Source organism: Erinaceus europaeus, chromosome 15 (genome assembly GCF_950295315.1).
Source record: "Erinaceus europaeus chromosome 15, mEriEur2.1, whole genome shotgun sequence".
In the NCBI taxonomy this organism is placed as follows: domain Eukaryota; kingdom Metazoa; phylum Chordata; class Mammalia; order Eulipotyphla; family Erinaceidae; genus Erinaceus; species Erinaceus europaeus.
Window position 1 is genome coordinate 1,090,399 of NC_080176.1, and position 67,176 is coordinate 1,157,574.

General features: G+C 60.5%; 3 protein-coding genes across 7 annotated transcripts in view; 2 read left to right on the forward strand and 1 right to left on the reverse strand.

Annotated features, from left to right (window-relative positions):
• The first annotated feature begins 9,752 nt into the window (after positions 1-9,752).
• On the forward strand, positions 9,753-49,690 carry USP7 (ubiquitin specific peptidase 7). Of its 3 annotated transcripts, XM_060172391.1 has the most exons (32): positions 9,798-9,948; positions 14,909-15,121; positions 29,750-29,854; positions 32,418-32,616; positions 34,067-34,205; positions 34,313-34,401; positions 34,992-35,100; positions 36,206-36,336; positions 36,998-37,052; positions 37,980-38,060; positions 38,149-38,239; positions 39,506-39,588; positions 40,102-40,211; positions 41,358-41,514; positions 41,924-42,068; positions 42,403-42,533; positions 42,659-42,793; positions 43,292-43,393; positions 43,523-43,628; positions 44,102-44,194; positions 44,281-44,348; positions 44,798-44,898; positions 45,307-45,460; positions 45,964-46,031; positions 46,336-46,444; positions 46,530-46,607; positions 47,017-47,117; positions 47,779-47,878; positions 47,956-48,075; positions 48,160-48,231; positions 48,373-48,463; positions 48,605-49,690. In XM_060172391.1, exons 3-32 carry the CDS (start codon positions 29,812-29,814, stop codon positions 48,709-48,711), a joined length of 3,168 nt encoding a protein of 1,055 aa, XP_060028374.1. In that variant the 5' UTR covers positions 9,798-9,948; positions 14,909-15,121; positions 29,750-29,811; the 3' UTR covers positions 48,712-49,690. The 3 variants fall into 3 exon arrangements, with proteins under 3 accessions (XP_060028372.1, XP_060028374.1, XP_060028373.1); XM_060172389.1 differs by lacking the exon at positions 14,909-15,121 and having other exon boundaries at positions 9,753-9,948; XM_060172390.1 differs by lacking the exons at positions 9,798-9,948; positions 14,909-15,121 and adding an exon at positions 25,432-25,477.
• A 1,648-nt stretch (positions 49,691-51,338) lies between these two features.
• On the reverse strand, positions 51,339-53,449 carry LITAFD (LITAF domain containing). The gene is made up of 4 exons (XM_060172273.1): positions 53,197-53,449; positions 52,413-52,505; positions 51,806-51,950; positions 51,339-51,483 (listed from the first exon to the last, which is right to left on the reverse strand). Exons 1-4 carry the CDS (start codon positions 53,318-53,320, stop codon positions 51,375-51,377), a joined length of 471 nt encoding a protein of 156 aa, XP_060028256.1. The 5' UTR covers positions 53,321-53,449; the 3' UTR covers positions 51,339-51,374.
• A 7,840-nt stretch (positions 53,450-61,289) lies between these two features.
• CARHSP1 (calcium regulated heat stable protein 1) overlaps positions 61,290-67,176 on the forward strand; it is a 12,490-nt gene continuing 6,603 nt past the window's right edge. Inside the window, exon 1 of one of the 3 annotated variants that reach the window (XM_007532390.3) lies at positions 61,290-61,502. In XM_007532390.3, the coding sequence (XP_007532452.2) occupies positions 61,303-61,502 (200 nt within the window). In that variant the 5' untranslated portion in view covers positions 61,290-61,302. Of the gene's footprint in view, positions 61,503-63,683; positions 63,834-67,176 lie in introns of those variants that run through there. The other 2 variants (XM_060172392.1, XM_060172393.1) reach the window with 2 other exon arrangements.

Sequence of the window (67,176 nt, forward strand, 5' to 3'; positions counted from 1 at the left end):
CTGTTCTGTGCTTATGGTGGTGTGGGGCATTGAACCTAGGACTTCAAAGCCTCAGGCATAAGAGTCTCTTTGTGGGGAGGGGTAGACAGCATAATGGTTATGCAAAAAGATTCTCATGCCTAAGGCTCCAAAGTACCAGGTTCAACCCCCTGCACCACCGAAAGCCAGAGCTGATCAGTGCTCTGGTTTAAAAAAAAAAAAAAAAAAAAAAAAAAAGGGTGGGGGAGACAGCATAATGGTTATGCAAACAGACTGTCATGCCTGAGACTACTAAGTCCCAGGTTCAATTCCCCGCACCACCGTAAACCAGAGCTGAGCAGTGCTCTGGTGTTTCTCTCTGTGTGTGTCTCTCTCTCTCTGTATCTCTCTCAAAAAAATTAAAATTAGCAAAAAAATAAATAAATAAAAAAGTCTCTTTGCATAACCTTTATGCTATCTCCCTAGCCCTCAATGTCTTTATCTTTAACACAAAAGAAAGCAAGCAGAATTGGGGCGGGGATGGGCCCAGAGCCTCTCTGTGACACATGCCGCGGGTGGGACTCTGATCCCTTGCTTGACAATCCACGGCTTACCCTACCGCATCACCACCAGGCCACTCCTGTGGGCACACACCTGGCTGAGCGTGCATGTTCCCCTGCGCAAGGATCCGGCTTGGAGCCCCCAGTTCTCCCCTGCAGGGGGAAAGCTTTGCGACTGGTGAAGCAGGCCTGCAGATGTCTCTCTCCTCTATCACTCCCTTCCCTCTTGATTTCTGGGTGTCTCTATCCAATAAAAAAATAAAGATAATTAAAAAGTCAAAAACAAAGAAACAAACAAAAAAGACTTGATTTCATTGTGCTTCACAAGCTGGAGCTTGCACGTCACGCCTGTGTGAGTCCCGAAGGTCGCCCTTCAGAGGCCTTGTCCTGACTCCTGGGAACCGAGGGAGCCTCCCTGCCCTCCAGGGCGTGTGGCGAGGGTGGGGGTGCTAAGGCCCTCTTGCCAGGTCCAGACATCTGAGCTGAGTTCTCCTGGAAGCAAACCCACACAGTCGGGACAGCCCTTCATTCTCAGACATCCCACAGAATTATTTCAGGACTGACAGGCAGCTTCCAGCTAGAGAAAGAGTTCGGTTCTCCGGCAGAAAAAAAAACAAACAAAAAAAAAACCCAACCCCTGTTTATGCTGAGTCGTGGCACAGGTCCCGCGAGCAGAAAAATATGTTTTGCTGAGCCTAATGATAGGGTGAGGCTCCTCCCTGCACTCAGGACGCTGCCTCACGACAAGCCAGCGCCCGCTGGGCCTGCCCTTCTGCTCTGCTGCCTCCTGAGGCCTTAGCTTCTAAGTTGGGACCCTCAGAGTGGGGGCTCCTCTGAGATGCAGCACACACTTGGCTCTGGCTTAAACGCCTCCAGGAGCAGGCAGACACCGTTCGTTCCACTGCTCGCAAAGCTCCCCCTCCGCCCCCCCCCCCCCGCAGGTGGGGATGTAAGAGTGTTTTTTTAGTAAATAAAATAAAATGGCATTTATTTAGTAGATGCTTCAAAAATTTGGTTGCTGGGGTCTTACTCCTGTGGGCTCTCGGGGCTATTTCTTTAGCTCTTGTCTCTGTCTTTGCTTCTCTCTCTCTCTCTCACCTTCTATTAAAAAAACAACAGGTGGGGTATAGCATCATGATTATGTAAAGAGACTTTCATGCCTGAGGCTCTCAAGTCCCAGGTTCAATCCCCCACACTGCCATAAGCCAGAGCTGAGCAGTGCTCTGGTAAAAAAAAAAAAAAAAAAAGGTGGTCAGGGTGGAGGAGTTGTATAGGCCCTGAACCCCAATGATAACCCTGGTGGCAAAAAAAAAAAAAAGGGTGTGTGTGTGTGTGTGTGTGTGTGTGTGTGGCTTGCAAAGTACTAAGATGAGTGAGAAAGAAGGTTTTTCAGGGAGTAAAGTAGAGAAGATAAAACTAAGTTTCTAAAATAAAAACATTTATATATATATTTTAAATTAATTTACTGGATAGAGAGAAATTGAGAGGGAAGGGGGAAGAGAGAGAGGGGGAGAAACACCTGCAGCCCTGCTTCACCACTCATGACGCTTGTCCCCTGCAGGTGAGGACCAGGGGCTTGAACCCCGGTCCTTGCGCACTGTAACATGTGTGCTTAAAGAGGTGCACCACTGCCTGGCACTAAAATAAAAACATGTTTAAAGAGGGGCTGGGTGGTGGTGCACCTGGCTGAGTGCCCGTGTTACTGTGTACAAGGACCCCAGCTGCAAGGGGAAATCTTCACGAGTGGTGAAGCAGGCCTGCAGGTGTCTCTCTGCCCCCCCCCCTCAATTTCTGTCTATCTTTATCCAATAAATAAATAAAGATAATAAAATTAAAACATTTTTAAAGAGGTGAAGATAGATAGGAGATGGGCAGGTGTGTCAGCAGGTGGGACTGACTGGAATTGAAGTTGGTGGAAAGAGAAGATTGCAAACCATGGCCCCAGGAGGTGGCGCGGTGGGTCTTTAAAGCACTGAATTCGCAAGCGTGAGGTCCTGAGTTCAATCCCTGACAGCACATGTACCTGAGTGATGTCTGGCTCTTTCTCTCCTGAGTTCAATCCCTGACAGCACATGTACCAGAGTGATGTCTGGCTCTTTCTCTCCTCCTGTCTTTCTCATTAGTAAATAAATAAATAAATAAATAAATAAATAAATAAATAAATAAAGTCTTTAAAAGAGAAGATGGCAGACCAATATGGCTGGTCAGTTTAGGAATGGTGCTGGTCACACTGCCCGGCAGTCTGGGATGCAGCAGCTAGGAAGAGAAACGGGAGACTGTGAGCAAGTAAAGGTCAGGCTGGCAGAACAGTTCACCTGTGTTTTGCCATGTGCAACCCCACCCTGGTTCAGGCCTGGCCCTCGCCGCACTGAAGGAAGCTTCCGTTCTGTGGCCTCTGCTATGGGCAGGGGAGACCGAGAGACACCTTGTAGGTGGGGACACCTTGCAGGTGGGGACCAGGTTCCTTCCCACCCCACTCCCATTTTTTTTTTTTTAAACTAGGTCATCCCAGGGATTAGAGCTGGTATTTTAGGCCTGGGGGAAAGCATAGTGATTATGCAAGGAAGAAAAAGAAAAGATTTTTGATGGGGATGGGGCGGGCTAGTAGCACAGCGGGTGAAGCGCACGTAGTGCAAAGTGCATAAGGATCCCGGTTCGAGCCCTGGCTCCCCACCTGTAGGGGAGTCACTTCACAAGCGGTAAAGCAGGTCTGCAGGTGTCTGTCTTCCTTTCAGCCTCTCTGTCATTCCTTTCTCTCTCGATTTCTCTCTGTCCTACCCAACATCAGCAATAACAATAACAGCAACAATAACAATGGCAACAAAATGGAAAAAATGGCCTCCAGGCACAGAGGATGTAGAGCAGGCATCGAGCTCCACCAATAACCCTGGAAGCAAAAAAAAATAATAATAAGAGTTTGATGATGTCTTAGTTTGGCAGTCCTAGTTCACTTCTCAGTAACACCATGAATAATGCTATAGTGCTGAGCAGTACTCTGGTACTGGAAAAAAAAGAGAAAGAGAAACTGGGATCTTTGACCATTCTAATACCACTTTCAGATGGTTCTTTTAAAATTTATTTTAAATTACTTATTTTTTTAATTTAATTAAAGTATCTTATTTTATATTTTTTGCCTCCAAGGTTAATGCTGGGGCTTGGTGCCTGCACTACAAATCCACTGCTCCTGGAGGCCATTTTTCCCATTTTGTTGCCCTTGTTGTTATTGTCATTGGACATAACAGAGAAATCGAGAGAGGAGGGGGAGACAGAGATGGGGAGAGAAAGACACCTGCAGACCTGCTTCACTGCTTGTGAAGTGATCCCCCTGCAGGTGGGGAGCCAGGGGGCTTGAACTGAGATCCTTAAGCAAGTCCTAGGGTAGGGGCCTCGTACACTCCGCATGGGCAACGCATCTTTCTCACTGTCCATGCCCGGCTGGGTTGGCTTTGAACCTTGGAGATAAGGTTGGCCAGGGTGGAACCCAGATGCAGGATTATCGCTCCCCACCATCCCTTCCTGGGCCTGAGCCTGTCTGCTCTCTCTGCCTAGAGAGGCAGTGGTGGTAGGGGGAAGCCACCTCACTCATTAGCAGCTGTGAGAATCTGTGAATAACAACCCCGGTGCAGGCTACCCCCAGTACACACCCCACTCTCTCCTGGCGGGACCTGGGCTGCTGGGATCCCTCCTAGGGCTTGGAGTGCCTGGCAGGGGCCCTCACATCTGGACACCCCTCCCCCCCCCCCCCCCCCCCCCCCCGTCCATTCAACAAGTCGTCACTGAGTGTGCGCTGTGCCAAAGGCATTTGGGACCTCAGGACACTGAGCAGAACAGTTGCTGGTGACCTGGGTGGTGGTACAGTGGCTAAGGCATTGGGCTCTCAAGCACAAGGTCCGGAGTTCAGTCCCGGGCCCGGCATGTCAGGCATGTGTCAGCAGGAAGCTGTGGGGGTGCCTAGATGGAAATGCAATGTGGGTGGTGGGCAGGGCTGCAGTCACTCCCTCATGGTGTCTTCAGTCACCCCTCATGCTTTGGTCACCTGGGCACCCCATGTGGACAGCATCTGGGGGTGGGGGCAGCAGTGGGGTCCTCGGGAAGTGTGTATGTGTTCCAAATGGGGCTGGGAGAAGCAGGCCTTGAAGGCTGAGACCCAGGTTTGATCCCCACACCAGGGTGGCTGTGGGGGCGCCTTCGGTCTCTGGAGTCCAGGTCCCCGGTGTGGGAGGCAACCCTTGGTCTCTGGAGTCTGGGTCCCTTGTGTGGGTATCCTGGTGTGGGGAGTTAGGCCTCAGTCTCTGGGGTCCCCGGGGTGGGGGTCCCCAGGGTGGGGAGGTAGGCCTTGGTCTCTGGGGTGCCTGGGGTGGAGGTCCCCCGTTTGAGGTCCCCAGGGTGGGGTCCCCTGTATGAGGTTCCTGGGGTGGAGGTCCCCCATGTGAGGTCCCCAGGTTGGGGGTCCCCGTGTACGGTCCCTGGGGTGGGTGTCCCCCATGTGAGGCTCCTGGGGTGGGTGTCCCCCGTGTGAGGTCCCCTGAGGGGGGTCCCTCGTGTGAGGCTCCTGGGTGGGGTCCCCGGTGTGAGGCTCCTGTGGTGGGTCCCCTGTGTAGGGTCCCTGGGGTGGGGTCCCCGTGTGAGGCCCCCGGGGTGGGGGTCCCCATGTGAGGCCCCTGGAGGGGGTCCCCAGTGTGAGGTCCCCGGAGGGGGTCCCCCGTGTGAGGCTCCTGGGGTGGGGGTCCCCCATGTGCGGTCCCCCGTGTGAGGTCCCCGGGTTGGGGGTCCCTGTGTGAGGCTCCTGGGTGGTGTCCCCAGTGTGAGGCTCCTGGGGTGGGGGTCCCCGGTGTGGGGGTCCCCGGGGTGAGGTCCCCAGGGTGGGGATCCCCCATGTATGGTCCCTGAGGTGGGGGTCCCTGTGTGCGGTCCCTGGGGTGGGGGTCCCTGTGTGCGGTCCCCGGGGTGGGGGTCTCCCATGTGGAGTCCCCGGGTTGGGGAGGTAGGCCTCAGTCTCTGGGGCCACCTGGGTGGAGGTCCCCCGTGTGAGGTCCTCGGGGTGGGGTCCCTGTGTGATGCTCCCGGGGTGGGGGTCCCCGTGTCCGTCCCCGTGTCTGTCCCCGGTGTGGGGGTCCCGTGTCGGTCCCCGTGGTGGGGGTCCCGTGTCGGTCCCTGGGGTGGGTGTCCCCGTGTGAGGTCCCCGGGGTTGGTGTCCCATGTCGGTCCCCGTGTCTGTCCCCGGGGTGGGGGTCCCCGTGTCTGTCCCCGTGGTGGGGGTCCCGTGTCGGTCCCTGGGGTGGGTGTCCCCGTGTGAGGTCCCCGGGGTTGGTGTCCCATGTCGGTCCCCGTGTCTGTCCCCGGGGTGGGGGTCCCCGTGTCTGTCCCCGTGTCTGTCCCCATGTCTGTCCCCGGGGTGGGGGTCCCGTGTCTGTCCCTGGGGTGGGGGTCCCCGTGTCTGTCCCCGTGTCGGTCCCCGGGTGGGGGTCCCCGTGTCTGTCCCCGGGGTGGGGGTCCCCGTGTCCGTCCCCGTGTCTGTCCCCGGTGTGGGGGTCCCTGTGTCCGTCCCCGTGTCTGTCCCCGGTGTGGGGGTCCCGTGTTGGTCCCCGGGGTGGGGGTCCCGTGTTGGTCCCTGGGGTGGGGGTCCCGTGTCTGTCCCCGGGGTGGGGGTCCCGTGTCTGTCCCTGTGTCTGTCCCCAGGGTGGGTGTCCCGTGTCGGTCCCCGGGGTGGGGGTGCCCGTGTCGGTCCCAGGGGTGGGGGTCCCCGTGTCCGTCCCCGTGTCTGTCCCCGGTGTGGGGGTCCCGTGTCGGTCCCCGGGGTGGGGGTCCCGTGTCGGTCCCTGGGGTGGGTGTCCCCGTGTGAGGTCCCCGGGGTTGGTGTCCCGTGTCGGTCCCCGTTTCTGTCCCCGGGGTGGGGGTCCCCGTGTCTGTCCCCGGGGTGGGGGTCCCGTGTCTGTCCCCGGGGTGGGGGTCCCATGTCTGTCCCCGGGGTGGGGGTCCCCGTGTCTGTCCCCGGGGTGGGGGTCCCCGTGTCTGTCCCCGGGGTGGGGGTCCCATGTCTGTCCCCGGGGTGTGGGTCCCGTGTCTGTCCCCGGGGTGGGGGTCCCCGTGTCTGTCCCCGGGGTGGGGGTCCCCGTGTCTGTCCCCGGGTGGGGGTCCCCGTGTCTGTCCCCGGGGTGGGGGTCCCGTGTCTGTCCCCGGGGTGGGGGGTCCCCGTGTCTGTCCCCGGGTGGGGGTCCCCGTGTCTGTCCCCGGGGTGGGGGTCCCGTGTCTGTCCCCGGGGTGGGGGTCCCCGTGTCTGTCCCCGGGGTGGGGGTCCCGTGTCGGTCCCCGTTTCTGTCCCCGGGGTGGGGGTCCCCGTTTCTGTCCCCGGGGTGGGGGTCCCCGTGTCTGTCCCCGGGGTGGGGGTCCCCGTGTCTGTCCCCGGGGTGGGGGTCCCCGTGTCTGTCCCCGGGGTGGGGGTCCCCGTGTCTGTCCCCGGGGTGGGGGTCCCGTGTCTGTCCCCGGGGTGGGGGTCCCCGTGTCTGTCCCCGGGGTGGGGGTCCCCGTGTCTGTCCCCGGGGTGGGGGTCCCCGTGTCTGTCCCCGGGGTGGGGGTCCCCGTGTCTGTCCCCGGGGTGGGGGTCCCCGTGTCTGTCCCCGGGGTGGGGGTCCCGTGTCTGTCCCCGGGTGGGGGTCCCCGTGTCTGTCCCCGGGGTGGGGGTCCCCGTGTCTGTCCCCGGGGTGGGGGTCCCCGTGTCTGTCCCCGGGTGGGGGTCCCCGTGTCTGTCCCCGGGGTGGGGGTCCCGTGTCTGTCCCCGGGGTGGGGGTCCCCGTGTCTGTCCCCGGGGTGGGGGTCCCGTGTCGGTCCCCGTTTCTGTCCCCGGGGTGGGGGTCCCCGTGTCTGTCCCCGGGGTGGGGGTCCCGTGTCTGTCCCCGGGTGGGGGTCCCCGTGTCTGTCCCCGGGGTGGGGGTCCCCGTGTCTGTCCCCGGGGTGGGGGTCCCCGTGTCTGTCCCCGGGGTGGGGGTCCCCGTGTCTGTCCCCGGGTGGGGGTCCCCGTGTCTGTCCCCGGGGTGGGGGTCCCGTGTCTGTCCCCGGGCTGGGGGTCCCGTGTCGGTCCCCGTTTCTGTCCCCGGGGTGGGGGTCCCCGTGTCTGTCCCCGGGGTGGGGGTCCCGTGTCTGTCCCCGGGTGGGGGTCCCCGTGTCTGTCCCCGGGGTGGGGGTCCCCGTGTCTGTCCCCGGGGTGGGGGTCCCCGTGTCTGTCCCCGGGGTGGGGGTCCCCGTGTCTGTCCCCGGGGTGGGGGTCCCGTGTCTGTCCCCGGGGTGGGGGTCCCGTGTCGGTCCCCGTTTCTGTCCCCGGGGTGGGGGTCCCCGTGTCTGTCCCCGGGGTGGGGGTCCCCGTGTCTGTCCCCGGGGTGGGGGTCCCGTGTCTGTCCCCGGGTGGGGGTCCCCGTGTCTGTCCCCGGATGGGGGTCCCCGTGTCTGTCCCCGGGGTGGGGGTCCCCGTGTCTGTCCCCGGGTGGGGGTCCCCGTGTCTGTCCCCGGGGTGGGGGTCCCGTGTCTGTCCCCGGGGTGGGGGTCCCGTGTCGGTCCCCGTTTCTGTCCCCGGGGTGGGGGTCCCCGTGTCTGTCCCCGGGGTGGGGGTCCCGTGTCTGTCCCCGGGTGGGGGTCCCCGTGTCTGTCCCCGGGTGGGGGTCCCCGTGTCTGTCCCCGGGGTGGGGGTCCCCGTGTCTGTCCCCGGGTGGGGGTCCCCGTGTCTGTCCCCGGGGTGGGGGTCCCGTGTCTGTCCCCGGGGTGAGGGTCCCCGTGTCTGTCCCCGGGTGGGGGTCCCCGTGTCTGTCCCCGGGTGGGGGTCCCCGTGTCTGTCCCCGGGGTGGGGGTCCCCGTGTCTGTCCCCGGGTGGGGGTCCCCGTGTCTGTCCCCGGGTGGGGGTCCCCGTGTCTGTCCCCGGGGTGGGGGTCCCCGTGTCTGTCCCCGGGTGGGGGTCCCCGTGTCTGTCCCCGGGGTGGGGGTCCCGTGTCTGTCCCCGGGTGGGGGTCCCGTGTCGGTCCCCGTTTCTGTCCCCGGGGTGGGGGTCCCCGTGTCTGTCCCCGGGGTGGGGGTCCCCGTGTCTGTCCCCGGGGTGGGGGTCCCCGTGTCTGTCCCCGGGGTGGGGGTCCCCGTGTCTGTCCCCGGGGTGGGGGTCCCGTGTCTGTCCCCGGGGTGGGGGTCCCGTGTCGGTCCCCGTTTCTGTCCCCGGGGTGGGGGTCCCCGTGTCTGTCCCCGGGGTGGGGGTCCCCGTGTCTGTCCCCGGGGTGGGGGTCCCGTGTCTGTCCCCGGGTGGGGGTCCCCGTGTCTGTCCCCGGGGTGGGGGTCCCCGTGTCTGTCCCCGGGGTGGGGGTCCCGTGTCTGTCCCCGGGTGGGGGTCCCCGTGTCTGTCCCCGGGTGGGGGTCCCCGTGTCTGTCCCCGGGGTGGGGGTCCCCGTGTCTGTCCCCGGGTGGGGGTCCCCGTGTCTGTCCCCGGGGTGGGGGTCCCGTGTCTGTCCCCGGGGTGGGGGTCCCGTGTCGGTCCCCGTTTCTGTCCCCGGGGTGGGGGTCCCGTGTCTGTCCCCGGGTGGGGGTCCCCGTGTCTGTCCCCGGGTGGGGGTCCCCGTGTCTGTCCCCGGGGTGGGGGTCCCCGTGTCTGTCCCCGGGTGGGGGTCCCCGTGTCTGTCCCCGGGGTGGGGGTCCCGTGTCTGTCCCCGGGGTGGGGGTCCCCGTGTCTGTCCCCGGGTGGGGGTCCCCGTGTCTGTCCCCGGGTGGGGTCGCCCTCCGCCCCGCCCCGCCCCGACGCGGGCGCCCCCCGCTCCAGCGCGGAGGAGGCCGGGCCTGGGAGGCCCCGCCCGCCGCCGTCCGTCCGTCCGTCCCTCCCTCCCTCCGCCCCCGCCGCCCCGGCCCCATGCGGATGTGACACTTCACGCCGCCGCCATTTTGAGCGAGCGAGAGCCGGCGCCGCGTCCGCCGAGCCCGCCGCCCTCCTGCGCCCGCCCGCCCGCCGCCCGCGACCCGGCCCCGCCCGGACAGCCCGACGGCCCGCAGCCCGACCGCCCGACGGCCCCGGCGGCCCGGCCCGGCCCCAGGCGGCGGCGCAGGCGGAGGAGCGAGTGCGGGAGGCGGGCCCGCGGCGTCGGCGTTGGCGTCGGCGTCGGCGTTGGCGGAGACACGACCCGGGCCCGGCCCCCCGCCGCCGGCGCCGCGATTGGGCGCATCGCGAGCAAGGCCGTGCGCGCCTCCCTGCCGCCCGCGGGCCTGGGCCTGGGCCTGGGCCTGGGCCGCGCCGACCCCGCGCGGGCGCCCGGGGAGCGGGACGGGGCCGCGGCCGGGGAGCGGGACGGGGCCGGGGACGGGGCCGGGGACGGGGCCGGGGCCCGCCCGCCCGCCGCCATGAACCACCAGCCGCAGCCCAAGGCGGGCGAGCAGCAGCTGAGCGAGCCCGAGGACATGGAGATGGAAGGTGAGGCCGCCTCCATTGTGGCGCCGCGGGGGCCGCGCCTCGCCATCTTAGGCCCGGGCTGCACCGTCATGCCGCCCGCCGCCCGCATTGTCCCGGGTCCGAGCCGGCCCGCCGCCCGCCGCGAGCACCTGCCGGGCCGAGCCGCCTGCGCGGCCGCGGGGCCTGGCGGAGACCTGGCGGGAGGCCTGCCCGGGCTGAGCCGCCTGCTTCGCTGCGGGGCTTGGCCGGGGCCTTGCGGGGTAGCTGGCGGCTCTGAGCCTCAGCCCCAGCTCAGCTGCGGGAGAGCCGGCCGGGGCCTTGCGGGAGAGCTGGCCGGGGGTCTTGCGGGGTACCCGGCCGGGGCCTTGCGGGAGAGCCGGCCGGGGTCTTGCGGGGTACCTGGCCGGGGCCTTGCGGGAGAGCCGGCCGGGGCCTTGCGGGGTAGCTGGCCGGGGCCTTGCGGGAGAGCCGGCCGGGGCCTTGCGGGGTAGCTGGCCGGGGGTCTTGCGGGGTACCCGGCCGGGGCCTTGCGGGAGAGCTGGCCGGGGGTCTTGCGGGGTACCTGGCCGGGGCCTTGCGGGAGAGCCGGCCGGGGCCTTGCGGGAGAGCTGGCCGGGGGTCTTGCGGGGTACCCGGCCGGGGCCTTGCGGGAGAGCTGGCCGGGGGTCTTGCGGGGTACCTGGCCGGGGCCTTGCGGGAGAGCCGGCCGGGGCCTTGCGGGGTAGCTGGCCGGGGGTCTTGCGGGGTACCCGGCCCGGGCCTTGCGGGAGAGCTGGCCGGGGGTCTTGCGGGGTACCTGGCCGGGGCCTTGCGGGAGAGCCGGCCGGGGCCTTGCGGGGTAGCTGGCCGGGGGTCTTGCGGGGTACCCGGCCCGGGCCTTGCGGGAGAGCTGGCCGGGGGTCTTGCGGGGTACCTGGCCGGGGCCTTGCGGGAGAGCCGGCCGGGGCCTTGCGGGGTAGCTGGCCGGGGCCTTGCGGGAGAGCCGGCCGGGGCCTTGCGGGGTAGCTGGCCGGGGGTCTTGCGGGGTACCCGGCCGGGGCCTTGCGGGAGAGCCGGCCGGGGGTCTTGCGGGGTACCCGGCCGGGGGTCTTGCGGGGTACCCGGCCGGGGCCTTGCGGGGTAGCTGGCCGGGGGTCTTGCGGGGTACCCGGCCGGGGCCTTGCGGGAGAGCTGGCCGGGGGTCTTGCGGGGTACCTGGCCGGGGCCTTGCGGGAGAGCCGGCCGGGGCCTTGCGGGGTAGCTGGCCGGGGGTCTTGCGGGGTACCCGGCCCGGGCCTTGCGGGAGAGCCGGCCGGGGGTCTTGCGGGGTACCCGGCCGGGGCCTTGCGGGGTAGCTGGCCGGGGGTCTTGCGGGGTACCCGGCCGGGGCCTTGCGGGGTACCCGGCCGGGGGTCTTGCGGGGTACCCGGCCGGGGCCTTGCGGGGTAGCTGGCCGGGGGCCTTGCGGGGTACCTGGCCGGGGCCTTGCGGGAGAGCCGGCCGGGGCCTTGCGGGAGAGCCGGCCGGGGCCTTGCGGGGTAGCTGGCCGGGGGTCTTGCGGGGTACCTGGCCGGGGCTTGCGGGGTACCTGGCCGGGGCTTGCGGGGTACCTGGCCGGGGCCTTGCGGGGTACCTGGCCGGGGGTCTTGTGGGGTACCTGGCCGGGGCCTTGCGGGGTAGCTGGCCGGGGGCCTTGCGGGAGAGCCGGCCGGGGCCTTGCGGGGTAGCTGGCCGGGGGTCTTGCGGGGTACCTGGCCGGGGCTTGCGGGGTACCTGGCCGGGGCCTTGCGGGGTACCTGGCCGGGGCCTTGCGGGAGAGCTGGCCGGGGGTCTTGCGGGGTACCTGGCCGGGGGCCTTGCGGGGTAGCCGTCCGGGGCCTTGCGGGGTACCTGGCCGGGGCCTTGCGAGGTAGCCGTCAGGGGCCTTGCGGGAGAGTTGGCCGGGGGGTCTTGCGGGAGAGCTGGCCGGGGGTCTTGAGGGAGAGCTGGCCGGGGGCCTTGCGGGAGAGCTGGCCGGGGGTCTTGAGGGAGAGCTGGCCGGGGGTCTTGAGGGAGAGCTGGCCGGGGGCCTTGCGGGAGAGCTGGCCGGGGGTCTTGCGGGAGAGCTGGCCGGGGGTCTTGAGGGAGAGCTGGCCGGGGGCCTTGAGGGAGAGCTGGCCGGGGGTCTTGAGGGAGAGCTGGCCGGGGGTCTTGCGGGAGAGCCGGCCGGGGCCTTGTGGGGTACCTGGCCGGGGGCCTTGCGGGGTAGCTGGCCGGGGTAGCTGGCTGGGGGCCTTGCGGGGTAGCTGGCTGGCCCTGAGCTGCCTGCTTTGCTTCTGGGCCTGGCCAGGACATCTCCCTGGCCCTTGCAGGAGCTTTGAGGGGACGTGGGGTGTGTGTGGGCCTTGCGGGGTCCTAGCCTGGCGTGGGTAACCTGGCCAGCTCTGAGCCGCCTGCTCTGCTTCAGGACCTGGCCGGGGGAATTAAGTGGGAGCCTTCCGGCCCGGCTGGCCAGAGTCAGACTAAGGGGGGGGTTGGTCGGGGACTTTGCAGGGTCCTGGCGGGCTCTGAGCTGCCGTGCTGGGGACCTGGCCTGGGCCTTTCGGGGTGGGGGAGAGGGGCTTGTCTGGGACCTGGTGGGGCTGAGCCACCAGCTGTGCTGGGCGTGGGTTGGGGGGACGACCTTAAGGGTGAACCTTGGGGTGTGGGGGACCAGCCTGGGGCACGGGGCCTTGCGGGGACCTGGTCCGGTTGCTGGCAGCTCCCTCCAGCCAGTAGGACCCGACTCCACAGGAAAGTTTGTTTTCTGCCTGTGTGCCTCCCCGGGCGGGGTGTGCTGCACTGGGTGCAGGGTGCCGGGTGCTGAGTGGGTCGGAGCAGGGGGCTCAGGCTTCTGTGCTCAGGGTGTCTGAGGGCAGCCCTGTGTCAGGTGTAGCCCTCACCCTGCTAGAGCTTCCAAGGGCAAAGCTGCAGTGACCCTGGAAGATATTAGGTCGTTTCCTTCACTTTGCTGCCTGCTGGGACTGACTGCATCTGCACCCTGTGAAGGGGCACTGAGTGCTTGAACGCCTGTAAGAATGACCCAGTGAAAGCCCAGGTCAGGGTCTTTGTTCTGGGGGAGGGTGCCCCACATGGCGGGTAGGGACCCCCGGGGACTTTGGAGGCTCCCCTGTGAATAAGTCGCTGCCAGTCACTGGCTGCTCCCCATGCATTAGAAACAGCTGGAAATCTTGGGGCGGCAGACACACTCGCAGGAAACCCTCGCAGTGGTGGTGGGGCGGCTGAGAGGGCAGAGCCCCTGTGGAGGCCAGGCTGTGCGGCAGTCGTATGGCTGGCTACTCAGCCAGCCAGAGGCTTTGGCACCTTTCCGTGCAACACATGCCAGAGGACCACCAGGCAGGACAGACACCCACAGCACAGATCAGCCGCAAGTTTGCTCCCCACGCCTGCCACCAGGCAGGTGGTTTTGAACCCCCGGTTATAGGTGAGGCCTGCGTCAGAGTACTCCGTAGCAGGGTTGAAGAAGGTTCTAATGGAAGCTTCCTTCTTGCATGCAGCTCCCAGGTGATGGCCAGGGGCTTGAACCCAGGTCATTTTGCATGATAAATTGGAGGAGTCTGTGCATGCTCTCCAGCCGCATTGCTTGTCCTGCGGAACCTTATTTCCCCGTCCGGGTTGGAAAGAAGGTGGCCAGCCTCTCAGTGTCTCTGAGCTGTAGCTGGGTCATCAGGTTAGGGGCCAGGTGCCTGTGGAGTGGCCTCGGTCCCAGGTCCCGTGCCATCACCTTGGGCTTCCTCCAGCCCAAGCACCTACAGGTGTGTTTCCAGAGCTGCCTGGGATCCGGCTCCATCTGCTTCTGCGGGCACATCCTCCGCAGCTTGGTGCACCTGCTGTAGTTGGAGCCGGCCGGGTGTGTAAGCGTCCGTCTGAGGAGCCCCAGAGCCGGGCCTGCCCTGTTAAGGGGCTGTCGGAGGGCCGGGCTGTGCCAACGGGGGGGCTGCCTCCCTCTCGGGCCGGGTGGCTGCGACGGAGCCTGGAGGTTGGTTTGGCCACCTGGCTTTCCCTCTCAGTAGGCTGGTGTGAGTCTGCTCTCCTGCTCCTCCCTGGGGCTGCATCTGCCCGGCCCCGGCCCCAGCATTCCCCACCTGCCTGTGCAGGGAATTCCCGAGGGGTCCAGGGCACAGAGGGAGGAGATGGGAGAAGCCTTCTAGGTGTGAGGCTGGGCAGGGAGGCATTGGTGCTTGGCCCTGCCAGTCCTGTGCGCCTGTGGGACTCAGGTGGCGGGGGGGCTTCACTCGTGCCCCCTGAGCAATGGCAGAGGGGTTATGTGCCCAGAGAATGGACGGGAAGCTCTCCCCATCTGGGCTGCAGGGCTGCCTGTGAGCGGTGTCCATTCAGAGCCTGAGCCGAGACAGGTGGAGACAGGCTGGCCCAGCCCACACGCAGCGGGGGACAGTCAGCCAGTCACCCACAGTTTCTGTGGAGCCAGGAGCCCTGCGTGGGCCTGTGGGTACGGCTGGCTGAGTGTTCTGTCGCCCGAGCAGGTGGGGCGTACGTACGCCAGCAGGGAGGCAAATCAGAGGATATTGGCTGTGCGCCCCCCCTCCCCTGGGCCTTTAGCTTTGGCTGGGGATTCTCCACAGTGAATGGGGTGGACGGAGAGGGGCCCAGACCCAGAAGCGTCTGAGGTGGCACTGCCTTCCCTCTGCTTCACATTCTCTGCCAGCCAGGAGAAGGCGTGCAGTCCTCCACGGCTCCCTTCCTGGTGGGCTCTCTTGCAGAAAGGGCGGTCCTTTTGTGTTTGTTTATTTATTTCTGGGTAGAAACAGAGAAATTGAGAGGAGGGGGGGCGGAGATAGAGAAGAAAAGAGACAGACACCCATAACCCCGGTTCACTGCTTGTGAAGCTCTCCCCCTGCAGGTGGGAAGCAGGGGCTCGAACCTGGGTCTTTGTGCCCTGTGATACATGTGCTTAACCAGATGCTCCAACACCTGGCCCCAGCTTGGTCTGTTTTTATGGCAGGTCTGACTTGCAGTGTTGGGAGTTGAACCTCAGGTGTGCAGGTCCCGAACTCTCTTGTCCCCAGCCCGGCAGCCTCTGAGCTCCAACTCAGGACGGGGCAGGTCCAGGTCAGCCATTGAATTCGGACCTTCCCGTTTAACTGTGTGCTCGGTGCCCAAGCCTCAGTCTCTGCAGTTCCAGAAGTGAGGCCAGGGTCCCCTCCACAGCTGTGAGGTGAGGCCGCAGTGAATGGCACCTGGGTACGCGCAGGTGGGCAGAGTGTGGGGACGCCTGGGGGGAAGGGGACATAGCTAGGATTGGGCCTGGGCAGGCCCGAAGGAGGGAGGTGAGCGGAGCTGCGCGGTGCACCCCGCAGCTGAGGAGTGGGACTGGAGAGGCTGGGTGGAACCAGCTGAGGCTCCTCTGTGGACCCCAGTATCCTGTCTCCCTACTTGGGGTCTACTCGGCAGTGTCCCTTTGCTGGCCTGGGCCCTGCTCCCTGGGCCCCAGCCACAGCTCAGAAGCGCTCAGCTATGCTGCTGCCTCCTAGGAGTCCCCTGAGCCACGGGCCTTGGGGTCATGGGGTACACCTGAGGTTACGGCCTCTCGGGACAGTGGGTGCAAACGCTCGATGTCACCCTTCCCTTCAGGTGCTCTAGGTCCTGTTGGACCGTGAGCCTCGCCTCTGCACCTGTGCCCCGTGGGCCAGCGGCGGTGGCGTCGCCTTGACCTGTGTGCTCCTTTTGGGAGGTGGGATTGGGGAGGGTGACCAGGTGCCCCCACAGCTGTGTTTCCTTTGGGGTTTGCTGGAAGGGAAGGGAGGAAGGCTGTGCGTTCTGGCGAGGGCCTGGTGGCCTGGGCGGGTGACCGGGCTCTGTGTCCACACCTACGTGTGTGCTTATTAATGTTAACTGAGAGGACAGTCCGAGCACCACTCTGGGACACGCGGTGCTGGGGACTAAACGTGGGACCTCGTGCTTTCGAGCCTAGTTTCTCTGTGGGGCTGGAGGACGGGTCATGGGAGAAGGACTTTGAAAGCTGCCTCAGGCCTGCTGCCCCAGGGCCAGCCCCAGCCCCTGCACTGCCATCAGCCAGAGCTGATCAGGGCCCTTTTCTCTTTGCTGCCCCAGGGCCAGCCCCAGCCTCTGCACTGCCATCAGCCAGAGCTGATCAGGGCCCTTTTCTCTTTTTTCTTTTTTGTCACTCTTCTGGGGTGACTGCTGTCACCTGGGCATCTCCACTCACGTGCTGAGCAGTGTCTCCGGTGACCAGGAGTCATGTGGAGACCTTCCTCATGGGATGATGAGAGAGGTGGCAGTTACTGTAGGACTTGTGACTCCTCGGGACGGGGGGTGCTGGGAGCAGGGCTTCAGTGTCCTGGGCAGACACGAGACCCGGCCGGACACTTTGCTGTGGAGTTACCCATGCCTTGGTAATGACAGGTCGGCCATGTAGAAGGTCTGGGCCCGTGGCAGGCCCATGCCTGCTGTGGTGGTTTCACCTTGGAGGTCGGGATCGGCCGTCCTTGTCCTAGGTGTGGGCTTGACCAGGCGGGGCTGGGAGGCCCCAGGGCCCTCTGATGTGAGGGGTTTCTGGGTCCTCCTGGCAGCCCAGGGCTAGAGGCAGCGCCCTGGGAAGTGGGACACGGAGGGAGGACCGCCCTGCCAGAAGTCGCAGAACCGGCTGGGACTGGGAAAGCTGCCTCGGCTTAGCCCAGGGTGCGGCTGCAGGTGTCCCGAGAGGAACTGCTAACTAGTTGGGGTGATTTCAGAAGAGTGACTTTCCCCTGGGAGGCCACAAGGGAGCGCCCCCAGATGCCTGCTGTCAATACAGCTTCAGCCGGCCGATCCTGTTGGCAGCAGGTGGGTGCCCTGGCTGTGACTTGGGGAGGGGCTCTGCATCTGAGCTTCTAGATCCCAGTGGGTCAGAGCAGCCCCAGTGGTCAGAGCAGCCCCAGTGGGACAGAGCAGCCCCAATGGGTCAGAGCAGCTCCAGTGGGTCAGAGCAGCTCCCAGTGGGTCAGAGCAGCTCCCAGTGGGTCAGAGCAGCTCCCAGTGGGTCAGAGCAGCCCCAGTGGGTCAGAGCAGCCCCAGTGGGTCAGAGCAGCTCCCAGTGGGTCAGAGCAGCCCCAGTGGGTCAGAGCAGCCCCAGTGGGTCAGAGCAGCTCCCAGTGGATCAGAACAGCTCCCAGTGGGTCAGAGCAGCTCCCAGTGGGTCAGAGCAGCTCCCAGAGGGTCAGAGCAGCCCCAGTGGGTCAGAGCAGCCCCAGTGGGTCAGAGCAGCCCCAGTGGGTCAGAGCAGCCCCAGTGGGTCAGAGCAGCTCCCAGTGGGTCAGAGCAGCTCCCAGTGGGTCAGAGCAGCTCCAGTGGGTCAGAGCAGTTCCCAGTGGGTCAGAGCAGCTCCCAGTGGGTCAGAGCAGCCCCAGTGGTCAGAGCCGTTACCTGTGGGTCAGAGCAGCCCCAGTGGGCTCAGTCATCTGGCACTGAAGCAGGCCGCATGTGCCCAGGCACGGGGGCCCTCCTTGTCTTAGCACTGGCCTCTTTGAAGTTGGTGGCTGAGCTTGTGGAAGCGAGTCAGTCAGGGACCCCTGCAAGGTAGAGACAGATGTTCCTCCAGCCTCAGTGCGGCTCCATGACCATGCCAGCCCCCCCAGATGCTCCGTGAAGGTGCCAGCCACAGCTGAACATCCACGGGCCCCAGCTTTCATGTCCCTTGGCTTGTGGGGCACCTGGCAGCCCATTCTGGAGACCTCCTCCTACTGGTAGGCGCGAGGCTGGTTCCCTCAGGTGCTCAGACATGGGGCCCCACGGCTGCTTCCTGGCCAAGTGGGAAAGCAACTTTCCTACCACAGACAGGCCTCACTTCACTATTGAATTAAAACGGAGCAAGTCCACATGGCTGTGCTCCTGTGGCGGTGCTCAGAGTAGAAGATGGAGGCACCTCAGTGGCTCCCAGGACCCTTTGTGCCTGGCAGCTGCTCCGTGTGTGCGAGTCTGACGGGGTACAAGGAGGGCGGGGGTGGGGGGCGCTGGGGGTCAGCAGAGGCTCCCCGAGCTGGGCCGGCAGAGTCTGAGGCCAGAGGGGAGAAAGAGCAGACTGGGCTCACTCCGCAAGCCCTAATTGGAGGCTGAGGGCCTGAGGTAGGCAGAATAGACACCCCGAAGACGTGAGTGCCCCACAAGCCACAGACCAGCTTTGCTCCCGTGCAGAAGCCCTGCTGAATGTCTGGGTCCTGGCAGGAGAGACAGGACGGTGCCCGGAGTGAAGCTGGAAGCTGGTGGGGTATGTGGGCCACCAGGTCTGTGCTTTAAGCCGCTGAGTTTAGGGTATCTATCCCAGCAGAAAGCTGGGCGCCCCACAAGTAGACCTGAGTGTGAGGCTCCCGGGCCTTGAAGGGGGTGCCTCTTCAGCCCTCAGCACCTGAGCAGATGCGACAGCACCACTGCCTGGGTCCCTCAATTTCTGTGTCTATCCAATAATAAATAAATACATACATAAAATAAAATAACCATCTCCCCCCCCCAAAAAAAAAAGAAAGAAAGAAAGAGAGGAGAGGAGAGGAGAGGAAAGACCAGAGCTTCAGTTGGGCTTCCTGGACTGGACGTTTTTCTGTGGTTCGCCACAAACTTTGAATATGGGAAGCAGAGCAGGCACCCGGACAGCTGGGTACAAGTGGGGGTGGCAGCAGGAGACAGAGCGGGTGCCACCTCTCCTCAAGGCTGCACCTGCCCTCTAGAGACTAGGCCGGTGACTCACCCCTGCCCTCTGTGCTTGGTGCTGGGGACGTGGGGACCCAGGCCCTGGTCACAGGCAGGCGCGCTGTGTTTCGGGGACAGGCTGTCTGGATTCCGGGTCGGGACAGGGAAGGGGTGGCACAAGCAGCATTCCACTAGCTGGCTGGGCCTGCCTGCACTGCCAGTTTGGTTGTGTGTGTGTGTGTGTTTAATCTTTTAAAGATTTTTTTTAATATTGCCTTTTGTTGCTTTTGTTTTATTGTTGTAGTTGTTGTTGATGTCATCGTTGTTGGATAGGACAGAGAGAAATAGAGAGAGGAGGGGGAGAGAAAGACACCTGCAGATCTGCTTCACCACCTGTGAAGCGACCCCCCTGCAGGTGGGCAGCCAGGGGCTCGAATCGGGATCCTTATGCTGGTCCTTGCGCCTTGCACCAAGTGTACTTAACCTGCTGCGCCGGACTTAACCACCGCCGGACTCCGGTGTGTGCGTGTGTGTGCGCGCGCGTATGTGTGCATGCGCACGCGCTGCTCAGCTCTGGCTTTTGGTGGTGCAGGGGATTGAACCTGGGACTTTGGAGCCTGAGGCAAGAGTCTCTGCAGAACCATGATGCTGTCTCCCCCTGAATGTTTGCCTTTAGACCCCCTTTAAAGTTTCACAACGGCGCATCTCTTGGCAGACAAGGGCAGGGGCACTGCTGGGCCTAGTGTATTGTGATGTCGTAGATGGGGAGAGCGATTGCAGCTTGTCGTAGATGGGGAGAGCGATTGGCAGAGGTGGGAGGTGCTGCCACCTTGGTAGATAGCCTGGCACTTTGGTAGCTGGGGAGGTTGCCGGCAGGCGCAGGCGCCCTCACGCTCAGTCTGAGTCTGGCTGAGCCCAAGGACTGGCTTCTGGTCCGGACCCAGTCCCCTGCCTGCACAGCCGGGCTCTGTGCTGCTGCTGCTGCCCGGAGGGGAATGAGAATTGCCGGGGCGGGCACCCACGGGTGGTGCTTGTGGGGCTGGCTGGCTGTGGCTTGACCTGTGGTTCCCCACACTATGGGGGGAGGCTGGGGCTGTCTGTCTGTCTCTAAATAAACAAGAAAGACCTCAGAGCCGTAGGCAGGTTCTGTGGCAGAACCAGTGTGCTGTCTCCCCAGCCCTCCCACTCAGGGTCACTCTCCAGGTGGGCTTGGGGAGGGAGAGGGAACTGCGCACCCCCGAGCTTCTGTGTAGGCTGTTTCGTAACATTTTTTAAAAAAGAGTTCTATTTTATCATCAAGAGGGAAGAGAGTGATAGAGAGGGAGAGAGACACCTGCTACACTGTTTCACTGGGTCCCTGTGCCTGGTAACCTGTGCACTCAGCCAGGTGTGCCAACACCTGGTCCCTGCGGTTTTACCTTAAGAACCACATAGGCGCCACAGACGCCATACCTGAAAACAGCAACAGTATTACATAGGAGAGAGTTTTGCTTGGCGTGGAGAGAAGGGCAAAGGAGACGGTGGCCTTGGGAGTATTCCAAGCTGGAGGTCGAACCCAGGGCCCAGCAGGAAAGCCTGTACTCTGCCAACTGAGCTGTTTCCGTCCCAAATGGCAAACTTTTTTTTTTTTTTTTGTCTCCAGGGTTATCTCTGGGCCTCAGTGCCAGCACTATGAATCCACTGCTCCTGGTGGCCACTGTCTGCATCTTATTGAACAGGACAGAGAGAAATTGAGAGAGGAGGGGGAGACAGAGAGGGAGAGAGAGTGGTCCCAGAGGCAGCGCAATGAATAAAGCTTTGGACTCCCAAGCATAAGGTCTAGGTTCAGCCCCCGACAGCGCATATACCAGTGTGATGTCTGGTTCTTTCTCTCTCTCCTGTCATTTCTCATGAGTAAATAAATAAATAAAATCTTTAAAAAAAAAAAAAAAAAGGGAGAGAGACACACATGCATTGCAGACCTGCTTCACTTGTGAAACTTCCCTCTGCAGGTGGGGAGCCATGGGCTCGAACCCAGATCTTTGTGCTTCATACTGTGTGCCATAACCCAGTGTGCCACCGCTCGGCCCCCCAAACGACAAAGTTTTTGCAGGAGATAATCATTTCCAAACAACAACACTACGTATGAATGGAGGTGTTCTTTTCGCTGTTGTGAGCCTCCGTCCGGACGGATTCCGTGGGCACATGACGAGGCCAGACGCCCAGACCTTGAGGCCCAGTGGCCTGCTGACTGGGGAGGCCTGGCCTTCCCAAGTACAGTTAGGAAAGAGCTGTGTCCCGTCCTTGCTGGAGACTGGGGCTGGAGGCCACCGCGGGCCGAGCTTGTGGGTCGGCGGGGCCTGGCCGGCCTCTCCGGCACCTCTCTCCCGAGCCTCTTCCTCGGCTTTGGGAAATGACCGTTTACCAAGGCACCAGATCTTTCGGATGCTGCCGTGTTACGATGTGTTCACACGTAAAGCAAGATTGTGGGCCTGGAACATGGCTCAGTGGGAGTGCGTGCTCTGCACATGTGAGGTCCTGGAGGCGTGGGGACCCCCAATAGTGAGTGTGATGGTGTTGCAGCTGGAGGCAGGGCTGCAGTCCTGACTCCAGACGCCCACCAGGACAGCCGTGTTCGGGGGGGGGGGGGGGGAAGCTGGCTTGCTGGAGGACTACCAGGGCCAGCACAGCCGCCCTCCAGGGGGGCGTCCACCTGGTGTTGAGGGAGCAGGCAGTGAGGGGTCCCCTCCCCTGCCATGATGGGGAAGCTCTGTAGTTGGGGGTTGGAGGCACACTGACTCCCCCTCCATAGAGGGCAGGGCAGCCAGACCTGACGGGGATGGAAATTCGGGGCGAACAAACGTGCAGTGACGGACCCCTGCCCTGCCCACTCTGGGGCCGTCGGGACCTGCCGGGCACGTGCCCGCCACGGAGGGGTGTTCAGTTCAGGAGGAGTGGTCCTTGCAGGGGAGCACTGGCTGAGGGGTCTTGGACCCCGTCCCCAGGCTTTGCCTCCCACGGATGGCTCAGAGTAGCCTTCACACAGCGGCCACCCACGGGCCTGTCAGTGACCTCGCCTCCTTGTTGACGAATAGTGCGTCAGTGTGTGGGGGGGCATGTCAGCCTGTCCACTCCACCTCTGAGGGCGTCTGTCTGTCTGTCTGCCTGCCTGCCTGCCTGCCTGTCTCCAGTGTGGCAGGCATGGCTTCAGCCAGGGCTCGTCTGGCACAGTTGCTGCACAGCCCTGCCCTTTCTCTGCGCAGGAACTGGGCGTTTGGCTTCTGGTTGTGCAGCAATTGTGCGTGTGATTGTCTCAGGGAGAGGCCCCCTGGGGGTCCTGTGCACACCTAGCCCCCCCCCCCAGGTGGCCTCACAGAGCACCTGAACCAGCTCACCTCGTGGGCCAGACACCTGGGGCTGTCTGTTCACAAGGTACCTCCACATGCTGCAACACGCCTTCTCTCACGTCCAGGGCACGTCTTTCTGTTTTCCCTGCAAAGAGGCGCCTGGCTCTTCCCCAGCCCAGTCTAGCTGTTCCTTTTCCTTTTAATGTATTTATTTTTACTTATTATTATTTTGCCTCCAGGTTTTTTTCTTTTGGATAGGACAGAGAGAAATGGAGAGAGGAGGGGAAGACGGGGAGAGAAAGACAGACACCTGCAGACCTGCTTCACTGTCTGTGAAGCGACTCCCCTGCAGGTGGGGAGCCGGGGGCTCAAACCAGGATCCTTGCACTGGTCCTTGCGCTTTGTGCCACGTGCACTTAACCCGCTGCGCCACCACCCGGCCCCCTTCTCTTTCTCAGTTTTTTTTTTTTTTTTCTTTTTTTGCTGTTGTTTTTAAACCAGAGCACTGCTCAGCTCTGACTTATGGTGGTGCTGGGGATTGAACCTGGGCCTCTGCTGTCTCAGGCAGGCAAGTCTTTTTTTATTATTATCATCTTGATTTATTGGATAGAGACAGCCCAAAATTGAGAGGGTAGGGGAGAGAAAGAGAGACGCCTGCAGCACTGCTTCACCACTTGCAAAGCTTTTCCCCCTGCAGGTTGGGACTTGGGGGGCTCGAACTCGGGTTCCTTGAGCACTGTAATGTGCGCTCAGCCAGGTGCATCACCACCCGGCCCCACCTCCAGGGTTATTGCTGGGCTCAGTGCTCCCACTATAAATCTACCACTCCTGGAGGCCCTTTTTCCCCATTTTTTGATTGCCCTTGTTGTTATTGTTACTGATGCTATTGTTCAATAGGACAGAGAGAAATGGAGAGAGGAGGGGAGACGGGGAGAGAAAGACAGACACCTGCAGACCTGCTTCACTGCCTGTGAAGTGACTCCCCTGCAGGTTGGGAGCCGGGGGCTCGAACTGGGATCCTTACGCCGGTCCTTGTGTTTTGTGCCACGTGCGCTTAACCCGCTGCGCTCCCGCCTGACCCCCAATTTAATTTTATTTATTTTTACCAGAGCACTGCTCAGCACTGGCTTATGGTGGTGTGAGGGATTGAACCCGGGACTTTGGAGCCTCTTTGCAGAAGCATTATGCTGTCTACCCGCCCTCTCCTTTTGATTTCCCGCCCTCTCCGCACTACTCCCACCCCCCCCCTTCATTTTCCCAACTAGAAGTGAGATGCAGAGGGGGAGACATAGCAGAGCCCTGCAGCCCAGCGAAAGGCCCACTGGCCCCCACAGCCCCCCTCCCAACATATGGTGACCCCTTCTTCCCCCTGCACCCTCCCAGGACCCCCCAGGGTTTGGGGGGTCTTTATTTTTTATAATATATTTTAAAAAATATTTTATTTATTTATGAGAAAGATAGGAGGAGAGAGAAAGAACCAGACGTCACTCTGGCACATGTGCTGCCGGGCATTGAACTCAGGACCTCGTGCTTGAGAGTCCAAAGTTTTATCCCTGCGCCACCTCCCGGACCACTTTTTTTTTTTTTAAAGAATAGGGAAGTTTCTTTTTTTATATATGTATGTATGTATGTATGTATTTATTTATTTATTTTCCTTTTTGTTGCCCTTGTTTCTCAGTGTTGTAGTTATTTTTTGCCCCTCTGCTCCTGTGGACAAGCCTGGCGGTGCAGCCCTGTGACTCTTACTGCGACTCTTACTGCCCATCTCTAGATGTCTCCTGCAGCCTTCCAACAGGCTCGCACCACCCCTCAAAATACATTTGTTCTTTCTGTTCTTGCTCTGTTGCTGTTACCTTTCCAAATGGGTTTAGAAGCCGCCAGTTTGGGACACATGCCGTGTGTGAGGACCCGGCGTGGTGTCTCTGCTATGATCTTGTTGGGTGCGGCCTACCTTCTCCCTGGCCGCCCTCTCGACCTGGGCGTCTGAGAAGCCCGTTCTCTCCTGGGCTCTCCGTTCCTGTTCCTACGCGCTGGCCCCTTCCTGCCACAGCCCCGCCACCGTAACTGGACCTGGAGGGGTGGTGGCAGGGCAGGTGCAGTGCCTTGGACAGAATCGCCAGGTTGAAAACCTCAAACAAATCATTTTATTTAAAGGGTGGGTATTCACAGGCAGTGTGTATGGGGGCTGGCTGCGCTGTCTTCATAGACCTGATTTAAATCAGTGTGAAGATAACTGTCGTCTCAAGCCAGTGGTTCTGTGAGGAAGCTTCAGCATCGACCTGCACAGACTGCTGGGGAGCAGGGGGCACGGGGCTCAGGCTGCTGGGGGGCAGGGGGCAGGGGGCACGAGGCTCACAGGCTGCTGGGGGCACGGGGCTCAGGCTGCTGGGGGCACGGGATGGGGCTCACGGGCAGGGGGCACGGGGCTCACAGGCTGCTAGGGGGGACAAGGGATGGGGCTCACAGGCTGATGGGGGGCACAGGATGGGGCTCAGGCTGCTGGGGGACAAGGGATGGGGCTCAGGCTGCTGGGGGCAGGGGGCTCAGGCTGCCTGGGAGGCAGGGGGCACGGAGTTCACAGGCTGGCAGGGGGACAGAGGGCACGAGGGGCTCACAGGCTGCCTGGGGAGTGGGGGTATGGGGGCTCATAGGCTGCCAGGGGCAGGGGGCACGGGGGCTCATAGGCTGCTGGCGTGGGGGGCGGCAGGCAGTAGCAGTGCCCACACACAGATCAAGGACTCCCTCTGGGGGGAGAGGAGGGAACATATGAAGGACACACCGGAGAGCCAGGGCATTACTGCCACTTGTGATGCTGGGGGCTGAAGTTGAGTCGGGGGTGGTCTGGGTGGCAGACACAGTCCAAGCTTGGGGTCAGCTGAGATCTGAGTGAGCAGGAGGTGATTATAGCCAGGGCTTCTGGGACAGACCCCCCCCCCCCCAGTGGTGGGGGCGTCCCATGTGGGGTCACAGACCACGTGCCCCTGGGAGCGGGGCCGGGCTGCTGGTCTCTGGATCGAGACCCTCTGCTAGGCAAGGAGCCAAGGCCGGAAAGGGGCTTTGCAAAGCGCCCACGGCATGCCACGCCACGTCCCCACGCTCAGGACTTCCTCCCTGTGTGTGTCTGGGGCTTCGGGACGGTCCGGTGTCCGTCTGGCTCCTCTCTGAGGGCGGGGCCTGGGGCAGACCGCCTCATGCCTCTGCTGGACACGCCCCCCCAGCACTCGGTCTGGGGCACCCTCCCAGGGAGTGACGCTCGGCCCAGCAGGTGGGGGTGTGGGGTTCTGCCTGCCCCAGCCCCTGCCCACCTGCCGCAGCTAGGATTGGCACGAGCCCACCTCGGGCATCTTACACGGAGGTGCAGGGGTGAGGACGGACCCCACTGCCTCCCCACCCGCCTCGCTCTGGCCTCACTGCCGCGCTTTTGCCCCTGAGAATGTTCGAGGGAGCTTCAAAAAAGAGAATGCTGGGATAGAGCTCCTGGGGGTTCCATGCAGAGAACCTCGCCTCCCAGACTCTGCCGCCGGGCCATGCAGACATGGCGGGGATCCACAGGCTGGGCCAAGAAGGTGACTTGCATCAGGGTGGGGGCTCTGGCCACTGGGGACCTCCAGTCAGTCCCAGGCTGGCCTTCCTGGTGTTTGGGGTTGCCAGCTAGGAGCAGGAGTTGGGGAGATCCCCGCCTTCTGATGTTGCCTTGATGACCTGGATTTTGTGCCAGTCTTCTAGTGGGCCCAGTGCAGGAGGAGGGGAGCAGAGCAGGGGGCTGAGGGGAATGAGGGTGGGCTGGTGGACTGCGGTGAGGACTGTCCTGGCTTGTGGAGCTGCTGTCACTGGGCGGGACCCCACTCTGGGAGGCTTGGCAGGAGCTGACGGACCCGGCGCCAGCCTGCCCCCCCTGGTCCAGGGCGTTTGCTCACAGCGCCTGCTCTGGAGTCTGGTTGTAGCATGGTCCCCCACCCTGCCCTGGGCACTGAGGGGCATCTTTGTGGGGTGACGGTGCAGGTCAGGACCATCTTAGAATTCCACCCCTCGCTCAGGCAGGACTGGGCAGGGGCTGCAGCATCTCCGTAGCGACCGGGAAGTGTTCTGGGGGCCTTCTGCTATGACATCACAAAGACCCCTTGGTGGGCTGGGGGAACTAGGCCTCTACCGGCCAGGTAGCACTTACGTTTCCAAAGTCATTTTGTTAATGAGAGATACAGAAAGATACATAGATCAGAGGCCTGATGGTGGTGTTGGGGATTGAACCTGGGGCCTTGGAGGCTCACGCAGGAGAGTGATTTGTACAGTCACATGCTGTCGCCCTGCCCTGTAAAGCCCCTGTGTGCTGTAGTGTCTCAGGGCATCATGTGTGTTTGGAGATGATCGTCTCGCCCTTCCCTAGGCCATTCGCCCCGTCAGAGGTGTCTGAGAGGTTTCGGAGGCGCTAAGAGTTTTTTTTTTTTTTTTTTTTTTTTTATTGAGGGGGAGAGGACTAGAACACCCCTCTGGCACATAGGGTGTCGGGGATTGAACTCAGGACCGGCCTCATGTACTGAGCTGCCCGGCCCAGGGTGTCTGCCCCTCTCTGTGAGGGAGTTCCTGTTGCTGTTCCTGCTGCCTGTCTGAGAATTCCCAAAAGGTGGGATGTGGACTACCAGGCGAGACAGCTGTGCCTGCCAGTCTGGGCGTCCCTCTTGACAGTGAGGAAGGCGGTCATCTTAGGGACAGTTCTAGAAGACTAGCGCAGACCTTTTCCTGATAGTCTGGGGATTCACTGAATCTTACTCTACGTTCAACTTACCAGCATTTTTTAAAGTGGGTCTCCAGACCCTTGGAGTGGGACCCGAGCTGCCCGCTTCTGCTGCAGAGGTGCTGCTGGGTTGGCAAGGGCCTTTGTGGGCTCGGCGGCCAGTGCCCTCTGGACATGATGGACCCCTGCGCTGTGTCAGAGCCATGGCCTGGGCCACTGTCTCCTGGAGGGACAGAACAGAAAAGTCCTTCCTGCTGCTGCTGCAGGGCTGAGGCAGAGCAGAGCTCCACTGGGAAGCAGGGAGGGGCTCAAACCTGGTTCCTTGCATGAGTCTTTGCGCTCAGTACTGTGTGTGTGCTTAGCCAGGTGTTGCTTGGTCGCTAGCTCCTCGGCCCCAGAGACGGCTCACCTGCTGCCTCTTCCCTGCCAGACGCAGCACCCTGCCTCACGCCCGGCCTCCACAGTGCTGGGGGAGCTCTGGTGCGGAGGTGTGTTTCCTCTCCCTCTCCCTGAAAACGTTGGTCTGGAGCAGCAGAGCCCCAGCAGTGAGAGAACTGCACATATTAGTGAGAGACAAGAGTCAGCAGCCCAGTGCCACATGTGATGCCGCGTGTGATGCCGCGTGGAGTGCCGGCACCCGCCACGCCACCTCCCTGTCACAGCTTGTCACGCAGTGGTAGCTGTTCTTGGCCACCCTGCTCAGCTCTCGCTTCAGGTGGTGTGGGGGAACCTTGGCCTTGGAGCCCTGGGCGTGGGAGTGTCTTCACAGCCATGGTGCCGTCCCCCGCCCATATTGTGATATTTAATAAAATAGTTTTGTGTGTCAAAATTGAAGAAATGAGGTGGGCAAATGAGTGGATAAATCTAAACACAGAAAGAAAGAGAAAAAAATATCTCCTGACTTGTTCCAAGAATGCCCCAGTGTGTCTGGAGAGGTTGAGGTGGGAGTAAGTGTGCCAAGGAGGCTGCCGGCGACACCCGTCCTGGAGTGATGTCCTGACCTGTCAGTCTCTCTAAAGGAAAAGTCTAGCTTGAGAAGGAGGTTGTGAGAGCTGGGGCCTACCAGTTTGCGTTTGCACAGAGCCCAGGGAGGGAGGGACGCTCTCCGTGGTGCTGAACCGGACCGAGGTGTCCAGGGTCAGGAAGGCCCTGAGCGAGGAGAGGAGAGGAGAGGAGAGGAGAGGAGAGGAGAGGAGAGGAGAGGAGAGGCGGGCACACCTTTGCCACTTCTTTAGAAAACCGCGTTTCCGTGGCTGAGACCCTGGCTACCACGGGAGAGCCTGCCAGGAAGGTGGAAGGAGCCGTCAGGCTCGGGGCAGATGTCAATGGCCAGTGGGGGAGCCAAGGGGAACCAAGGCGGCCACAGCCTCCCCGCCGAGACCATGTCCTGCCCCCTTGGAGGTTCCACCGGAAAATCTGCTTGAAATCTGCACCTTGCTTTGAGTCTTGACTATTTGTTGTTGGTTTTCAAGCCCAATTCTTGCAGGCAGTTATAGTAAACAAGTCAAAAACAATGTTAGTCCTCAGTCCTCTCCAGACTACACAGCCCACCTCTCCACAGGGACCCTCACTGTCCCGTCCCCCAAAATAGGATTGACCCCCCACTTCAACGGCAGTTGTTGAATGAAACTGTTCTGAGACCCGGCATGCTCCATGGCAGAAGACCCGGCATGCTCCATGGCAGAAGATATCCGCGTGATTGTGTTTTTTTTTTTAATATTTATTTATTCCCTTTTGTTGCCCTTGTTTTATTGTTGTAGTTATTATTGTTGTTATTGATGTCGTCGTTGTTGGATAGGACAGAGAGAAATGGAGAGAGATGGGGAGAGAAAGACACCTGCAGTCCTGCTTCACTGCTTGTGAAGCGATTCCCCTGCAGGTGGAGAGCCGGGGGCTCGAACTGGGATCCTTATGCTGGTGCCTGCGCTGGTCCTTGTGCTTTGCGCCACCTGACTCCCATGATTGTGTGTTTATAAAGACTCGCTCAGCCTTTAGTCCATTTCGATTTTTAACATCTTTTCATTATTTATTATTGGATAGAGAAGGAGAAATTGAGAAGGCATGGAGAGAGAGAGGGAGGCAGACACCTTTATCTCTACGTCACCACTCGTGAAGCTTTCCCCCTACAGGTGGGGACCAGGGGCTTGAGCCTGGGTCCTCACACACTGTAGGGTGTGTGTTTAACTAGGCGCACCCGCCAAGCCTGGCCCTCTCAGCCCTTTACTTTTTAATTTATTTATTCATTGGATAGAGACAAATCAAGAGGGCAGGGAGGAATAGAGAGACAGACACCTGCAGCCCTGCTTCACTGCTCATGAAGCTTCCCCCTGCAGGTGGGGAGGGGGCTCGAGCCCGGGTCCTTGCTCATGGTGACTCGTGTGCTCAACCAGGTGCACCCCGCCCGGCCCTCGACCTTTCAGGCCTGGGCGGGACTCTGATTGTGGCTGGGGCAGATGGCTTTGCCCAAGGCCCACCTAGCGTCCCAGAAGTGAAAGGTACTGGGGTCGCGTGGTAGTGCAAAGTGCAAGGACCGGCATAAGGATCCCAGTTCAAGCCCACCTGCAAGGGAGTCACTTCACAGGCGGTGAAGCAGGTCTGCAGGTGTCTGTCTTTCTCTCCCCCTCTCTGTCTTGCCCTCCTCTCTCCATTTCTCTGTCTTATCCAACAACAACGTCAATAACAACAATAATAAAACAACACGGGCAACAAAAGGGAATAAATAATATATTTTTTAAAAGGTGAAAGGTACTAAGTGTGTATGTGACGGACCTTCTGCCATAGAACCACCTCATGGCATTGTCGGAACGTGCCAGAAGAGCAGGTCCCATATCAGAGCACTTTTCAGCCCCACCGAACTTTGGTGGCATTTCTTTGCTCCTGTACAAACTAACCTGAAGTTAGGCCTAGAGAGAAGTCGCCCACAGTGACTTATCATGCGGGCCGGCAGTCACAGTATGAGCAGAAAGACGCTGTGCTCTTGCCATCGATGGTCTCAGGCCAGGTGACCCTGCGGGGGTGAGGGTGTGGGTGGGAGGTGAGGGGTGTCTGCAGAGATTAACCCAACCAGGAAGGTAAACACCGGGCAACTTCTCTTTTCTCTCTAAAGCTGGAGACACAGACGACCCGCCCAGAATCGCACAAAACCCTGTTATCAACGGGAACGTGGCCATGAGCGATGGTCACACCAACGCAGAGGAGGACATGGAGGACGGTGAGTTAGCGAGCGGGGAGCAGGCCTCCTGAGCCCTCCCGGGTGAGTCCCGGGTGAGTCCCGGGTGAGTCCCAGGTGAGTCCCGGGAGGCCGTGACCCAGGAGCAGCCAGGAGCCTAGCTCAGGCCTAGCGCGCCGCCCGTGCCCGCACACCCAGGTGAGTGAGGCGGGCGCCTGCTCGGCCTGCCCGCCTGTGCCGGTGTCGCCACCTGTTTCTCCTCCTTCCTTTCTGTCGGCGGCGGGAGGGGAGCGGCGTGGAGGCCGGGCCACCCCACTGAGGTCCGTGTGCACGGCGTGCACGCAGGAGCTCCCTCTGGAGGCCTTCGCCGTGACTGCCTGCCTGCTGTGTGCAGCCCTGGATGCTCACCTGTAGTCCAGGCCTGGGGCGTCCCGTTGGCCGAGGGCTCGGCAGGAAGGAGAGTGAGAGCGCCCTCCCCTCCGGGTGATGGCCGCAGGGCCCCTGGCTCCTGGAGCAGAGCGGGTGTGCAGCTGGGTGGCCACGAGCTTTGGTGCCTGCCCTGCAGGAACGGGGTGCCACCCGGGAAAAGTGTTGAGGGATGTGGGCAGCTTGAGGGGCGAGTTCTTCTCAGTAACCTCATATGTTTCTCCAGAAAGACTTGTTAATGACTTCTCAGGACTGCGGACTTTAGAGTCCGTCTGCTGAGCCTCCTGTGAACATCGTAAAGGAGGGAGAGCAGGGCGGGAGACACAGGGTGACAGACGGCGGGCAGCGTCCTAGCCGTGCAGGGCCCCCAGGAGCGAGGCCGCTTCATTCTGTCTGTCGGGATGGGCAAGGACACGGGCTGCGGCAGAGTGCCTCCTGCAGGCTGCAGAGCTCCGAGACCTAGCTCCTGCTGATGGAGAGTGAGGGCAAGGCTCAAGGGGCCCCGGCTGGGACCAGGTCTCCCCACTGACGGCAGGCCTCACCCTAGACCCGCACGAGCAGATGCTCTTGGTCACGTGTCTCCTGTCAAAATGTAGCTCAGCTCTGGCTTCAGAGGTGCAGGGATGGAACCCCGGACCTCAGAGCCTCGGGCAGAAGAGTCTTTGACCTCAATTAAATGCAGACCCACAAACCTGGGCGGCATGTCTAAAATATTTTATTTATGGGAGTCCGGCTGTAGAGCAGTGGGTTAAGCACACATGGCGCAAAGTGCAAGGACCAGCTTAAGGATCCCGGCTTCCCAGCTGCAGGGGAGTCGCTTCACAGGTGGTGAAGCAGGTCTGCAGGTGTCTTTCTTTCTCTCCCCCCTCTGTCTTCCCCTCCTCTCTATTTCTCTCTGTCCTATCCAACAACAAGGGCAACAAAAGGGAATAAATAAATATTTATAAAAAAGATTTTATTTATTAACAAGAAAGATAAGAGAGAGAAAGAACCAGACATCACTCTGGTACATGTGCTGCTGGGGATTGAACTCAGGACCTCATGCTTGAGACTCCAATGCTTTATCCACTGCGCCACCTCCCAGACCACTGGAAGGCTTGTCTGTAACACTCATTCTCACCAGTTGTCTTGGCTTGTCTACAAGCCTGAAAAGAGAAGACTGCTGGGACCTTGTGACGTGGAACCCAGTGCCCAGGGGCTTCTGCACAGCTGTTAGGAAAAGAGCTGCGGAGGGGCCTAAAGTCGGCTGGTGTTTTCACAGAGCAGAGCAGTGGCCCTGTGTTCCCCGCCCACTAGTGCAGGGGGCGAGACCTCACAGCCCACCCTGCTGTGAAAGGCTTTGGTCAAGAGCCTCTGCCAGCCTGTCTCCCTGCCTGCCTGCCTGTCGTGTGGGAATACTGGCCCTCACCCTGTGTGTGTGGGACTGTGGCCCACTGTCCCGGGCTGTTCTGGACAGTACCGCCCCGATCAACTGTCTTGCCTCTGGATACTTACCCCCTGGAGGGACTGGGGTGGCAATCCTACCGTGAGGCCAGGTGACACCTTTCTTGCTGCTCTCCTGCCCCTCTGACCCTCCCAGGAGAGCAGGACTGTCACACACATTTTGGTGGTTTCTTTTTTTTTTTCCCCACTCTCCTGTGAGGACCGAGGGCATGTTTACTCAGACAAACTCAGCCACATCTGCCCGAGAGTTTCCTGGGTGCTGGACTGGCTCTGCCCAGGAAAAGCTATTCCCGGGCAGTGACCCCGGCCCCGGCCCCTCCTTTCTGCAGCGGGTGGTGGGGCGCATTGGCACAGGTGGCTGCCGCCCGCCACGGCCAGTGCAGCTGCTGCAGCAGGGCTCACTCCTGGCCACGTTGTGCCGCCAGCTGAACTCTCCTGTGCACTGGAGACAGGCGCAGGCCGAGTCCCTGTGAGGAGCAGCAGGCTGGTGGACCTGGCCGCGAGGTGACCGGCCTCCAGGCGGCTCTGTGGGCCCATTCGTCTGTGTGTGTGCCCTCTGGCTGCCCTGGTCGCCGGCAGAGACCACCATTGAGGCTGACGGCGACTGGAAACGCACCACAGTCTGCGTCCCTCTGTCCGTGTCCGTCCCGCCCCGTGCAGGTGGGGGAGTCTGTGCCAGGCGTGCTGGCTCTGTTGGGCCGCCACTGGCTCCCACTGACAGGACCTTCTCTTGCAGACACGAGTTGGCGCTCCGAGGCAACCTTCCAGTTCACTGTCGAGCGCTTCAGCAGACTGAGTGAGTCGGTCCTTAGCCCTCCGTGTTTTGTGCGAAATCTGCCGTGGAAGATTATGGTGATGCCACGCTTTTATCCAGACAGACCACACCAAAAAAGCGTAGGATTCTTTCTCCAGTGCAATGCTGAATCTGACTCCACGTAAGGCGGTTTAAATGATGCCATTACAACCCACAAATAGCTGTGATACCTTATCGGAAGCCAAATCTGACCAGCCTCTTTTTTTTGAATTTCTTCTTGAATTTTCCTTGCTGCCTCCACGTAGTCCTTTGGGCTTAAATTAGGTTAAAGTGTTTCCTGCTTTAAACTCTGGTAGGTACTTACAGCCCAGCTAGAGAAGGGAGAGACAGACAGATAAGCACACAGCTCACGTGCGGGAGACTCCCAGCCCGTGGAGCGTGGACTCGGGGCTCATCGGGACTTTCCAGGTTGCTTGTTCTCTGGGAGCTATTTCCGTGGCCCAGCGTCCTGTCTTCCTCGTGTGTGAACCTGTGGGATTAATTAGAGACCTTTCACTGTATGAGGAAGAGTCCTGGTGGTCAGGGATGAAATCACAGATTGGAGGCTTCACAGTCTCTCCTTACTGATCTGGTCACAAAAGTTTGACTTTTCGCCCCTAACCGTTAACTGTTGAACATATGTCAGAAGCCCAGTTGACACATTGTGGAGGGACCCAGAGAGCGTTGTCACCTGTCTGGTTTTGACACTGGGGAAAGGTGCTTCCTGGGAGCAGCCCGCCGGCCCTTCAGGGTGTGGCCAAGAGGCCTCTGGCTCTGGCCCAGCCCAGGAAGCACCACTCACTTTCTCTGTACTGGACAATTACTAGCATGCCAAGCTGACTCTGACGCTAAACTTTCCTGTATTTGCATTGGGATCTGGTTTGGTGAGCATGGCGGGGGGGCGGCGGGGGGGTTTGGACTTGGTTAAGGGAGCAGCAGTACACCCCCCCACCCCCGGGTGTCTGCATAGGCCGGATGTGCAGTGCCAGCTCTGGGAAGCCTCCAGCCGTGGGGGAGGCCATTGATGAAGCTCTGTGCTCCCTCTGAGCCTCTGGGTTCTGGAATGTGTCACAGCATCCATCCCGTCTCCAGAGGCTTGTGTGGCACACACACACACACACACACACACACACACACACACACACACACACACACGCCCACGCTGTCAGAGCACCCCTGCAGGCCTCTACCCAGTCTGCATGAGGCAGCAGAGGGACACGGAGCCCTCCCTGTCCTTCTGTCTGCCGCCTGGAGGCTACGGGCTGACAGCTTCCGCTTTGTTCATGATGTTAATAGTGACCCAAGGTTGTTCTACCAGATTCCGGGGTTTTCCTACTCGCAGCCACCCCACCGGGGCTCTTACAGCTCATTGTAGTGTCTGTATTTATCGGGCCCCAGGGCCAGAGCTTATGTATTTTATAGGCCCCAATAAGAAAGCCGGAGTAGAGTAGACCTCCACGTTGAGTCTCCGCACTCATGGGATGCAGAGACGCCCCCACCTGGCGGGACGCGGGACCATCCCCAGCCGGGTCAGCGTCTGGCGGAGCAGAGCTAGGCCGCCGCCCAGGCTCAGAGCCCGCCCTTGCCCGCAGGTCGTGGTCCTGTCACGCGCAGGCTGTGCTCAAGATAATCAATTACCGGGACGACGAGAAGTCGTTCAGCCGGCGCATCAGCCACCTGTTCTTCCACAAGGAGAACGACTGGGGCTTCTCCAACTTCATGGCCTGGAGTGTGAGTGCGAGCCCCGGCCGCCCCGCCTGCCCAACCGGCCCTGTGCCCGTCGCCCACCCACCGCCGCCCTCACCCGTCCCGTCCCCGCCCCCTCCTCGTCCTTGCAGGAGGTGACGGATCCCGAGAAAGGGTTTATCGACGAGGACAAAGTCACCTTTGAAGTCTTTGTGCAGGCGGACGCGCCCCACGGAGTCGCGTGAGTCCTCTTATCTCTTGGGAGGGTCTCCTCGGGCAGCGGGCGCTGCCCTCACTCTGGGCCACTGCTGGGCCCCCGGCCACTCCACCGACGCGTCCCTGTGTCGTGGGGTGGCCCGGCCTGGCATACACGCTGCCAGGAATTGAGCCTGGGGGGTTCGCACACGAGTGAGAGCCCGAGCCTTTGCCCTCTGTGCCCACTTGTGCTGTGCTGCAGACGAGGAACCAGAGGGCGAGGGCGCGGAGGCCGGGAGGGCCATCTTCCGACCAGCGGCATTCTCCTTGGCTTCCTGTTAGAAATTCAGGGGTGGAGGCTATTACCTCAAGAGGCCTGGTGGCACGTTGAGCAGTCTCGCCTGACTGAGACTTGCCAGATCCCTGCACACAGCTGCCTTCTGTGTCTGCGACGGGGTGGAGGTGGGCGCGGCTGCACGGGCCCTATTGGGCCAGGAGCCCGGGTTAGGAGCCCGGGGCTGGGCGCCACCACGGTCCACTCCCACGTCAGGACAGCGTTGGACAGGCCGTCCTCGGTCCCCACACTGCAGGGGCAGGGGTGTCCTCTGGGCCCTCACCCTCTGACCGACCTTGCAGGTGGGACTCAAAGAAACACACGGGCTACGTGGGGCTCAAGAACCAGGGAGCCACATGCTACATGAACAGCCTGCTGCAGACACTCTTCTTCACCAACCAGCTGCGAAAGGTGGGGGCGCTGTGCGGGTGGGCAGGCACCTGGGCACGGGGCATGCCATCAGCTCCACTGCACACACGTATGGGCGGCTGGCAGACGTTGCTCTCTGAAGTGAGAATAAGTGGCTCTCACTGGGTGAAGGAAACTCCTCACCCTCATCTCCACGTTGCCCTCCAGACATCGAGCTCAGCGGCTGAATCCCGCGCTCGGGATGTGTGGGCCATCCTGGCTTTGGTGCCCAGCAGTGGGGGGGAAATCCATCTCTCTCTCTCTTTCTCTTTTTAGTTTAATGAGAGAGAGTAGATACAGAAGGAAAGATACTGAAGAGCGAGACACCAGAACACTGCTCACTTCTGCCATATGGGGGCCTGGGGATTGAACCAGGGACCTCAGAGCCTCAGGCTTGAAATGCTTTTGCATGACCAAGATTTTCATTTTTACAGTTTCTTGTTTTATTTTATTTTATTCTATTTATTGTTAGATACAGAGAAATTGAGAGGGGAGGAGGGATAGAGTGAGAAAGAGAGAGACACAGCCCTGTTTTAGAAGCTTTCCTCCTGCAAGTAGGAACCAGGGGCTTGGACCTGGGTCCTTGCGCACTATACTGTGTGTGCTTAACCAAGATCGCCACCGCCTGGCCCCTAAGATTTTATTTACTAATGAGAAAGATGGGAGGAGAAGGAGAAAACTAGACATTACTCTGCTGGTACACGTGTTGTCGGGGATTGAACTCGGGACCTCATGCTTGAGAGTCCAGCACTTCACCCCCGCACCACCTCCTGGACCACGGGGCAAACCTTTCTATTTTTTAATTATTTTTTTAATTTCCTTTTTGTTGTCCTTGTTGTTTTTATTATTGTTGTAGTTATTGTTGATGTCATCATTGTTGGATAGGACAGAGAGAAAATGGAGAAGGGAGGGGGAGAGAAAGACAGACACCCGCAGACCTGCTTCACCGCCTGTGAAGCGACTCCCCTGCAGGTGGGGAGCCGGGGGCTCGAACCGGGATCCTTCCGCCGGTCCTTGAGCTTTGCGCCACTTATGTTTAACCTACTGCGCCACCGCCCGGCTCCCGGGGCAACGCTTTCTAACGCTTCCACCACATGAACTCTTTCAGGCTGTGTACATGATGCCCACAGAGGGCGACGACTCTTCCAAAAGCGTCCCTTTAGCTTTGCAAAGGGTGTTCTACGAGCTGCAGCACAGCGACAAGCCCGTGGGAACCAAGAAGCTCACCAAGTCGTTCGGGTATGTGCTCAGCTCCTTGGCTGTGGGGTCCTGGGGTTTGACAGGCGGGCAAGACAGCCTGGACCCACTGTGCTCATCTCCCTGGCTGTGGGGTCCTGGGGTTTGACAGGCGGGCAAGACAGCCTGGACCCACTGTGCTCATCTCCCTGGCTGTGGGGTCCTGGGGTTTGACAGGCGGGCAAGACAGCCTGGACCCACTGCTCTCCGGCTGCTTCAAAGAGGTTGTGCTCTCGGGGCCGGGCGGTGGCGCACCTGGCTCGGTGCCCACATTACAGTGTGCGAGGATCCGGGCTCAAACCTCCTGTCCCTACTTGTAGAGAGAAAGTTTCACGAGTGCTGAAGCAGGGCTGCAGGGGTCTCTCTGTCTCTTAAGTTCTCCCTCCCCTCTAAGTTTTTCTCTGTCTCTATGCAATAGTAAATAAAGTATTTTTAAAAAAGTCTTGTTCTAGAGTTTTGCTTGAGAAAGTAACCAGTGGGAGTTTTCTCTCTCAGCAAAGGAAAGGGCAATTTTTAAGATACATATTATCGTAAACCCGACACACACGCTCCCATCTTGTTTTATCTTAAAATGCTGTCCACGACGATACACTGTTGCTTTCTAATCTACTTGAATTGAAATTTGACGTTGAAATATAACACACCTCCACCCTCTCTTCCTAAGGTGGGAGACGTTAGATAGCTTCATGCAACATGACGTTCAGGAGCTGTGCCGAGTGGTAAGTCTGACGCTGTGACTGCTCCCGAGCACCGTCAGGAGCTGTTACCATGTAAGGCCTCAGGCCTCCTCACGCCACTGTAACTCAGATACGCCCATCTGTGTGCAGGACCAGAAAGAACCGGGCCAGAAGTGAGTCTAGCATAAAAGCCAAGAAAGAAAGTGCAGTCTGAGGAGTCTGGATTGAGTAGTATTAGATAGTGACTTGTTATGTCTAATAATCTGAATTATTAATTAAGGAGGCAACAAATTGTCTCCGGTAGCTGCGCTGATTCACCGTGGAATAGAGCGCTCATAGCTTCCAGGCCCCTCCCCTGTCCAAAAGCATCTTTTAGTCTCTAGCAAAGCCCCATTCTTGAGTTGTGCTAAGACGCACATGCAGACGCACACACACACACACACACACGAATGGCTGTTCAAGGTGATTGGCTGGGCAAGGTGTGTTTTCTTTTTTGCAGCACTAGCTGGATTGAATCCAGTTCATTAAATATCCATGGACAAACCAGTCAATCCTGTTGACAGGCTCAACCTCATTAATCTCTTGGTGTGGACCAATACGAGTTAAGTTTAGTGATCAATTTACATGCTTTCCACAGAGGTAAAATGACTATGAAAATGCTTCTAAAGGCACTACAGATGACTAATTCATCCCAGAAGGCTGTGTAAGGGTTAATCTCGTCTGTTGCATGTAGATATCTATATCTATCTATATACCTATATACTGTGTATCAGTACTAGTGTTGTTGTTACTTTTGGTAAATACCCAAGCAACAAAGAAGGTTTTGAATGTTTTTGATAGTTGCATGCTAGAGGTCTTGATACGTAGAGTCCAGCATTTCTTTACACACTGAAAGTTGCTAGTCCAGTTTCAGATTGTTGCCTGGGAGTGCAGCGGCGAGTCTGCTCATAAATGCACGTTGTCTTTCAGTTGCTGGACAACGTGGAGAACAAGATGAAAGGCACATGTGTGGAAGGCACCATCCCCAAGTTATTCCGGGGCAAGATGGTGGTAGGTGGCCGGCGGCCCTGTGCAGCCCGCTCCCCGAGGCTCCGGCGTGCCCCCGCCCCTAACACCTCTGTGTTCTCTTCACTTGTAGTCCTACATCCAGTGTAAAGAAGTCGACTACCGGTCTGACAGGAGAGAAGACTATTACGACATCCAGCTAAGTATAAAAGGAAAGAAAAACAGTAAGTCGCGCACGGGACTCTGCACAGCTGCCTGCTGGTTTCTGGCGTGGTTTTCCTTTCTGGGGTGGGGGAGCTGTGTGCACACAGGCCAGCAACAGGTGGGTGTCCCGCTCCCATGGGTGGTGGACCCCTGCAGCACCCTGAGCCCTGCCTCCCCCAGGGAAATCACAGCCTGGCATTTGAGTGTCAGGTGGGATCGGGAGTGAGGGGTTTGTCGCCCACGTGGAGCACACCAGCTGCAGGCCTGCTGACCCTGTTGCCTTGACGTGTGCCACCACACACTCCCCCTTCTTCAGAGAGCTTTGGGGTTGGTGTGGGGTCACGAGGCTCCATGATCATTTGGGCTGTGGGTGGGCTTGGGGCTGGTGTGGGGTCACGAGGCTCCATGATCGTTTGGGCACCTTCTGGCCTCCAGCTCCCTCACTGCTCTGTGACTCTGCTGACAGTCACTGGCTTCCTCATGCACTTCAGGCTTTGGAGAGCCTGTGTGGATCCTGGGCCCCGCCCGCTTCCCTGAGGCCTCGGTGCCGAGCTGGCTGGGGTGCCTGCTGCCCTGCTGTTTGTTGGGGTCGTTCCCTGTGGCCAGTGGTAGTGACACCTACCGCCCATTTCACCCTGCCCCTTCTCCCAGATTAGCTTGAGGAAGCTTCTGTCTACTCTCGCTTTGGTTCTATTGTTTCTCTTTTTATTTCTTTATTTTCCCCCCCCTCTTTTAACAGAGCACTGTTTAGCTCCGGCTTGCGGTGGTGCAGGGGGTTGAACCTGGGACTTTGGAGCCTCAGGCACGAGAGCCTGTTTGCATAAGCATTATGCTATCTATCCATGCCTACACTTTGGTTCTAGAATGTAGTGGGACCAGCTCTCGCCCTAGGGTTCAGACCCTCACTGCCCAACGGCTGAGCTCGGACCCTCTAGGTCCACCCCTCCCCATTTCCCTGCTGTAACTTTGAAAAGCAGCTTGGTGAAAGCACTGCCGTGTTATTGTTAGTTATTAAAGCAGTGTCCTCTGGCGGGGGGCGCACGATGGCTCTGCATAGAGACTCCTGCCTGAGGCTCTCAGGGCCCAGGTTCAATCCCCAGCACCACCACCAGCCAGAGCTGATGGTGTGTGTGTAGAGCAGTCACGGTCATTAAAATACATAGACGCACAAAACAGTGACCTCATGTCAGAACGTGGAGCAACCCCAGGGGCGTCTCTCAGAAGGGGAGGGCTTCTGTGCTCTGCTCCCAGCTCACTCCTGGCTGGCGTTTCTCTCTCCCCTGAAGTATTTGAGTCCTTTGTGGATTACGTGGCTGTGGAACAGCTGGACGGCGACAACAAGTATGACGCTGGGGAGCACGGCTTGCAGGTAATCCCGCAGCCTGCGGTGTCTGCAGCGCTCGCTTGGTCAGGATGCCCTTTGTGCCCGCCCACATGCCGGGGGGGCCTAGACTCCTCTCGTCATCTGGGTGCTGTACCCTCGGAGCTCTGAGCAGAAGCTGTGAGTTAGCCGGCAAAGGTGTCCCCCAGACCACCCCCAGGCTCAACTTCAGTGGGGACGGGCCTGCTGAGACCGGCTCACAGCTGGGTGGAGTGGTGTGGACTCTGTGACCCTTGACCTCAAGTGGCCAGGGGAGTCTGGGAAAGGAGGCTCCACCTGTGGCCATGCCCGTGCACTCCTGGCCAGGGGCTCCTGCTCCTGTCACTGGGGGCCACTGGCCACGCTTTTCCGACTCCCCCCGGCCCTGGCTGCCTCTGTGGGATTCGGGGCAACTGCTTAGCATGGGAGAGGGGCCCCACCTCAGCTGTCCTGGCCGTGCAGCCCTGGTGACCCTTCCGAATCACAGCACAAAGCCAGGGGCTCCGATGCCTTTCCCCGCAGGAAGCAGAGAAAGGTGTGAAGTTCCTCACCCTGCCACCCGTGCTGCACCTGCAGCTCATGAGGTTCATGTATGACCCGCAGACGGACCAGAACATCAAGATCAACGACAGGTAACCGGGGCGGTGCTGCAGCCAGAAACCCGGCAGCCCCGCCCTTCCTCATCCTCGTCTCTGATCAGGGACAGAGCCACCTCCCCTTTTGCCCGGTTCATGTTCTGAGCAGGTCCTTGTGAGTGCTGGCAGGGCCTGGACATGGGTTTCATCCCGAGTCAACAGCGTGCCACCACGCGCACGCGCACATACACACACACACACACACACACACACACACACACACACACACAGGTGAGGGCCGGCACACAGACCTGGGCTCCCCCCCCCCACACACACACACACACACACACACAGGTGAGGGCCGCACGCAGACCTGGGCTCCTCCCCCCCCCACACACACACACACACACAGGTGAGGGCCGGCACACAGACCTGGGCTCCCCCCCCCCCACACACACACACACACACACACACACAGGTGAGGGCCGGCACGCAGACCTGGGCTCCCCACACACACACACACACACACACAGGTGAGGGCCGGCACGCAGACCTGGGCTCACACACACACACACACACACACACAGGTGAGGGCCGGCACACAGACCTGGGCTCCCCCCACACACACACACACACACACACACAGGTGAGGGTCGGCACGCAGACCTGGGCTCCCCCCCCACACACACACACACACACACAGGTGAGGGCCGGCACGCAGACCTGGGCTCCCCCCCCCACACACACACACACACACAGGTGAGGGCCGGCACACAGACCTGGGCTCCCCCCCACACACACACACACACACAGGTGAGGGCCGGCACACAGACCTGGGCACATACACACACACACACACACACACACACACACACACACACTTGAGGGCCGGCACGTAGACCTGGGCTACTCCTGGCCTGATGTGACCCCCAGCCCAGTGTGCCACCTGGCACCCAGGAACCATGTAAAGGGGTGAACTCAAAGGCCCCAGAGACAGCATTTGAGCCGCGCTTGGCGCTGTCTCCACTGATGCTGCATTCTGGAAGGCCCTAGAATTCTCAGGAAGCGAGAAGCACGCCCACCCTGCCTCAGAGAGCTTCTTGGGTTCCTTCCCCAAGTAGACAGGAGCCAGGAAATGAGTGGAGAAACGGCTCAGGGTGGAGCTGCTGTGTGAGTGAAATCTGCATGTTTTTTTTTTCATAGGTTTGAGTTCCCTGAACAGTTACCACTCGATGAATTTTTGCAAAAAACAGATCCTAAGGACCCTGCCAATTACATCCTGCACGCAGTCCTGGTTCACAGTGGGGACAACCACGGTGGACACTATGTGGTTTATCTCAACCCCAAAGGGGACGGCAAAGTAAGTGCAGCAAGAGACGGCTGGGCACTGCGAGGTTCCGGGGGTCTCCTCCCCAGCCTCTGACCCTCCCTGCTGGGCTCCTGGGCTGAGCCACCCACTGGCCGCGCCTCCTGTGTGTCTCAAGGGCTGAGTCGCCTCGGCCCCTCAGTAGACCCTGCCCCATGCGCCCTCACTGGCCTGACCCTCAGGACTTGATCTAAGGTTTATCCGTGTATTGATATGGGGGGCGGGGGGAAGCAGAGCACCACTGCGGCCTCGTGCCTGAGTCCAGTTCTGCAGCTGCTGTGCTGCGTCCCTGATCACGGCCACACCAGGGCATCTGAGGTGCCGGGTCAGTCCCCCCCGCTGGGGTTGTCGGACACGGGGCCGCCCCCTGGATGCCACCCCTGACGCCCCCCCCCCCCCCCAGTGGTGCAAATTCGACGACGACGTGGTGTCCCGGTGCACGAAGGAGGAGGCCATCGAGCACAACTACGGTGGCCACGACGACGACCTGTCTGTGCGGCACTGCACCAACGCCTACATGCTGGTCTACATCCGGGAGTCCAAGCTGAGTGAGTGCACCAGGGAGATGCCGGCCTGCCCCCGACAGCCTGCCGCCTCCCCGCCCCTGCGCCCCCCCCCCCCCCGTCTTTATTTTCTTTTTATTGCCACCAGGGTTGTGCTGGGCTAGATGCTGCTGACAGCACAAACCCACCACTCCCGGGGGCCATCCTTTTTCCCCCATTATTATCGAACAGAGACAGAAACCGAGAGGGTGGGGGGGAGACACCTGCAGCCCTGCTCCACCACTCGTGAAGCTTCTCCCCCGCGGGCTGCCGCGTGCGCCCGGCCCCCCCGCCTGTGTCCCGCGCCTGCGCAGAGCTGAGAGGGTGGTGTCCCCCGCAGGTGAGGTGCTGCAGGCCGTCACCGACCACGACATCCCCCAGCAGCTGGTGGAGCGGCTGCAGGAGGAGAAGCGCGTGGAGGCGCAGAAGCGGAAGGAGCGGCAGGAAGCCCACCTGTACATGCAGGTGCAGGTGAGCACCCGGCGGCGGCGGGGAGGCCGGGGCACAGTCCAGAGGAGCTGGTGGGCCATCCTGAGTGCTGCCCGCTGGGGAGCCTGGGCAGCCTGTGAGCCCCACCCGTGTCCTGGGACTTCCAGATCGTGGCCGAGGACCAGTTCTGCGGCCACCAGGGCAACGACATGTACGACGAGGAGAAGGTCAAGTACACGGTGTTCAAGGTCCTGAAGAACTCCTCGCTCGCCGAGTTTGTCCAGAGCCTCTCGCAGACCATGGTGAGCCGGGGCTCCCGCGGGGGGCTGCGTCCTGAGCCCTGACCCTGTCGGCTCTCTGGTGAGCTCGCCCCTGCAGCCGGGGACGCCTCCACGGAGGCTGAGAGCCCGACCCTGCCCCGCACACAGGCCGCCTGAGCTCTGCTGGTCTCAGGAAGAAACAGACCGATCTTAATGGTGACGCGGGGGATTGAACCTGGGACTCCGGAGCCTCAGGCATGAGTCTCTTTGCCGCTCTGACCCCTGGCTTGATTATTGAGACTTTCAGTGGGGTCTCTAAAGCGAGAGTTGAGTGTGGACCTCAGCTTTGTCACACACACACACTCACTTTGCTATTTTGAAAATTGGGCCCTGGCTTCTCCAAGTCAGTGATGATTCTGCCACGGGCCTCCCCACAGCAGTGTGTGTGGCAGGTGTATGGCTGTGCTCAGGCGGATCTTAAACCGACGATGAAGTCCTCTCGAGGATGCAGGGTGAACACTCGCTTTCTTGCTTTGCTAGGGGTTCCCGCAAGATCAGATCCGTCTGTGGCCCATGCAGGCGAGGAGTAACGGGACCAAGCGGCCAGCCATGCTGGACAATGAAGCCGACGGCAACAAGACAGTGAGTGTGTGTGAGTGTGTGTGTGTGTACGTGTGTACGTGTGTACGTGTGTACATGTCAGGGGACTTTTTCTGCCCATCTACTGGCCCAGCCAGGGAGTCCTGAAACCACCCTCCCTTCTGGGCACAGATGATCGAACTCAGTGACAATGAAAACCCATGGACAATATTCCTGGAGACCGTGGACCCTGAGCTGGCCGCGAGTGGCGCCACGCTACCCAAGTTTGACAAGGACCGTAAGTGCCCACCGTGTTGCCCCCCCCCCGTACCCTCCCCCCCAGAGCTTACGGCCAGATTCAAATGCAGCTGTCGGGGAAGCCGTGGCCAGAACTGCCCCGAGCTCACCAGGCCCCGGGGCCATTGTGGGGTGAGGTATGGGCTGCCCACAGAGTGGGGGGTACCACTGCCCATCCTCTGCTCCCACGTGTTGGCGGCCGTCCGGATCGACCGTCAGCACGTCCCGCTCTGGGCCTTGTCATGCGGTCTGTCACCCGCCCCCTTGATGCAAGAAGGTTGTGGTCCCCTGTGGCCGAGGCAGCACCTGGCACGGGGCAGCGGGGCTCCTGAGGCCCTGGTCCGGCTCTGCCCTGTGTGCTGCGGGTTGGAGTTGGGTACTGCCTCAGGCTCAGGCTCACCTGCCCACCGGGAACAGCCAGCCTCTCTGAGAGTTAACTGCCGAAGGCCTCATGTGACCCCTTCCTCCACGCAGACGATGTGATGTTGTTCCTGAAGATGTATGACCCCAAAACCCGGAGCCTGAATTACTGTGGGCACATCTACACCCCCATATCCTGTAAAATTCGTAAGTCCTACCCCACCCTGGTCCCAGGCTGGTTCTGCTGGAGTTTCGGTCTATTACAGTGCACTCTCCCTCTCCCTCCCCCCCAGGTGACTTGCTCCCGGTCATGTGTGACAGAGCAGGATTCATCCAAGATACTAGCCTTATCCTCTATGAGGTTTGCCAGGCTCACCTGTCCCTGGGGGTGGGGGGTGTCTTGCTGGTGCTGGATTGCTGTGTAAAGTCTGCAGTTTGGGGGGGGTCTGGTGAGGGGAAATTCTCAGGTGATCTGGAGTTGTGGGGGATTCTTTTTATTATTATTATTTTCTCTTTTGTTGCCCTTGTTTTACTGTTGTTATTGATGTCATCATTGTTGGATAGGGCAGAGAGAAATGGAGAGGGGGGAAGAGAAAGACAGACACTTGCAAACCTGCTTCACCACCTGTGAAGCGACTCTCCTGCAGGTGGGGAGCCGGGGGCTCGAACCGGGATCCTTAAGCCGGTCCTTGCACTTCGTGCCACCTGCACTTAACCTGCTGTGCCACCGCCCAGACTCCCTTGGATGATTCTTAAAAACACTTCAGAATGTGGGTTTGGCCCTGAGCGCCCCCATTCCTCTCACTGCAGGAAGTGAAGCCGAATCTCACGGAGAGAATTCAGGATTATGACGTGTCTCTGGACAAGGCCCTGGATGAGCTCATGGACGGCGACATCATCGTGTTTCAGAAGTGCGTGTTGGTGACGGCTCGGCGGCCCTGGCCCCCGGGCCCAGTCATGCTTTGTCTGACACTCAGTGGGGTGGGAGCGCGAGCACCCCTCTCCCGGGTCCCCGAGCTCCTGGTGGGTGGTGTCTCCGCCACTCACCGTCCTGTATTTGGCCGGGGTCCGTGCACCCACGGAGGGCCAGCTGTGTCCACTGGTGCGGCTGGAAGCCGGGCTTGCGGGCTTCTGTCTGGGGACCAGGCAGCAGACATGCAGGCTTGGTCCTCTGGCCTCATGCAGACACTGCACTCTGCGGGGCCGCCCGCTCCCGGGGAGGCCGGGGCCGCGAGAAGCGGGCGTCAGCAGGACTCGGTTCGCCACCGCTGCCCCCGGCTGCACTTGGGGTGAGTCTGCAAACAGCACTTCCCTCCCAGGGACGACCCCGAGAATGACAACAGTGAGCTGCCCACCGCGAAGGAGTACTTCAGAGACCTGTACCACCGCGTGGACGTCATCTTCTGCGATAAGACCATCCCCAACGACCCTGGATTCGTGGTCACTTTGTCCAATAGAATGAATTATTTTCAGGTATGTGACAAAGGCAAGCGCTCTTCCCTTCAGAATCCACACCAGGCATTCCCGCTGGGTTCCCGCGTGCTCTTCACGTGACTTTGCTGGGCTGCCTGGCCAGGGGCCTCACACACCGCTCTGTGCACCGCTGATGAGACCACGCCGGCTTCTGGCCCGTGTCGGCTCAGTGCGCACCTGCCTGGTGTGGCTTCTGATAACGGCACCCGGGAACTGCAGGCGGCACGGTGGCTAGGACCATGGGCTCAGAAGCACGAAGTCTTAGGTTTAATCCCAGATGGTGCTCTGGCTCTTTCATGTAAAACAACATTCTTAGAGAAAAGCTGCCTTCACCAGACCTGCAGCTTCCCTGGGCCCTGCAGCCAGAGCCCTGCTCAGCTCCGGCTGAACCTGGGACTGCGGAGCCTCAGGCCCGAGAGTCTCTGCTGACCATTATGCTGTCTGCCCCGGATCAGAGTTCTTCAATAAATTCCCTCCCTGACTTCTCCACTCCCCACCCCTAGGTCGCAAAGACGGTCGCCCAGCGGCTAAACACTGACCCCATGTTACTCCAGTTTTTCAAGTCTCAAGGGTAAGTCCAGGTCAGACAGCAGCCTGGGCCCTGCTGCCTGCCTCCGTTGTCCGTCCAGACGGCTCGGGGCTACCTGAGACCCATTTCTTGGCGTGTCTGAAAGCTGCTCAGAGGGCTCGCTGTAGTCACAGCCAGCTGGAGCCAGACCGCCGTAGCTTCATCACCGCCATGTGTCCCGGGGGCGCCCTGGCCAGGCTTGTGTGTGCTGGGGGACGCCAGGGGCCGGAGCCAGTGCCTGCTTCTGCCTGCCCGCGGGGCTGGTGTAGCATCAACAGCCGCACGTTCACACGCTGATTTCTTGTAGTTACAGGGACGGCCCAGGCAACCCTCTTAGACATAACTATGAAGGTACTTTAAGGGATCTTCTACAGTTCTTCAAGCCTAGACAACCTAAGAAACTTTACTACCAGCAGGTAAGAGTCCAAACTCATGTGACCAGGGGCCGTGAAGAGAAGGAGCAGGTCTTGGGGAGTGTCTGACTGCCCTTTTCCCCAACAGCTTAAGATGAAGATCACAGACTTTGAGAATAGGCGGAGTTTTAAGTGCATCTGGTTAAACAGCCAGTTCAGGGAAGAGGTGAGTGTAGGGGCTTCTGTGTTCTGGAAGCTCACTTCTCGGCGCACTTCTGAACATCGGGGGTCTCATCACCCCCAGCCCTGGCCTCGTGGTGCCATCTTGGGGTTCTGCCAGGCTACGAGGCGGCCACAGTGATCCCTTGGGCCACGCTTTGGGGGCTGCTTCCGGAAATGGGGCCAGCAACGACTACGCCTCTCCCTGTGTTCCTGGTGCAGCTGCAGAGAGATCTGTGGGTGGGCTCTCCCGGCCTCCCCTCTGCCCCAGAACAGGAAGGGCTGCCTCCCTCAGGCTGTGCTGGGGTGTTGGCTGCTTCCTGGGTCTGCCCGGGTGGGGCCCTGAGGCCCACCTGTGCAGCCTCCTTCTCTCTTGGCTAAGTCACACGGCCTCTCTGTGCCCTGTCCTTTCTCAGGAAATAACACTATATCCAGACAAGCACGGGTGTGTCCGGGACCTGCTGGAAGAATGTAAGAAGGCTGTGGAGCTGGGGGAGAAGGCGTCAGGGAAACTCAGGTGAGCACCCCGCAGAGGGAGCCCAGAGAGCAGAGCGGGCAGGTGGATGGACGCATGGTGGAAGGCTGCTGGCCTGGGGCTTGGGGGGCGGGACAAATACAGGAGCCCCTCCAGGAGCCTGGAGAGCAAAGTGACGGCTGCCAGTGTGTGGGGGCAGCTCAGGCCCAGCACTGCCCCAGTCACACAGGGTGCAGAAGCCCCTCCTGAGAGGCCTGTGGCTGCTTGCTCCCCGGCCCTCCCTCTGCAGGACTGGAGGCGGACAGGCCCTAATCTGCACAGTCAGTGAGTGGGTACAGTCCTAGCCTGGCCCTGACAGACAGACACACAGCTCGAGAGACCTCACCTCTGCCCACAGCCGCCCAAACAATACATCTCCGGGTCCCAAGCAGGGGTGGGGTCTCGGTGCTTCCCACCTGCACCCCAGCACCCCCTTCTGACACCTCAAGTTTAGGAAGCAGACCAGCATCCCAGGGCAGCAGCACTGTACTAGCCGTGGGTATAGAGGAAGCCTCCCTGTGGCATAGGAGCGGCGGCAGGGACTGAACCCGGGGCTGCACCACCTCCCAGGCCGAAAGACTCCTTTCTCGAAGACTCTTCTTCCCGTCATTTCCACAAGACTGTCTCCTTCACGTCCCCACTGGGCCTTTGCTCCTCTCCACAGGCTGCTAGAAATCGTAAGCTACAAAATCATCGGCGTCCATCAGGAAGATGAATTGTTAGAGTGTCTGTCTCCTGCCACCAGCCGGACGTTTCGAATAGAGGTGCCTGTCCCCCGGCCGGAGGGCGGGGGCTTCTGGGAAAGTTGTTTTGAGCCCGCATTGACAACGTGTGTCCTCAGGAGGTCCCGATGGACCAGGTCGACATAGACAAGGAGAACGAGATGCTGATCACGGTGGCCCATTTCCACAAAGAGGTGTTCGGAACGTTCGGCATCCCGTTTTTGCTGAGGATACACCAGGTGGGTCGTGGGGCCCCCCTCCCTGCGGGCCAGGGGTTCCGGGCTGTGGGGAGAGCCCGCCCGGTACAGCCGCTCTCTCCACAGGGCGAGCATTTCAGAGAAGTCATGAAACGGATCCAGAGTCTGCTGGACATCCAGGAGAAGGAGTTTGAGAAGGTGCGTGTGCGTGGCCCCAGCCCAGCCCCGGCCCCTCCGCCCCTGGGGCTGCCGCGCGGCTCCCTTTTGCCGATCTTGGCCGAAGCGTTGGACTCGTGTCCAGAGCCGGTGTGGGAGCTTCTGTCCTGCTCTGTTTCGCAGTTTAAATTTGCCATCGTGATGATGGGCCGGCACCAGTACATCAACGAGGATGAGTATGAAGTGAACTTGAAAGACTTTGAACCCCAGCCTGGTAAGAGCGACTTTGTGGGGTGGGGGGAGAGCAGGTGTGGGCCCCGGAGCACCGATTCATGCCCCCCCCCCGGCGGGGGAGAGTGCCACCCCCGCCCTGTTCTGCCCCTCCTGGCGAGGGCTCACGGTCCTTCCCTGGCAGGTAACATGTCTCACCCTCGGCCGTGGCTCGGGCTCGACCACTTCAACAAAGCTCCAAAGAGGAGTCGCTACACTTACCTTGAAAAGGCCATCAAGATCCATAACTGACCTCCTCCCGAGTGTCCCAGGCCAGGGACAGTGCGCGGCTGGGCCTCAACAGCCTGGGCTCTGGGACTCTGCACGCCAGCCGACGTCCCCATGAGAGGACTCGCTGCTGATGTTAATTTTATTTTGTTGAGGCTGTTCAGTTTGGCTTCTGTATCTATTGACTGCCCTTTTTGAGCAAAATGAAGGTGTTTTTATAAAGCGTGGATGCCAGTGAGAGTTATTTTACGGTCACCGCAGTGCCAGGCGCCTGCCGGCACACGGGGGGAGGGGAAGAACAGAAGCTAGTGGCACGTGGTCCCCGTGGGCACAAGGGCTCTCGTCCAGCTGGGGCCCCGACCCCGGCCCCCGTGGGCGGCCTCGTCTGCCACCGCCCTCCACTCCCCTCCCGCCCCATGGCCTTGTGTGCATCTGTAAGGCATCGCCGAGACACTCACAGCCTAATAAACAGCGCTCTCCTTCACGCGTGTCCTGTGGCCCCTTCCTCGGTCCTCGGCCAGCCTGTCCCCTCCCGTTCAGGCGGCAAAAGCCCAGCGGCCGCCAAGGTCCCAGCAGGTGACGGGTCCCGAGGTGTCTCCTAGGCGGAGCAGACGCAAGAGGAAAGGACCCTCTCGACCAGGAGGGCAGTTCTCTCGTGGGCAGGGAGCTGCTGACTTTGTAAAAAGGCAGGAAGAGAAAAGGACAGATGAGATTGTATATTTAATGACTGAACGTGTCCAGCTGACCGCTGGGAGGAGAGGTGCAGCCTCGCCGCGGACGTCTGCTAGCCGAGCCTCGGGCCGCCCCGCGGGAGCCGGCGGCCGCTAGCTGCGAGTGCGGCGAGCTAGACTCCGCAGCCCTCACGTAGTTCTCTTCCTCCCCGGACTTGGTTTCGTTTCCTCTCGGTTTGTTTCTGTAGCAGCAGTGCGCACCAGCCCTTCCTGTATATTTGCCTTTTTGCTGGAAAATGTTGTATGTTGAATAAAATTTTCTATAAAAACGACCGCTGTGTGAGTGGCCGTACCCTCTCCCGGGAGGGCTCTCCCCGCAGCCCTGCCGGCCGCCCCTGGGGACTGTGCGAGCGAGCGCCACCTAGTGTACCCGTGAGGTGACCGGGCTTGTGGCCTGGCCTTGGTGGAGGCCTCTCCTGGTTGGAGAGCACCTGAGGTCGGGGAGCCCTGGCCACCCCTGTCTAAGCCCGCTCGGTCTTTGCCCTCGGCCTGCTGTGAGGTCTGGGCAGGTAGGGCCTCAGAGCCGCAGGTCCAGCAGCTCCCTCCCGCCTTGACTACAGGGACCGTGGCGCTCTCACCACCCCACCCCACTCCACTGCACCCATGTCCCCTGTCTGGGCCCCCTGTAGCGTTGCTGGCCTCTTAAGAGCTGCAGGGCTAAAGTGTGTGTGTGCACGCGGAGGTCATTTAACACGAATATCTTGTTTTTAACTTTTTTTATTTTCCCTTTTGTTGCCCTTGTCCTTTTTGTTGTTGTTGTTGTTGTTGTTGTTATTGATGTCGTCGTCGTTAGCTAGGACAGAGAGAAATGGAGAGGGAGAAAGACACCTGCAGACCTGCTTCACCACCTGTGAAGCGACTCCCCTGCAGGTGGGGAGCTGGGGGCTCGAACTGGGATCCTTCCGCCGGTCCTTGCGCTTTGCACTTAACTCGCCCGACTCCCATCTTGTTTGTTTTTAACACCAGAGCCCTGTCGGCTCTGGCTTATGTGATGCAGGGGATCGATGGAGCTCTGCATCGCCACTACGCTATCTCCCCTGCACACCATGAAAGATTAAGAAGCAGATCTCCACTCTTAGAGACCCAGGGATCAGATCAGCCCCCAGCCCACCCCAATGGTCTGTGAAGCCTGAAGTGTCCCCTGGCGGGTCCAGTGCACTGTGAGAGGGGAGCCAGCATCTGGCCGCAAAACAGTTTTGAGAGCAGAGCCCTCTGGGATGCGGTGGGTGGGGTGGGCCCCTCCGGGCGTGCGAGCTTGGCGGGGTCATGTTCACTTACTGTTTACTTTTTTTTTGGTCTTTATTAATTGGATAGAGACAATCAGAAATTGAGAGGGAAGGGGAGATAAAGGGGGAGAGACAGAGACGCCTGCAGCCCTGCTTCACCACTCCCAAAGCTTTCTTTCCCCCTGCAGGTGGGGACGGGGACTTGAACCCGACTCCTTGTGCATTGCAACACGGGTGCCCAACCAGGCGCGCCACCACCCAGCCCCCGCGTTTATTATTTCTTATTTAAAGTGGTTTAAGTAATGACGAAACTAGAGCATCACTCTGGTTCATGTGACCACAGAGCTGGAGCTCAGCAAGCGACTGTCCAAGCGGACTATTCTCTAGCCCTTTCGCAGGATTTTCTTTCTTTGGGGGGGGGGGGGGGCGGGGTTGCGGGGAAGCTTTAAAGTCTGATCTGGGCTCGAGGGGTGCTGCTCCTTGCTGTGCCGGGGCTGCAGGGTGCAGGGTTGAGTGAGGGTGGGAGAGGGTCCCCCGTCCCCCAGGAAGACCGGGCCGATGGCGGGGGGGGGGCAGGCGAAGGCGGGGGTGCCCGCGCCGGGAGGGGAGGACCTCGGGTCGGGGGGCCCGCGGGAGAGAGCCGAGTCAGTGAGCCCCTCACCGCCCACCCCGTGCGTGGGGTGGGACGAGCACGGACGGCTCACAAAGTCACATTTATTTCTGGGGACGTTCACCAGCGCCGGTAGCGGTAGAGCTTGTGGCGGCACACGGGACACTCGTGCTGCACATCCATCAGGCTGTCCACGCAGAAGGGCAGGAGGCAGCAGCCCAGCGCGCACCTGGGGAGGGGCGGGGCCGGCGAGGAGGACATTGTGGGCGGATCCTCTGTACGGGGCGGGGCGGCTATGGGCGGGGCCTGTGCTGCGAGGGGCGGGGCCGAGACATGTGGGCGGGGCCGGCGAGGAGGGCGTTGTGGGCGGATCCTCTACGGGGCGGGTCGGCTGTGGGCGTGACCGAGACAGGGAGCTGGTTGTGGGCGGGGCCAGTGTTGCGAGGGGCGGGGCGTGTGTGGGCGGAGTCGTTGCTGTGATAGGCAGAGGCGTGGTGGGGCGTGGTCCTGGCGGTGAGGGGCGGGGCCTATGAGGCCGGGAGACCACTCACCCCAACACTAAAAGGCCGGTGCACATCAGCCAGGTGATGATCCCAGGGACCGGCCTGGTAGCGGTGATGATGTAGTTCCCGCAGTAGGGACAGGTGGACTGGAAGGGTGTGGCAGACCCCAGCCTGGGGAAGCTGGGGGGCAGCTCTTGGGGAAGGAGGGGCAGGTCAGACCTCCCTGCCCCCTACCCTGCCCCAGTGCCCATCTCTGGACCTTCCAGTGGCCTGTCACCATCTGCCGGCCTGGCCTGGGTGCACGCCCCATGCCCTCAGGTGCCCCGCCACTTGCCCCAGGGGCCCCGGGCGCTTGGAGAGGCGCGTCCTGCCCAGGGCACTTTGCTACCCAGCTTCCTTCGGTGGTGGTTTGGGGGAGCCTCCCGTGGGCTTCAGAGCTGGGGGCGCTGAGGGTCTGGAGGGGAGCCCTGGGGGTGTGGATGTCCCTTTTGGCAGGGAACTGGGGGAGGAACCAAGTCCAGACAGAAGAGGGGAGCTAGGTGACTGTTAGTGTCCCAGGGGTCATTGGCTGATCCCCAGCTGTAGGAGGTCAGAGCAGAGGGCTTCCTGGAGGCAGTGCTGTTTGGGTAGAGGGGCCAGGGCAGATGACACTCACCTGTGTGAATGACTTGGGGGCCGGAGAATGTCGGGGGAGGTGCTGGGGCACCTGGAATCCAGGGGCCTGGCAGAGGAGGCCCAGGAGGGGCATCTTGGGAGAGAGAGGAAAGCCAGCCTCAGTTCTGGGGAATCTGGGTGGAGGCCCACCGTCTGGGGGGGGGGGGGTGTGGGGCGTGGGGCAGGGGACTGGCTCTGTCTCCCTTGTTACTTGTCAAACACTGAGCTCATCTGCTTTCTGCAGGAGCCAGCGCTCAGCTCCTCCCCCCAGACACTTCCCCCCCCATGGGTGGGTTCAACCTGGAGAGTCAGCTCCCAGCCCTCAAGGAATTCTGGGGCTCAAGGGGGTGGGTGGGAAGGGAACCCCCAGTTTCAATGGCGCCTGGCTTGTGGGGTGTGACACCACTCCTGCCAGAAAGGAGCCTTGAAGGGGGCTAAATCCCCCCACTGGGCTCCCCCCAACTGCCATCAGGTAGGGAGCTAAGGGCGGCAGGTAGCCCCCTCCCCCAGACGCCAGGGCAGGAGAGGGCACCAGCACCCACCTGGGACAGCCCCTCGGGCCTCTGGCCACAAGATGCCAGGCCCCCCCCACTCTGGGAATTTTCCCTAGCACCCCACCTGCACCCCCAGGGTCTGGGCTACCCAAGCCACCGCGGGAGGGGGGGCAGGGGCGTGCCTTGGACGGCCCACATGGGGGGAGGGGGCTAGAAGGTTCCCCAGCTCCTCAGAGAACTCCAGCATGCCCCCCCCCAGCCCCACCACTGACCCTGACACGGGGCCCTCACCCTGGGGTCGAGTTGCTCGGGGTGAGCCATCAGCCCGCTGCTCCAGGAGGGGCGTCTGGGCAGTGCTGTGGCTCTCCTTGTCCCGCCTGGGGGGGGCCGAATGCTTGTCGGCAGTGCCCACCATGCTTTCGCCTGGCTCTGCCGGCTCTGGGCCTGCCTGCAGCTGCAGGGGGGCGGGGGGCAGGCCATTGTGAGGTGGCCAGAGCCCCGGAGCCCTGACACGGAGCAAGTGCGGCAGGCCCGAGCCCCCAGACCCACTGGGAGCCACCGGGCCACATGTGCACAGGACCCGCGAGGAGGGTCTGGGGCGTGTCCACACGTGTAGGCATGTAGCTGGGCGCTGTCAGCCACACCGGTGGGCCTGTGCACACGTGGCTCACGTGGGTGTGCCTGGCTTGGCTTGTCCATGCGGATATATGTGGACACGCTGACACACGTGTGCGTGCGTGCGTGTGTGGATAGGTGTGTTCATACATGTGTGTGTGTGTGAAGCAGGTAGCATACGTGCAGTGCACACACCATGTGCATACTTGAACCTGCCTGTCTGTGCTCACGTCCGAGCGTCTGCAGACACACACACCCTGGTTCACACTCGTGCACGTGTGCACACACGTGTACACTTTATACACACAGCAGAGTCCTTGCACACTCATGCTGGTGTGTGGGCCGAGCCCACCCTGGTGGCATCTCCCCAGCACAGGTGGCAGCGCCCCAGCCTCCCCCCCTCTGCTCCCCCCGTGGAGAGGGCACCTTAGCTGCCTGCCCTGGGCAGTGGGCCTGGTACTTGGTCAGGGAAGGGGGTCAGCACCCCCAGGGAGGAAGCATGGCTTGGACCCCTCATGAGTCTGACCCCGAGGGACGGTCCTATTCTCTCTCACAATGGTACTTTTTGAAAAATATTTATTTATTCCGTTTTGTTGCCTTGTTTTATTGTTGTAGTTATTATTGTTGTTGTTGTTGATGATGTCGTCATTGTTGGGTAGGACAGAGAGAAATGGAGAGAGAACGGGAAGACAGAGGGGGAGAGAAAGACAGACACCTGCAGACCTGCTTCACCGCTTGTGAAGCGACTCCCCTACAGGTGGGGAGCCGGGGGCTCGAACCGGGATCCTTACGCCGGTCCTTGCGCTTTGCACCACCTGCGCTTACCCCGCTGTGCTACCACCCAAGTCCCAATGGTACACTTTTTAAAATAGTATCTTAAAAATATTTATTCCCTTTTGTTGCCCTTGTTGTCTTATTGTTGTAGTTATAATTGTTGTTATTGATATCGTCATTGTTGTTAGACAGGACAGAGAGAAATGGAGAGAGGAGGGGAAGACAGAGAGGGGGAGAGAAAGACAGACACCTGCAGACCTGCTTCACTGCCTGTGAAGCGACTCCCCTGCAGGTGGGGAGCCGGGGGCTCGAATCAGGATCCTTACGCCGGTCCTTGTGCTTTGCGCCACCTGCGCTTAACCCGCTGCGCTATGGCCTGGCTCCCAATGGCACACTTTTAAAATTTTATCTTTATGTATTTGTTGGATAGAGACAGTCAAAGATTGAGAGGGTAGGGGAGTTAGAGAGTGAGAGAGATAGAGAGACATCTGTAGCCCTGCTTCACCACTTGCAAAGCTTTCCCCCTGAAGGCAGGGGCTGGGGGCTCGAACCCAGGTCCTTGTGCACTGTGATGTGTGCTCAACCAGGTGTGCCACCGCCTGGCCCCGATACATTTTCTTTCTTCCCCCTTTTTTCTTACTCTTCCTGCCCTCTCCCGTGTCTTCCTTTCCCCCCCCTCCCTTCCTTCCTTCCAGAGCCCTGCTGAGCTCTGGATTCTGATGGTGTGGGAGGTTGAACATGGGATCTCAGAGCCTCAGGCAGGAGAGACTTTGCAGAACCATTATGCTGTCTACCTGTCCCTGGATTTCTGTCTCTTGATTAATAAGTAAATGTCTTTTTTAAAGATTATTTATTTATTCATGAGAAACATAGGAGAGAGAGAGAGAAAGCCAGACATCACTCTGGTACATGTGCTGCTGAGGATTGAACTCAGGGCCTCATGCTTGAGAGCTCAATGATTTAGCCACTGCGCCACCTCCCAGACCACAGTGAATGTCTTTTTTTATTTAAATTGTTTATTATCTTTATTTATTTATTGGATAGAGGCAGCCAGAAATCGAAAGGGGAGGGAGAGATAGAGGAGAGGGACAGAGAGACACCTGCAGGCCTGCTCCACCACTCGTGAGGCTTTCGCCCTGCAGGTGGGGACCAAGGGCTCAAACCTGGGTCCTTGTGCACTGTAACACGTGCACTCCACCAGGTGCGCCACCTCCCAGACCACAGTAAATGTCTTTTAAGTGAAGGAGTAAGTGGATGAAAGCATGAGTTAGTGAGTGAATGAGTGAAAGTAAATGAGTAAGTGAAAGTGAATGAGTGACTGAATTAGTGAGAGAGTGAATAAGTGAGGGAGTGAATGAGTGAATGAATGAGAGTGTGAATGATTGAATGAGTGAATGAATGAGTGACTGAGTGAGTGAATGAATGAGTGAGGGAGTGAATGAGTGACTGAGTGAGTGAATGAATGAGTGAGGGAGTGAATGAGTGACTGAGTGAGTGAATGAATGAGTGAGGGAGTGAATGAGTGACTGAGTGAGTGAATGAGTGGGTGAATGAGTGAGTGAATGAATGAGCAGAGAGTGAATGAGTGAGTGAATGAATGAGTGAATAAGTGAATGAATGAGTGAGTAGAGTGAATGAGTGAGTGAATGAGTGAATGAATGAGTGTGTGAACGAATGAGTGAATGAATGAGTGAGTAAATGAGCAGAGAGTGAATGAGTGAGTGAGCGAGTGAAGGAGTGAGTGAATGAATGAGTGAGTTAGTGAGCGAGTGAAGGAGTGAATGAATGAGTGAGCGAGTGAAGGAGTGAGTGAATGAATGAGTGAGTGAGCGAGTGAAGGAGTGAGTGAATGAATGAATAAGAGTGAATGAGTGAGAGTGAATGAGTATTCATTCATTCATTCATTCATTCATTCATTCATTCATTCATTCATTCATTCATTCATTCATTCATTCATTCATTCCGCCCGCCCGTGCTGCTCCCCACACCCACCCTCCTGAGGTCTCCACGCTGAGGCCCAGGTCTCCATACACAAGGTCCGGGCTCTTGGGTGGGTTGGGGACCCCGGCTGGCTGAGGCCGAGCTGTGGCCATCCCGCACGTGGCCGCCAGAGGGCAGCAGCAGGCTGCGTCCGCGCACCGCCTGGGCCCGAGAGGGGAGCGGAGGGGAGGGGGGAGGGGGAGGGGAGGGAGCGGAGGGGAGGGGAGGGGAAGGGGGAGGGGAGGGAGGGGTACTAAGCCAAGGATCTGGGTTTGAGCCCCCACTCCCCACCTGCAGGGGGAAGCTTCACAAGCGGCAAAGCAGGTCTGCAGGTGTCTCTCTGTCTCTATCTCCCCCTCCTCTCTCCATTTCTCTCTGTCTCAGTAACAAATAAAAAGCATTTTTTAATTAATTGTTAATATTTATTTATTTATTTTGTTGCCCTTGTTCTTTTATTGTTGTAGTTATTATTGTTGTTATTGATGTCATTGTTGTTGGATAGGACAGAGAGAAATGAAGAGAGGAGGGGAAGACAGAGAGGAGGAGAGAAAGACAGACACCTGCAGACCTGCTTCACCGCCTGGGAAGCGACTCCCCTGCAGGTGGGGAGCCGGGGGCTCGAACCGGGATCCTTACAGCGGTCCTTGTGCTTTGCGTGGGCCACGTGCGCTTAACTCGCTGAGCTACTGCCCGACTCCCATAAAAAGCATTTTAAAGATTTTATTTATTAATGAGAAACACAGGAGGAGAGAGAAAGAACCAGACATCACTCTGGCACATGTGCTGCCGGGGATCAAACTCAGGACCTCCTGCTTGAGAGTCCAAAGCTTGATCACTGCACCACCTCCCGGACCACATAAATAATTTTAAAAATAAAAATAAGGGTGGGGTAGATAGCAGAATGTTAATGCAAAGAGACTGTCATGCCTGAGGCTCCAAAGTCTCAGGTTCAATTCTCTGTACCACGATCAGCCAGAGCTGATCAGTGTTCTGATAAAAAAGAAGCAAAGAGCCAGGCAGTAGCACAGCAGGTTAAGTGCATGTAGTGCAAAGCACAAGGACCAGTGCAAGGATCCCAGTTCAAGCCCCCGGCTCCCCACCTGCAGGGGGGTCACTTCACAGGCAGTGAAGCAGGTCTGCAGGTGTCTGTCTTTCTCTCCCCTCTCTGTCTTCCCCTCCTCTCTCCATTTCTCTGTCCTACCCAATAACGACATCAATAACAACAATAATAATAACCACAGCAATAATAAAACAACAAGGGCAACAAAAGGGAAAAAAAAAATAGCCTCCAGGAGCAGTGGATTCGTGGTGTAGGCACCAAACCCCAGAAATAACCCTGCAGGCAAAAAATAAAAATAAAAAGGGAAAGGAAGGAAGGAAGGGAGGGAGGGAGGAAGGGAAAAAGAAAGAGAGGAGGGACGATACTTTGCAGGCAGGTGGTGGCACACCTGGTTGAACACACACTACAATGCACAATGACCCAGGTACAAGCTCTCGGTCCCCACCTGCAGGGGGGCGGGGGGGGCTTCACAAGCAGGAAAGCAGGTCTGCAGGTCTCTCTCTGTCTTCTCTCCTTCCTCTCTCAATTTCTCTCTGTCCTATCCAATCAGATGGAAAAAATTGGCTTCCAAGAGCAGTAGGTTCGTAGTGCTGGCTCCGAGCCCCAGCAATAACCCTGGAGGCAGAAAAAACAAGCACTGGGGGCCAGGTGGCAGCACAACGGGTTAAGTGCACATGGCACAAACCACACAGACAGGTATAAGAATCCTGATTATAGCCCCCGGCTCCCCACCTGCAGGGGGGTGGCTTCACAAGCGGTGAAGCAGGTCTGCAGATGTCTCTCTCTCTCCCTCTCTGTCTTCCTCTCCTCTCTCAAGTTTTTTCTGTGCTGTCCAACAACAATAATAGCAATAACAGCAACCACAATAAACAAAAGGGGTAACAAAGGGGAAAAATAGTCTCCAGGAGCAGTGGATTTGTAGTGCAGGCACAGAGCCCCAGCAATAACCCTAGAGGCAAAAAAAAAAGTGTTTCCTTTATTCCACCTGAACTTTCACGTGACACAGAAGGGGGGGCGAGCTCAGCCAGAGCTTCCTTCCCATGGTGGGGCCTGGCTGGACCTGGGTGGGGCGTGAGCAGCGCTCTGTCCCTGTGAGCTGTTCTGTAGCTCCCCCCCCCCCATATCTTTCTTCACCACCATGCACTGCACACTACTGCCCTCCCCTCCTACTCCCCAGAGGCTCCTGACACTGAGCAGGGCCTGGCCCCAGGGCTCAGCTTCAGCTCTGTTTTTCTTTTTTCTTTTGCCTCCAGGGTTATTGCTAGGGCTGGGTGCCTGCACCGTGAATCCACTGCTCCTGGAGGCCATTTTTTTCCATTTTGTTGCCCTTGTTGTCATTATTATTGTTGTTATTGCTGTTGTTGGAAAGGACAGAGAGAAATGGAGAGAGGAGGGGAAGACAGAGAGGGGGAGAGAAAGACACCTACAGTCCTGCTTCACCACCTGTGAAGCGACTCCCCTGCAGGTGGGGAGCCGGGGACTTGAACCAGATCCTTGCACTTGATGCCAAGTGCACTTAACCCGCTGTGCTACCGCCTGACTCTCAGCTCTGCTTTCTGAGGCTGTGGGGGCAGCTGGTAGGGCTATGGCGTGGGGGTGGCCTACTGGGCAGAAAAGGGGAGTGCTCCCAACCCCTCCTGGAGGAGATCGGGCCTCAGACAGCTGTCTGTCCTCACAGAGCTGTCTGTCCTCCACAAGGTGCACACGGCCTGAACTTCCGGCCATTCTGCTCCCTGTGATTGATTTTCCCCCAACTCCCTGTGACTCTGAGTGGCTCAGCCCTCCTCTCTGCCTGCCTGTCAGCCTGGTTGCCATGCTCCCCGCAGCCCACAAGCTGTCTTCAGGTGGAACAAGTGTCACCAATCTTTATTTTTTTTTTTTTAATTTTCTACAACGGTGAGATTTCTGCTTCTGAAAGATCAGGACGCTGCCTGCAAGAAGCCTGGGGTGTGGGTGTGGGTGTGGGTGGTCGGCCGTGCTACCCTGAGGTCCTGGGGAGGCGGGCAGGCCAGGGCAGGTGCAGGTGCGGTCTCCTTTCCGAAATTCCCTTTTCTCTTTTTCTGCCCCCAGGGTTATCGCTGGGGCTCGGTGCTGACACTATGAATCCAATGCTCCTGGAGGCCATTTTTTCCCATTTTGTTGCCCTTGTTACTGTTGCCATTGCTGTTGTTGTTGGATAGGACAGAGAGAAATGGAGAGAGGAGGGGAAGACAGACAGGAGGAAAGACAGACAGACAGCTGCAGACCTGCTTTACCGCCTGTGAGGCAACTCCCCTGCAGGTGGGGAGCCAGAGCCCAGGGCTCAAGCCAGGATCCTTACACCAGCCCTTGCGCTTCGTGCCACGTGCGCTGCACCTGCTGTGCTGCCCAACACCCCCCTTCTTTTTGTCTCCAGGGTGACTTGGTGCCAGCACTATGAAGCCACTGCTCCTGGTGGCCACTTTTTTTTTCATTTTATTGGACAGGACAGAGAGAAACTGAGAGAGGAGGATCAAGAGGGACATAGAGACAGAGAGAGATACACAGGGAGAGAGACAGAGAGGTGCCTGCAGACCTGCTTCACTGCAGGTGGGGGTCTGGGGCTCAGACCCAGGTCCTTGGGCACATCCTTGAACTAAGTTCTGTGCTTCATTGTGTGCACCACTGCCCAGGCCCCTCCTCTCTTCTCCTCTCCTCTCCTCTCCTTTTTTTTTTTTTTAATTTGTTAATTAGATGGGGAGGTCGGGAGAGAAAAAGAGAGCATGGCTGTGGCACGTGGGGACAGGACCCGGGACCCCATGCTTGAGAACCACCTCCAGGACAGAGAGGGCTCTCCCTTCGCCCTGCTGTAGGCCTCCTGGTTCCTTTTATCTGACTGTCGCGTGTGGAGCTGGGGCTTCATGCAGCATCTCCGCGCTGGGCCAGGAAGCCACCTGTGTGGGACCAGGGTTTGCACCTGGGCCCGGCGCTTGTTACACAGCACGTGCCCTCAGCAAGCTGTCTCTCCAGTCCACTGTCCCCTCCCTCCTTCCTTTCCTTTTAAAATACTTTTTGATTATTTAAATCATATTCCAGAGAGTGGGGCTGGGCAGGGTGCACCCAGTTGGGTGCACGTTAGCATGTACAAGGGCCCAAGTTCAAGTCCTTGGCCCCTACCTGCAAGGGGAAGTTTCACAAGTGGAAGAAGTGTTGCAGGTCTCTCCCCCCCCCCCTCCTCTCACCAGAGCACTGCTCAGCTCTGGCTTATGGTGGTGCAGGGGATTGAACCTGGGACTTTGGAACCTCAAGGATGAGAGTCTCTTTGCATAACCGTTATGCTATCTACCCCTGCCTTCTCTCTCTAGCTCCCCCTTCTCTCTCTAAAAAAAAAAAAAAACACATCCAAAGCACAAGGACCAGTTGGAGCCCCCGGCTCCCCACCTGCAGGGGAGTCGCTTCAAAGGCGGTGAAGCAGGTCTGCAGGTGTCTGTCTTTCTCTCCCCCTCTCTGTCTTCCCCTCCTCTCTCCAGTTCTCTCTGTCTTATCCAACAATGACGACATCAGTAACAACAATAAAAAAAACAAGGGCAACAAAAGGGAAAATAAATATAAAAAAATTAACCCCCCCAAAAAAAAAAAAAAAAAACACCACCACAGGAGAGAAGGCAGGGCCGTGAGTACATGCAGCTCTGGGGGAAGCAGCCAAGGCGCGTCCCAGCTCTCCTAGCTGAGCTGTCTGCGCCCTCCCATCACTCTTCAACATGAGACTCCAGCTGAGCCATCAGCAAAGGCGCTCTGCTTCCTGCCGCCTCCCTTCTTTGATCACTGATCTTCCGGAAAGACCTGGGTCCCTCCACACTGTGCACATAGCACCAGGACAGTCCCCAGGCTGCTAGAGATGTTTATCTGTCCGGTGACCTGGCTGCACCCTCCCTCTGCCTCGGCTGTCCTGGGTGTTGCCCAGGCAGTTAACACCTGCCTGGCTGGCCGGGCCGGTCTTTAGGCAGAGAATGGGAGCCAGATCCCTGCCAGCTGGCGGCCCAGGTGCCACCGGGCCTGTGTCACCAGATGGACCGAGAGTGGGTGGGGCTGATGTCACCGTCTGCCAGAGTGCTCCTCCCAGGGACCTGGCCTGGCACCCGGGGCTTATCGGTCGGGCACAGGGCCTCTGCTTATCCGGGGCAGCTGCCAGTCCACTGGGGCGGGACAGGTGAGTGCTGCCTTCAGATTTCTGGGTGCTCGTGTCCTCTGGGGACCGAGCACCTGGACTGTGTGACAGTCCAAGATGCTGCAGTGCTAAAAGAGGGGGGTTTGGGAGAGAGGAGGGAAGGGGCCCTTTGCTGCCAGTCAGACCACCGACGGGGGTGCAGCTCTGTGGGGAGGCATGTGCCTTCCATGTCCCTGGGTGGGGGCGGTAGTGAGCTCCAGCACTGGGGTCTCTCTTCCTTTCTCTTTTAAAACAGGTGTATTTATTCCTTTATTTTCGAGAGATTGAACCAGAGCTTCCCTCCAGCACCACAGTGCTGGGAATCAGACCCATTTTTGTGTTAGTGATACCAGAGTACTGCCCGGCTCTGGCTGCTGATGGGGCTGGGAACTGAACCTGGGACTGTGGAGTCTCTGGCATGGAAGTCTTTTGCAGAACCGTTCTGTTGTCTCCCTAGACCTCTTTCTCTGAGTGTGTGTTGGGGGGGGGGGGAAGGCAGCCAGGGAGGAGTGCAATTGCATGCAGGGTGCCCCAGCTCTGGCTCTGCAGAGGCAGATCCCGGAAGACCGAGGGTGTGTGTGTGTGTGTGTGTGTGTGTGTGTGTGTGTGTGTGACAGCTGTTGCTCAGCATTCAGGAGCTGCTGCGGTGACCTGTTTCCTGCCTGCTAGATGGCTCCCTCTGGCTGGGTCCTCAACTGGCCACATACAAAAAACGTTTTTTTTTTTTGTAATGTTGAGTTGTTGTATGTGTATGTGAAAGAGAAAGACAGAGAGGGAACCAGACCATCATTCTGGCACCCACAGAGCTGGGCATCTTTTGTCTCCACGTCCTGTCTCTGGGCCCATGTGTGTCACCTCCCACGGAGGTGGGGCGGAGTCAGACCCCAGTGCCACCCCTGCTCCCGCCAGGCCAGGCCAGCCCCTCCTCCCCTTCCCATTTCTCAAATGGCAGCAGAACCTCCCGTGGGCTGCTCCCCGCTTGTGGGAACCCTAGCTGTCGGCTCTCTCTGTGCCTCAGTCTCCTCTCCTGTCAAGTGACCTCCAGGGACTGAGGGAGCAGAAAACCAGAATGTAACAAAGCAGGGTGGGGGGACAGCTCTGTCTGTCAGGGCACCAACCTGCAGACCCCAGGCCCAGGGGCACCACCTCGGGCCAGAGCTGGGCCGTGCCCTGACCCCTCCCTCTCTTTCCAAGTAAATCACCAAAAAAATAATAAAGACAAGGGCATGGTCTGGGAGGTGGCTCAGTGGATACGGGAGTGGACTCTCAAGCATAGGGTCGTGAGTTCAATTCCCAGCAGCACGTACCAGAGTGATATCTGGTTCTTTCTCTCTCTCCTATCTTTCTCATTATAAATAAAATAAAGTTTAAAAATAAGAGGGCTGGGTAGATAGCATAGTGGTTATGCAAAAAAGCCTTTCCTGCCTGACCTACCAAAGGTCCCTGGTTCAATCCCCAGCACCACCATAAGCCAGAGCTGAGCAGTGTTCTGGTAAAAAAAAAAAAAAAAAAAAAAAAAAAGGGAAAAAGAAAAACAAGCCCTCAGCTTCTCCAGGTCTCTTGTCTTTCATCTCCCCTCACTTCCCCTCCCTCTTATTCTCTCTGTTTCTTGCTGTCGGCCTTCTTTTTCTCTCTCTCCTCTTTCTCTTCTTTCTCTCTCTTTCTCTGCTTGTTTTGCACCGTCTGCTGTCTGCTCCGCCCGCCCCTTCCCGCCTCCCTTGGGCGCCCGCCCGGCCGCGCCCCTTCCCGCCTCCCCCTCCGCCCAAGCCTCCCGGCCGCCTTCTGCTGCAGCCGGGGCGCCCCGGGGCGCTCAGGGTTCGGAGCGAGGGGCCGGGTGGGCGCCGCCCCGACGCCGCAGGTCTCAGCGGAGCCCCCGCCCCCGGGTCCCCCCGCCCGCGGCCCCGAGGGGGCACAAAGGTCCCGCCCGCCCCCTCGCTCCCCCGCCCCCGGCCGCCCCGGCCACGCCCATTGGTCTGTAGTGCCAGGGGGCGGGGCCTCGACGAGCCCGCCCGGACTCCTGCCCGCCACCCCATTGGTCTAGAACTCTAGGGGGCGGGCCCGCTGAGAGCCCGCCCCGACCCCGGCCCGCCATCTCATTGGCAGAGAGCTCGAAGGGCGGCCCCAGTCCGCCCGGACTCCTGCCCGCCACCCCATTGGTCTAGAGCTCTAGGGGGCGGGCCCTCTGAGAGCCCGCCCCGACCCCGGCCCGCCATCTCATTGGCAGAGAGCTCGAAGGGCGGCCCCCTCCAGGGCGGGGCCACGCCCCCTGCAGGCGGCGGGCGGGCGGCACAGTCCGAGCGCGGCGGTGGCGGAGCGGCGGGACCGGGTCTGCAGGTGGGCGCGTCCGGGGCGGCGCGGGGCGGCGCGGGGCGGCGCGGGGCGGGGTGGGGCGGGCGCCGTCGGCGGGGCGGGCTCTCGGCTTTGGGCTCCGTGGCCGCGCTCGCCCGCGGGGGCTCCGGCCGGGCTGCTGGGACGCGGCGGGGCGGTGGAGCCTGGTGGGCAGCGCGGCCCGGGCCTCCCGCCATCCGGGCGGCCGGCGGGGCGGGGCCGTCGGGGCTGCAGCCCCCGGGACTCGGCTCGCACTGCGGCCCGCACCGTCGCAAGCTTCTCTGCACCTGCGGGCGTGGGGCGGCTGCTGCACCCGCATAGCATAGCGGCTCGTCTCCCGGTGACTTCGCGTCGGGGGCCAGGAAAGGACCCCCCACCCAGGGAGGGAGACGTCCAGCTGCCACAGGCCGGTTCCCTTTTAAAGATACACGCACCTGCAGCCTTGCTTCTCCACTCGCAAAGCTTTCCCCCTGGAGATGGGGGCCGGGGACTCGAACCCGGGTCCTTACGCACTGTTAACATGCGCGCTCAGCCAGGTGCGACCCACCCGGCCCATAATATTTATTTTCACTTGGTAGGGCTGAGAGGAGTCGGGGGTGGGAGGGAGACAGACACACCTGCAGCCCCGCAGGTGCGCTCCGGGGCTTGAACCTGGGTCCTTGCCCCTTCAAGGAGGCCAACTGTCCGTTAGGGTCACCCCTGCGGATGTCACCCCGAGGCCCACACTTTCAGCAGTTTTGTCTCCCCCTGGCTCCCGCCGGCCCCCCTTTGGGAAGGTGTCCCCCCAGTGATGCTGTAAGAAGTGACCCTGCTGCCCCTCCTGCCCCCTCCTCGGGACGGCGGGCGGGGTCTCTGCTGGGTGGGTGGGTGGCCGGCGGCGAGCTGAGCTTGCAGGGGTCCTGCGGGCAGGCAAGGGCTCCTTTTGTCCCACCGAATGGCAGAGTCAGCAGGGACAGAGCCGGGAGGGTGACTCTCGCCACCGCGCTGGGCCCCACTGGACTTGGGGACATCGCTGGTCAGGCCCCCCAGAGCTCCCAGAGCCCCCAGTGCCCCCCCGCAGTGCCCCCCAGAGCTCTGCAGGTCCCCCAGAGCCCCCCCCAGAGCTCCCAGTGCCCCCAGAGCCCCCTAGTGCCCCCAGAGCCCCCCAGAGCTCTCCAAAGCTTCTCTGGTCCTCCAGAGCCCCCCAGAGCTCCCAGTGCCCCCAGAGCTCCCAGTGCCCCCCAGAGCCCCCCAGGGCTCCGCAGGTCCCCCAGAGCCCCCAGTGCCCCCCAAAGCCCCCAGTGCCCCCCAGAGCTCCCCAGAGCCCCCAGTGCCCCCCAGAGCTCCCCAGAGCCCCCCAGAGCCCCCAATGCCCCCCAGAGCTCCCAGTGCCCCCCAGAGCCCCACAGTGCCCCCCAGAGCTCCCCAGAGCCCCCAGTGCCCCCCAGAGCCCCCAGTGCCCCCCAGAGCTCCCCAGAGCCCCCAGTGCTCCCCAGTGCCCCCCAGAGCTCCCCAGAGCCCCCAGTGCCCCCCAGAGCTCCCCAGTGCCCCCAGAGCCCCCCAGGACCCCCCAGAGCTTCCCAGAGCCCCCCAGTGCCCCCAGAGCTCCCCAGTGCCCCCAGAGCTCCGCAGGTCCCCCAGAGCTCCCCAGTGCCCCCAGAGCTCCCCAGTGCCCCCAGAGCTCCGCAGGTCCCCCAGAGCCCCCCAGTGCCCCCAGAGCTCCGCAGGTCCCCCAGAGCTCCCCAGTGCCCCCAGAGCTCCGCAGGTCCCCCAGAGCTCCTCAGGTCCCCCAGAGCCCCCCAGTGCCCCCAGCGCCCCCCAGACCCGCCCCTGCGACGCCCCCAGACCCTGTGGCTCAGGCCCAGGGCCCCGGGGCGGCCGGCCCGGTGGGGGTGGGGTTCCCGGCCGGGTCCTCCCGTTTCCGGCCTCTTCCCAGCACTCTGGGCCCAGGCCGCTTCCTCCCGCCGCCCGGAGGGGCCCGGGGCGTCCAGGGCTGCCCTGCTCGGCTGTGTGGAGGCTCCGCTCGCCCGCATCCCCGCCCCTGCCCTGCCCTGCCGACCCTGGGTCCCCCCAGCATCCCCGCCCCTGCCCTGCCGCCCCTGGGACCCCCCCCCCCGCATCCCCGCCCCTGCCCTGCCGCCCCTGGGGTCCCCCCCCCCGCATCCCCGCCCCTGCCCTGCCGCCCCTGGGTCCCCCCCCGCATCCCCGCCCTGTCGCCCCTGGGTCCCCCGCTCCCCCCCCCCCGCCCCTGCCCTGCCGCCCCTGGGTCCCCCCCCCCGCATCCCCGCCCTGTCGCCCCTGGGTCCCCCGCTCCCCCCCCCCCCCCCCGCCCCTGCCCTGCCGCCCCTGGGTCCCCCGCTCCCCGCCCCTGCCCTGCCGCCCGGCTCTGGCCTGAACAATGGAGGCGAACCCTGGCCTCGCTGTTCGCGCCCCTCGCCCGCCCTGCCCGGGGCCTGGCTTCAGGGTGGGGTCCCTGCCCCGAAAGTTCGGGGAGGACCTGGCGGCTTCTGGCGGGTGGCGGGAGCAGCCCTGTCGCCGAGGCGGGGGGCGCCGGGGGCCCCGTGTCCTCGACCTTCCAGCGGGACTGGCTGTGGGGATTCGCAGGTGGAGCCTGGGTGCGCACCCCGGGGGTCTCGACCTGGGGCCTGCCCACTGGGGACACTTGCCAAGGTGCTTAGGGACTTTGATCCATCCGGGCACAGCAGCCGCCCGCTCACCTGCGACTGTGACTGTTTGGAGAGCTGCGGGCTCCAGGGTCACAGCGGGGGCGGGAGGGCAGGGGAGGATGAGGGAGGGGAGGGAAGGGAAAGATGGGGGAGGGGAGGGAGAGGATGAGGGAGGGGAGGGGGAGGATGAGGGAAGGGAGGGGGAGGATGAGGGAGGGGAGGGAGGGCCGGGCATGGCTGGGCAGGCGGTGGCTCCCTGCCCGCAGGCGGCGCCACGTGACTCAGCAGGCCCGCCCTGCCCACTGTGGCGCCCAGCCGGAACTCCCATGGCCGCACAGGTACTGTGCACAGCACAGGCCCATCTCCTGGCGGCGGTGTGGGCTCTGAGGCCTGGGTGCCACCTGCCCTCATGCTGGGTGTGTCTCCCTGGGGAAGGAGCTAGGAGCGGGCACGGTGAGGAGCCTGGGGCAGAGGGCTACACAGACCAGAGGCTGTGAAGGAAGAAGCCACAGGGTGCTGCTGCTGCTGCTGCTGCTGGTGCTGCCACTGATGTCGGTGGTGATGGGTGCTCAGGGCGCACAGTTCCCCAGCTGTGGCTGCCTCCCTTCCCTTCCCGCTTGCTTGCCCCAGTCCAGGGCCCTGGCCACCCCCAGGGCCGGTGCCTGTCGCTTCCCTGCCCCGAGGGCTCCTGTGGGCGCTTCTCT

Bases quoted from the DNA above. Each gene is read 5' to 3' on its own strand.
- USP7 (XM_060172389.1), top strand. From the start codon at position 9,879: ATGAACCACCAGCCGCAGCCCAAGGCGGGCGAGCAGCAGCTGAGCGAG. The intron at 38,061-38,148 runs GTAGGTGGCCGG...CTTCACTTGTAG, and splicing joins TATTCCGGGGCAAGATGGTG to TCCTACATCCAGTGTAAAGA. The intron at 44,195-44,280 runs GTAAGTCCTACC...CCTCCCCCCCAG, and splicing joins CCCCATATCCTGTAAAATTC to GTGACTTGCTCCCGGTCATG.
- LITAFD (XM_060172273.1), bottom strand. From the start codon at position 53,320: ATGGTGGGCACTGCCGACAAGCATTCGGCCCCCCCCAGGCGGGACAAG. The intron at 52,506-53,196 runs GTGAGGGCCCCG...CTCTCTCCCAAG, and splicing joins CCGAGCAACTCGACCCCAGG to ATGCCCCTCCTGGGCCTCCT. The intron at 51,951-52,412 runs GTGAGTGTCATC...TCCTTCCCCAAG, and splicing joins CCCCCAAGTCATTCACACAG to AGCTGCCCCCCAGCTTCCCC.